The sequence below is a fragment of the Pan troglodytes genome, chromosome 23, assembly GCF_028858775.2.
Source record: "Pan troglodytes isolate AG18354 chromosome 23, NHGRI_mPanTro3-v2.0_pri, whole genome shotgun sequence".
NCBI classification, from domain to species: Eukaryota; Metazoa; Chordata; class Mammalia; order Primates; family Hominidae; genus Pan; species Pan troglodytes.
In genome coordinates, this window is record NC_086016.1 from 23,292,849 (window position 1) to 23,348,396 (window position 55,548).

Consider the following 55,548-nt stretch of genomic DNA (forward strand, 5'->3'; position numbering starts at 1 on the left):
GTGTCGGGCTTGAGGAAGGTGCCTGAGCCGGGTGAGGAGCCACCGGGTCGTTTTCCGGCTCGGGGGCCAGGGGGGTGGTTGCTGGGGATGGCGTCAGCAGGGCACGGGGAGGCTGGTTCCAATCCCCCTCCCTCTGCCGCCCGGGGCTTTCAGTGAATCTGATTCCACCTTCCTTCTGGCGTCCATGCAGCCGGACACCTCGAGCTACTGTCGCTTTGCTGGGTCGCTGACCCTGCCTGACTGTGAGCCCACGGTGCTCTGGACCGTCTTCGAGGACCCCATACCCATCCGGTGGGTGCAGGTGGAGCCACCGTCCCCCCTCGCCCCCCACACCCCTCCCCGGGCCTTGCCTGGCTCCTCCCGCAGGCGCTGCCCCTCTCCCACCCCGTTTTGATCTCTTTGCCCTGCACCCTCAGATGACCCTGTTCCACACCGTGCCCCAGGCTGGACCCTCCCACTTTCACCCCATACCGCTCACGGATAACTTCCGCCCACAGCAGCCTCTTTTTCTTTTGAGACGGGGACTTGCTGTGTCGCCCAGGCTGGAGTGCAGTGGTGGAATCTCAGCTCACTGCAAGCTCCGCCTCCCGGGTTCACGCCATTCTCCTGCCTCAGCCTCCTGAGTAGCTGGGACTACAGGTGCCCGCCATCACGCCCGGCTAATTTTTTGTATTTTTAGTAGAAACGGGGTTTCACCGTGTTAGCCAGGATGGTCTCGATCTCCTGACCTCGTGATCCGCCCGCCTCGGCCTCCCAAAGTGCTGGGATTACAGGCGTGAGCCACCACGCCTGGCCCACAGCAGCCTCTTAAGGGGCACACAGTCTTGGCCTCCCCCAGAGCCTCGGTCCCCGCAGCAGCCCCCTGCTCTTCCCCCACCCTAGCAGGTGTGCACTGCGCTCTGATGGGCCTGGGGCTCAGCTTGTGGTTCTGTCAACCGTGGGCGACCCTCCATGTGAAATAATGAAATAATGCACAGAGTGACCTTAGCCTAATGTGGCCTGGGGGGGGGGGTGGGTGCGTGACCCGGCGCGGTCCCCCACTGCAAGAGGGGCATTTCCTGCCCTAATCCCACTGAGGCCTCAGTGTGCCTGTCTGTTCCGTGGGAGCCCTCTGAGTGACCCTCTCCTACCTCAGCAGAACCCGGGCCTCTCCAGGTTCCTCTCAGAGGGAGAAGGGCCCCCACCCTCATCCTATACATTGTGTCTGAATCCCCTGGTCAGATGAAAGGAGAACATCTAGCAGTCAGAAATTCCACCATTAGGCCAAGATTACATTATTTTATTTTAAAACTAAGCTGGGTGGCCAACCCAGGGACACCGTGCTCTGCTAAATGATGACTCCAGCTACATTTCCCGAGGCCAAGAGATGAGAAGCTGCTGGCTCCAGGCTCCGCTGCAGGCTGCCCTGGCTGAGCGGGTGCTGGGCACCGCGGAGGGCTGCCTGGTGCTCTGAAGCCATGCCCCAGTGCCTCCCTGGGAGTTCTGCTGTGGAGTCTGTGTGGAGGGTGACTCTGGAGAGATGTTTGTGTCCCAGTGGCTGCCTGTGGTCTGGCTAAGTAAAGGGGTGAGTATTCTTGGTGTCACTGTCCAAAGCAAAGTTGTGTCCACGGGACACAGACTAGGTGAGGCTCTGTGTCCAGGTGATGCTGTCCAGTGAGAGGGGGTTGCAGTCAGAGTGAGGCTGACCGGAGGCCGCTGTCCAGTTGGTGCCGTGTGGAATGTGATTACATACTGGTTGACACCGTCCTGAGGGCCATCACCAGCTGCGTGTCTCAGCCGCCCTGTGTCCCTGGGTTCTGTGCCCTTGTGTGTGGTTTGACACTATTCCAGTGCGTGGAGACCCTGCCTCGTCACTGAGACCTTGAAAGAAAAAGAACGTGCAGTCACCCCAAGGAAGAGGAGTCTCGGCTGTTCCCCTGGAGGCTGACCCAGCCCTGGCCCAAAGGCTGACCCAGACCCAAGGCCCAAAGGCCCAGCTCTAAGGTCCAAAGGGGCTCCACCCTGTTCTCTAGCCGGACTCACTCTCTGGCAAGGACCCCGGCTGCCATCCGCACTCCCCAGACGCACGTGGCCCACCCTCCGCCCGTCCCGCGCCCACCCCCTCCCTCCAGTACCGGAGCCCTAACTGGCGGCACCCGGGCACCCTTCTGACTCAGAGCCACGCTCCACGAGGGGGACCGATCTGCTCACTTGCCCCGTCCTGGGGGTACCAGAGTAGCCAGCGCGACGCCTTCCTCACCTCGCCTAGGCTGCCCTTGTGCGGCCGCCCTCAGTCCCCGCCACCTTGCGGGGCCCCAGGCGGCACTGGCATCTTCTTGTGGTTCTTCCTGGCCGGGGCTCGGTGCCCTCCGCATTCTGCTGGGCCGTCCGGGGCGTCGTCTGCGGGCCTGGAGGCGGCGACCAGGGCGCTCACGGTGCCGAGCGTCCGCAGCAGGGTCGGGCCGCGGGGCGCGGCGCGCGGCGCGGGGGACGGCGCGGGGCTCGCGGCGGGCAGGCGGGGACGGCGGCGGCGGCGGCAGCAGCGCGCGCAGAGCGTCCAGCTCCGCTCGAAGCTCCGCGCGCAGCGCCTCAATCTCCGCGCCCAGCTCCTCGCGCACTGCCGCGAGGCCCTCCTGCAGCCGCCACTCGCTCACCTCCAGGACCCCCGCCGGGTAGGTGGCCCTGCCGCGGGGCTCCCCGCATACTGAGCACACGGAGCCGCGGCTGTGCGCGCCGGTCCTCTCGCCCGCGCCCGCCGCCCCGGCCCCCGCACGCTCCACCAGCTTCAGCAGCCGCGGCACCTCGGACCGCGAAGCCGCTTCGGCCCGGAGCTGGCCGAGCAGGCGAGCCAGCCGGCCCGGGGCTCGGGAGTCTTCCTGGCCCGGCCCGGCCCATTGGATTGCGGCCCCGGGTCCCGCCGGCGGCCCGTGACGTGCCGCAGCACCTCGCTGGCTCTGTACGCACTACGCGCCTGGGCCCACGGGCGGCCGGGCTTCGCCATCCGCCCTGCTGCCTCCACCGCCGCCAGCGCCCGGGATGGCCGGGAGCCCCAGGCTGCAGCCTAGCCATCGCTGGGGCCCAGGCGACGCACCGTGGAGGGGGCCCGCGGGACGGCTGTGGGAACGACCAAAGCCCTGGGGGTTCCGGCCTGGGGCTCAGGGAACCCTGGCAGGGCCGGGTCCCGGGCAGCCCGGTTCCCCGGGGACCCTGCGGGAACAACGACGTTGTGGGCAGGTCCTCACAAAGGGCATGGCCCAGTTTCTGGGCATAGGTGACATGGAGCATAGCCAGCCAAAGACCAGGCACCACCCGCTAGACACGAGTCAGGAACTGAGCTCACATTTTACACTAGAAGCTACTGTCTCCATCATAGTCAAGGGAAGGCCAGGAGTGGTCATGGACCCCACAGCCCTTTTCAATGGCTAAGGGCGACGTCCTTCCATGTAGTCCAGGCCATTATCTCCTCACCCTGTCCCCTAGTCCACACAGCTGGAGGAATCCATCCAGGTGGCATCTCCAGCCCCAAGCTGCTGGTCCTTCCATGCGAGCTCTTCAGGGTCTCCCTTACTCTCCAAGGTGGCCCGCCTAGGGCCTCTGGAAATCCCTGGCCATCTCAAGCTGGGTTTTTTGTTTTGTTTTGTTTTTATAAACAGGATCTTGCTGTGTTGCCCAGGCTGGAGTGCAGTGGTGCAATCATAGCTCACTGCAGCCTCCATCTCCTGGGCTCAAGCGATCCTCCCACCTCAGTCTGCTGAGTAGATGGGACTGCAAGCGTGCACCACCATGCCCGGCTTTTTTTATTTTTATTTTTATTTATTTTATTTTATTTATTTATTTTTTTTGTAGTGATAGGGTCTCACTGTGTTTCCCAGGTTGGTCTTGAACTCCTGGCCTCAAGTGATCCTCCTGTCTTGGCCTCCCAAAGTGCTGGGATTACAGGCATGAGCCACCATGTCCAAGCCTGTCTGTGTCTTTAACCTCCTCTAATCCAACAGTCTTCTTCATCCTTCTGGGTCTTTGCACAGTTCCTCTCCCCCCAACCCCTGCCATTTTCCTGGTGGCTTTCACTTTTCCCACTTAGATAGGGAAATGTTCCATGACCACCCCATCCCACACTGGGGACCTCGAGCCCCTCCTCCACAGCACCCTTCACAGTTGTATTTAAACGACTCTGTTTTCCATCCACCCACTGTGGGGTCTCTGAGCCCAGGGCTGGGTCATTTCTCCTGGGCCGAGTGTGGCACTAAGCATGCTGAGTGCTAGCCTGCACAGAGGCCAGGCCCGGGTGGGCCCCAGGACACAGCTGTCAGTGGCTGTCTTGCCATGGAGTGAGTGGATGAATCAGCAGGGCTGGGATCCTCTCCCATTTTACAGTAGGAGGCTGGGGAGAGGAGCTGGCCAGCCCGTCCACCTCTGCAGCCTGGCATCTGAGGCCCTCATGGCATCCCTGCTGGTCTGCCTTCCCCTGCAGCCCTTCCACCCTCTGTGGAGCCCTCACTACTGCACCCTACTCCTTCTCACCCCAGTGCCTCTGCATAAGCAGTGCTGCCTGTGGCCACCACAGGGCCCTAGGTATGGGCAGAGTAGTATCCCCCACACAGCATGCTGTTCTCCCTGTACCCCCAGGGGCTAGTTAGCACTCTGGGTGCCCTGGACCCTGGGGCCTCCCTCAGCAAATTGTGGAGAGTGGCCTGGCAAGAATCCAGGCAGGTCTGGGAAGGGACATGGCAAGACAGCCCCTGGAAGCTGTGTCCCCGGGCCCACTGGGGTCTGGCCCCTGCAGATCAGCGCATGTGTGCATGTGTTGGGGGGGAGGATTGAGGGGACCGCTAATACTGTCCTCAAGCAGCTGCTGAGGAGAAGACTGGGTCCCTCTAGTCATGTTCATCCACTCAATCACTCCCTGCAGCTCGTCTCTCTGGAAGGTGCAGGAGGAGGTGAGAATTGGGCACTCTGTCAACCCCTCAGACTCCCCCATTCCTGCTGAGTCGCCCGTCCTCTGGGACCTCCAGCAGCTGGCTCTGCTGATCCCTAGAGCCTCATTAGCCATTCTCTCCCTCCCCCCAGTCATTAAAACACTGCCAACAAGAGCGCCCTGGGTTCTTTTCCCCAGCCCTACTGGAGACGGGCTGTGTGACCCAGGGGCTGTGCCCTCTCTGAGCCAAGTCTTCACCTGTGAAATGAAGAGATCTCTGAGGTCCCCAGGAGGAGTGACAGGGAGGCCTGGATGGTGGAGAAGGTGCAGGAGAGAGTCCAGATTTGCAGAAAGAGCTGTTAGTTTTGTGATCTCTGCCTGGAGGTTTATGGACAGGCTGGAAGAGAACCTGAGCCATTGCAATGAGTCCAGATTAGGGCTTGTTCCTGCAGAGGCTACAGATGTGGGGGCTGGTACTTATGGCAGAGGGTCCCAAAGTCATGGGCATAGAGAAGACAGGTTGGCAGGAGCAAGGGCAGAATGGGAGCGGGGTCCTGGGGACCCTGTTGGGCCCTGAGGAGGACTGCAGAGGTGTTGGTGAGGGGTGGACAGGCAGGCGTGTCAGCACAACCCTGAGCCCCTGAGCTCAAGTGCAGGGATGGCTGTGAAGCAGGTGATGGGGACCCTGACTTGAGCTTCATCGGTAGCGGGGCTGGGGTGGACACCGGGGACTGGCGGAGAGGAGATGGGGTGGGGGCCGGCCAAAGCAGTGTGTCCCTCAGGGAGCGTGGCCGAGCGGGGCGCGCACACAGGTCTGCTCTCCAGTTCCTCCGGGAAGTTCCTCAAATTCAGCCAGCCCCAGCTGCCCCTCGCACAGAGGAGCTGACTGAGGCTCCAGTGCAGGGCCTGCTCCTTCCCCTCCTGTTCCCCTCAGTGTGCCCTGGGCCGGGGGCCAGGCATGGTGGGGGTGGGGAGGCTGGCTGTGCCTGTGGGAAGCCACCGGCTCCCGGGGCTGTCCCTGGGCCCAGGCTGTAGCTCTGTGCATGCAGACGTGCAGGCTGGGTGGGCAACTGGCCACCTTGCCCGTCAGTAATGCATTCACAGTGGGGGGTCAGAGAAAACCCCAGGGCTCCTCTGCTTAGCTTGGCCAGGGGTCCCGATGGGGCAGTCTCTCCGTGTGACTTAATTGTCATCCCTTTTGTGCTCTATGGCTATTAAATAAAACTTGGCAGCCACCTTGGCTGGAGGTTTTATGTCCCAGAGCCCAAGGGCGGTTGGGAGCCAGGGGAGCGCTCAGACGGCAGGGCCAGGCGAGCTCTGTGTGTGGGAGGGGGCTATGGGGGCCTCTGAGAGCTGCTGCAGGGACCCGGCAGGGTGGGGGTGGAGGCAGAGAGTGTGACTGTAGCTTCACGGTCATCAGAGTGGACGTAGAGATGCAGGCAGAGTCCTTGAAGCTGGCTCAGGGGTCTGTGTGGGGAGGGGGCACACCCAGCAGGGGCCTGAGGGTAAGCAAGGGAGGCAGCAGGGTCTTGGAGCTGCCTCCCAAAGGTGGTGGGGAGCCCCAGGAAGAGCAAGGAACAGGAGCAGCCGGCAGGTGCGGCTGATCCACCCTGAGGTCCCGGACACACTGGTGGGGACAGGAAGGCTCATCTTGGAGCTGCTCCTGGAGGGGCCATGTGGGTCACGGCCCCTGGCCTTCTGCTCAGACCACAGAGCACAGGACACTTGTCCAGCCTTTGCTGCGACTGTGCTGCTTGCTCTGGGAGCAGCTGCTGCTGGGCCTTTGGAGGAGGAGGAAGGGTGGCCTGGCTGGGACCCAGCCCCTGTGCCCAGCCTCTTAGAAGGGGAGGTGATGGTCCTTTTAGGCCCCAGGAGTGCAGGCTGCATAGTGGGGCCTCTGTACACATAAGCTGGCAGGTCTGGCTTGGGCTTTGCTCAGGACACTGGGTACTGGGTTCTGGGTTCAGAGGCCTCATGAAAACACCTAGCCTCAGTTTCCTCATCTGTCAGGACCAGCGGCTGGCTGGGAGGGTGTGTGTTACCATGGCAGCGGCCAGCTTAGTCTACTCTAGGAGACCTTGCCTCCCAGACCCCTGAGCTGACCTCTTCTTTGAGAGCTTAGAGAGGAGAATGACTTGTTCCAGGTCTTACTGCAGGGTCTGGGGCTTCCTGTGGGGACTCAGGTACACCTTGTCCTTGAATACCCCTGCCTTGCCCACTAGGCCCTGGAACTGTGCCCCGGCCTCCTGTGGCACTGGCTAGCCAGATCTCTGGGAACCGTCCCAGGGCAGGTGGCTCTGCAGGAGGCCAAATGATTACCCAGCAATGGCCTTGCCTGATGTGGGTAATGAGCTCATTACCTGGTGATGACCCTGTTTGTCTGTTCCTGGCATCAACAGCCTCAGCTCTCCCTGCGAGGAATGTCTAGCCTGGGGTGGGTCTGACCAGTCTGTGCCACGTGCACCAGCATCCCAGTCTGCACTGCATGGGGTGTTGAGCCTGCCAGCATCTACCTATATGTGCCCTGAGGGCCCAGACTCAGCCCCCAGTGGGAAGACTCCAGGCTCCTGACAGACCCCTCCCAGTTGCACAACCTGAGCAGGTAAGCCCTGACCCACTCTGGGCCTTACTCTCACCAAGCTGGTGACAAAGATTCTCTGCTTGGTCAAGCTTTATTTAGGCTCCTGAGCCTTCTCCTAGGCACATCTGAGCACTTCCTTATAAACTCTAGTTTTAGCAAGAATTCTGCAAAGTCAGTTTAGCAAGAAGCCCCCCGTCCTTGACATCTGATCGGGTTCCCCCTCTGTCCCCCAGGTGCGGTCTGGCCATCCTGGCCGGCCTTCAGCAAGAATTCTGTTAGGGGAGTTACGCCAGAATCCCTGGCTGCTGATGCTTCCTCTTAGTCACTTTCCATGCACTGCCCCCCACCCTGCTCCTTGACTGTCCGATCCCACTTGCCCATGCTGTCTTCGAGGCTGAGCCCAGTCTCTTACCCACTGCAGAATCTCATCGCCATGGTCCCTTATACCTAGTGACACGGTCCTGGATAGTCTTCCCTACAGAGCTTTAGCAAGTGTCATTTTTCTTTCTTTTCTTTTCTTTTTTTTTTTTTTTTTTGAGACGGAGTCTCACTCTGTCACCCAGGCTGGAGTGCAGTGGCGCCATCTCGACTCACTGCAACCTCCGACTCCCTGGTTCAAGCGATTCTCCCGTCTCAGCCTCCCGAGTAGCTGAGATTATAGGCACCTACCACCATGCCCAGCTAGTGTCACTTTTCACTGAGTTATTTTTTTAACAGTGGGGACTAAAGAGGGTCCGCAAGCAGGGCTGCTGCTGGGCACCATGGAGGGCCGCCTGGCGGGACACGCCCCAACATACAGGGGTCCTTGGGGGCTCCCCTTCCCCTGCCAGCTGGGCTGGGGTCTCTGTGTCAGGAGTGTCCTCACCACCACCTGGGGATGGACCTCCACTGTCATCCTAGGGAAGGGGCCAGGAAGGGGAGTCTACATGCTGAGCGGGCCTGCCCGAGGCCTCTGCTATCCCAATGCAGCCCCCAGTATTTAGACCCGCCCCCAGTGACCTGCTCACTCTTGCCCATCATTCCAGGAACTTCCTGCTCCACGCCTGCGCACATCCTGTCCCGAGGCCAGCTCCCCCTGCTCAGCCTCAGGACACAGCCACCCACCCTCCCAGGAGCGCCTTCCCTGCCCCTGTGACTTCCTGCTGGCACTCTCTGCACTGGGTTCTTCCTCCTGGTGTGTGGGGCCCTGGTCTCTGTCTCCTGTCGGGTTTGACTTCTACCAGAGCAGGGACCTCCCTGAGTCCTCATGGCCCAGAAAAGTGCCCAGCATGCAGTAGGCGCATCATAAATACCTGTCTACTATCATGTGGTGAACTGAGTGAAGACATCTCATTAAAGATGACATTAAAGAATAGGGCATAGGGCTTGGCATTCAGTAGGCACACAGTACATGATGGCTTTGTTATTTCCAGTCTGGGGTTGTGTTCATGCCTCAGTTTCCCACCTGGCCTGATAGGAGGGGCTCAGCTGCTGGGCTGGCTGTGTCTCTGTGCCCCTTGCCTGGAAATGCCTGACGAGGGGCAGGTTCCTCATCCCAGCCACATCCCAGGGGTTCCCAGCCCTCTGACCTTGAGGAGCTGTGGGAGGCGAAGGCTGCAGCCACCCTGTAGCACTGCAAACACAGGCTGGGGCGGGAAGGGGGGTACAGAGGGTGTGCACAAGGGGCAGGGGGCAGGGAGAGGGTGTGCACAAGGGGCAGGGGGCAGGGAGAGGGTGTGCACAAGGGGCAGGGGGAGGGAGAGGGTGTGCACATGGGACCGGGGGAGGGAGAGGGTGTGCACATGGGACCGGGGGGAGGGAGAGGGTGTGCACAAGGGGCAGGGGGCAGGGAGAGGGTGTGCACAAGGGGCAGGGGGCAGGGGGCAGGTAGAGGGTGTGCACAAGGGGCAGGGGGCAGGGAGAGGGTGTGCACAAGGGGCAGGAGGAGGGAGAGGGTGTGCACATGGGACCGGGGGAGGGAGAGGGTGTGCACAAGGGGCAGGGGGCAGGGAGAGGGTGTGCACAAGGGGCAGGGGGCAGGGAGAGGGTGTGCACAAGGGGCAGGGGGAGGGAGAGGGTGTGCACAAGGGGCAGGGGGCAGGGAGACGGTGTGGACGAGGGACCAGAGGAGGGAGAGGGTGTGCACAAGGGGCGGGGGGGCAGGGAGAGGGTGTGCACATGGGACCAGGGGAGGGAAAGGGTGTGCACATGGGACCGGGGGAGGGAGAGGGTGTGCACAAGGGGCAGGGGCAGGGAGAGGGTGTGCACAAGGGGCAGGGGGCAGGGACATGTCCCCACGCCCAGCTAATGTTTGTATTTTTAGTAGAGACGGAGTTTCACCATGTTAGCCAGGCTGGTCTCGAACTCCTGACCTCAAGTGATCCGCCCACCTAGGCCTCCCGAAGTGCTGGGATTACAGGCCTGAGCCACCGTGCCTGACCAAAAATGATTAAGTATTTTAAGGCAGCCACCACAGAGCATTAAACAAGCCCCTAGAGCTGGCCCCGCCCCCGAAGGCTCCAGGCCCATCTGTCTTGGGGATGCACAGGTTCCAGGGACCCAAACCCACCCTTCACAACTTTCTTCCCCTCCCAGCACCACAGGGGCCCTCCTGGCCCCTGGGACCTCCCATGGAGCAGGCTCTCTGTCCAGGATGGAGATGGGGACCCTCCTCACTGCCCTGTGCCCCTCATGGGCTGGACACACCCACCACCCAAGAAGAAAGGCCTAAAGGGCTGGGCACTGCCCTTTTGGAACCAGAGGCTTGGCGGCCCCATATGGGTCTGGCTGAACCCACCTTCGGGGGGCTGAGATGAACCAGCCGCAGTTACTCAGCTGACGGCAGGGCCTGTGGTATGGAGCTTCCCAGACTGCACACCTAGCCCCTACAGGACTTCCATCGTCTCTAGACACGCGCAGCAAGAGTGCCTAGGCCAGAAACAGGAAGCAGCAGCTCTCCCTCCTCCAGTTCCTGGGAACTGTCTCAGCCGAACCCCCAGCACCCTTCCCCGGAGCCTCACCTACAGGAGGATGGACACCTGCACCCAGTGCTGTAGGGAGCAACCTCAGCCCTGTGCCTGGGATGAATGCCCTCGCCAGCCTGGGGCCAGGAGACAGGCTCTCCCTGGCTCAGCGCCTGAGCATCCACTTACAGGACACTCAGCTGCAGAGGTGCCCTGAGCGCCGTTGTGGGTTAAGGGACTTTCTCCCCTCTGGAAACAGTCCTGAGAAGGTGAAGGTCTTGGGGGTCTCTCATCAAATGTCTTTGGGAGGTGGGAAGACATCAAATGCGGGTGTGGCTTCCCTGGAACAGCTCTGTGTGGGGACTCAGGAGCCAAGTCCCCCAGCACACGCCTCTAACACTTTCAGTAGGGGCCACCTCTCTGGAGCCACAGGTGACTGCCAACACCCTGTGGTTCCCAGCAGGCACCACCCAGGCAAGAGAGAGAACAGGCCGGGGAACAATGGGCTGGCCTGGCCGCAAGCGCTGGGGCAGATCACAGACCAGATGGCCTAAGCTCATGCCCTGGGGCCAGCTCTGACTCCCCGCAAGTGTGGCAAGGGTCCCTTTTGGACACCTTGAGAAGCTGCAGCTGGGAGAGGACCACCCGCCTGTCTGGATGTCCAGCCCAGGTGGCAGGGCCCAAATGACCAGTCCCAGGCCGCAGCCCTTACCATCCGCCCTGGCTGCAGTAGCTCCCAGAAGCCACCAAGGGCCTGGCTTGGCCTTGCCTGTCTGCATCTGAGCTTCAGTTTCCTCATCTGCTCAAGAAGGGAGGTGAACGCTGATTAAATTATGCAGACTCTGAGCGGCAGGATTAGGTGTGGCTGGGACAGCCAAGGCTTCCCTGGGTGGTGGCATCTCTGGAGCCCGGGGATGGGACCTGTCTCCCTTCCGGGCCCCCAGCTGGGCACGCACCTGCCCCAGTCCCTCCCTGCAACTCTTCCTCCATGCCAGTCCCTGGAAATGTGGCCCTGCCGTGAGTCTCATGGCCCATAGGAGATGCTTTGGGCCCAGCACCCACAGCCCCTCGCAGTGTGCACCTCCACTTCCCTTTCCCCACTGCTGGGACACCTGCTTGAAATGTCCCTCCTCCCCCCAGAAAGGAGGGGAGCAGCCCTGGCCTTCTGCCCTGAGGGCGGAGCTCTCTTTGGGGTCTCAATTGCAGCCCCTGGGAGAGTGAGAAGGGTCAAGTTCAGCCCCTGCACCATTCCCTACCAGGCCTCGAATGGGACTCTTGGCAGCTGTATCCCCCACCCCAGTCCAGGCAAGCAAGAGGGGTTCTTCTGCAGTCTTCAGGGCCCCCAGAAGGCGCACTGTTCACAGACACCCTGGGGAGCCAAGAGAGGTCGAGGGCTCCAGCTACCGTGGCCCTCTGAGGACCCCCGCCTGTGGGATAGAGGACTTGGTGGCTGAAGGGCAGTCATGCCCAGGGGGCTTCTCCTGACCCTGCAGGACTGAGCAGATGCAGCCTTTTGCCTCTTCTCGCTGCATTCTAGCCCGTCAGTCAGGGCAACAGACAGATTGTCTGTGCTAAGATTCATCCCATCCCCACGGGCCCTGTGACTTTCTACCATGTCAACGTGGTGGCCTGTGCAGTTCCCGGCCAGCATTTTCCTGGGGATGCTGCTGTCTAATGGGCTGCGGGAGAAACAGAGACAGGCCCTGCACATGGGGCAGCCAGTCCAGCACCCGCCGGGCCAGGCCCTCAGCATCCTCTCCTCCAGATGCCCAAGAGAGCTGCTCCATGCACTGTGGCGCCCTGGACGGGCCATGTTCGTGCCACCCGACGTGCTCCGGCCTTGGCACCTGCTGCTTGGATTTCCAGGACTTCTGCCTGGAGATATTGCCCTATTCAGGCTCCACGATGGGCGGCAAGGACTTTGTGGTGCGGCACTTCAAGATGTCCAGCCCCACAGACGCCAGTGTGATCTGCAGGTTGGGAGGCCCAGGAGGCCGGGCACTGGGGCCCCACGCCCCCATCCCTGTGCATGCTGAGGGCTCAGACCCACTGGTGGGCTGAGTGGAGCCCCTTGAACCCAGGACAGGCAGGAGGGCACAGGGACAGCTGGCTGGATGGGTTCCCCAGGGAGGTTGGGGACCCAGACTGTCGAGAGGCTCAGCCTGCAGTGGCCCAGCCCCTCCTACCACCACCACGCCCACAGGTTTGCATGCCACAGGAGAGCATCCAGACCCTCAGCCATGTGGACTCCTCCGGGCAAGAGCACTTCGTGTCGCCCCTGCTCTATGAGAGCGGCCACGTCCCCTTCACCATCTCACTGGACGATGGCCACTCCTTCCCTTGTGCGGGCACTTGGCTGGCTGGTGAGCCCTCCTCCCTGCCCACAGCCTGCCCCCACGGGGACTTTCCCCAGCGCTAATCTATGCACACCGAGACTTGGCCCGTCCGTGCCCTGCCTCTCTGGCTGAACCAATCCCTTGGGAGACCTGCCCGCCTGCGAGAGTTCCTTCAGCTCCTTTCCACTCCCTGGCATCCAGACCGCAGTCCCAGCCCAGAGTGAGTGGGAGCTGCAGGAGTCCCTAGAGAGGTGGGCCAGTGCCTATCCACTGAGCTCCGCCATGCCAGGGCAGGGGAGAAGCCGGGTGGAGGGTAGAGGCGTGGGCAGTGGAGGGAGGGCAGGCCCCTGCCTCTCCGGCCTCAGCGTCCTTTTCTGCCGTGAGGGCTGGAGAGACCATCACCCAGCTGCTGCCATGCAATGGCCCTGGAGGCTCCCACAGCCCTTGAAGCCTCAGGGCCTCCTCCCTGCTTCCCTGGGCCCAGGCCCTCACTCACCCCTCACCTCCCCTGCCCAGTGCACCCCAACAAAGTGTTGATGAAGGAGAAGAGCAAGTTGATGAACGAGATGCATTGGCAATACTACGGCACCGCCAACACCTCAGGCAACCTCAGCCTGACCTGGCACGTCGAGGCGCTGCCCACACAGACACCATCAAGCTGTGGGGCTATGAGGAGACAGGTGAGGCCAGCTGAGGGCTGGGGTGGCATCCAGAGCTTTGGGCCCCCAGAGGTGGGAGAAAGGGAGTCCCAGCTGTGTGGGAGGAGGAGGGGAGTTTCCAGGTGGGGTTGAGGAGGGAAGGGAATTCCAGGCGGAGATTGAGGATTCAGATGGAGGGAAGTGCAGGCCAGGGGGGTCAGGCAGGTGGGAGGGGGCAGCTGCATGGGGCCTGGGTCCCGGGGAGGAGGCTCATGAGGAACCCCTCACAGCTGGCATGGCCCTGGGCCCGGCTTCCAGCAGGGACAGGGATCCTGGAGTGTGGCAGGAGGTGGTGATCACCCAAGCCAGGGTCCCTGCTAGAACAGCCCCTCCTAAGGGGACTGCCTGGCAGTCCATCCACACATGTGTCAGGCTGCTCTAGGTGTCAAGGCCTGGGGCCAGTCATCAAAGGAGCCCCAGGGCTAACCAGGCCTTCTCTCCCTCAGGAATGCCCTACTCACAGGAGTGGACTGCAAAGTGGTCGCACCTGTACCCCCCGGCCACACACATCCCCAACTCCGGCTCTTTCACCTTCACCCCAAAACCTGCTCCTCCCAGCTACCAGAGATGGCGAGTGGGTGCACTTTGGATCATCGACAGCAAAAATTACGCGGGGCAGGCTGGTTACGGTGGCTCACGCCTGTAATCCCAGCACTTTGGGAGGCCAAGGCAGGCGGATCACGATGTCAGGAGATCAAGACCATCCTGGCCAATGTGGTGAAACCCCGTCTCTACTAAAAATACAAAAAATTAGCCGGGCGTGGTGGTGGGCGCCTGTAGTCTCAGCTGCTCAGGAGGCTGAGGCAGGAGAATGGCGTGAACCCAGGAGGCAGAGGTTGCAGTGAGCCAAGATCGTGCCACCGCACTCCAGCCTGGGCGACAGAGCGAGATTCAATCTCAAAAAAAAGATAAAGAGAAAAAGAAAGGGCATATCCACTCTATGGAGTTCTCCCTCAAATCCTGTAACCCTAGTCTTATCATGGGCAAGCATCAGACAAACCTAAATTAGGGGACATTCAACAAAATAACTGTTCTTCAAAAGCGTCAAAGTCACAAAAGACATTGACAGACTGAGGAGTCACCACATATTGGAGGGGAGTAGGAGACACGGAGATTAAATGCCACCTGGTGTCCTGGATTGGATGCTAGAACAGAAGCGGGGCATGTGTGGGAGACCTGGGAAATCCAGACGAAGTCTGAAGTTTAGGTAATAGGATTATATCAATATCTGACTCAGTTTTGACACATCAGCCTGGTTACTGCAGATGTTAAAATCCAGGGAAGCTAGGTGAAGGGTATATGGGAGCTCTGTGCTGTCTTTGCCACTCTCTGTAAGTCTAAAACCATTTCAAAAGAAAATGATTGAAAGTTGCTAGGATTCTCTCTCTGTTGCTGCACCTTATCCGTGGAAACCTTCTCGTTTCAGGGATGATGCAGTGTGTGATTGCAGTCACGGACAAAGTATTCGATGCCTTCCTGAACATGATGGCGGATAAAGTAAGCCTCTCCAGCATGAATGCGTGTCTGTCTGCTGGAGGCATCTGGGGCACTGTGGTACCTGTTTCTTTTGCATCTCTAGGCCAAGACCAAGGAGAATGAGGAGGAGCTGGAGCAGCACGCTCAGTTCCTGTTGGTGAACTTCAGCCACATCCACAAGAGGATAAGGAGGGTGGCAGACGAGTATCTATCTGGTCTGGTGGATAAGTAAGCTCATTTTCCTGCTAATGTTTTGTGTGTATGTGTATAAACTTCTGTGATTTCAAATGCTGGGAAAAATCATCCTTATATTATTAGTCTAGGAAAAAGTGGAGTCAGAATGAAAACTCCTAAGGGTGATGCAGCCTCCCTCCAATGTCCGTGAGTTTCCTGCAGAGTCTGAATTTTGGTGCAGAAACTTCTGTTCATTCTGAGCTATCGATGTTACTTACAGCACGTTTGCTGGGTGCCACATCCCTGTGTCTCTCAATCCCACCCACTCTGGCATGACCTGGTGCACCATCTTCTAGCCCAGGGCCCAGCCAGAGGTCCCCTGGTAGAATCAGTATCTTTGAGCTTCTCAGGAACAAAAGCCCACACAGACCCTTCTGTGCTGTACACTCTTCGTTCTGGGAGCCAAAGCAGACCCTGTTGGGACATGTCCTTACACTGATGAGAACTCTCACAGGTGGGCTGGACCAGCTTCTCCAAGGTGAGAAGGCCAGAGGCAGCAAAACACCCACATGGAGGCTGCCTGCAGCTCCCCAGAGGTATCCAGTGGTTCTGGAGTCTGTTGCAGATACTGTGTGCCTGGTCCAGGCAGCAGCGCCACCAAAGGTGGTCAGGAGCCAGCCAGGGGTCACGAGAACGAGTCCAGCACACACGTGGCGTGTGTCTGAGCTGGGCTTCCTGAGCAGTGGGCCACTGGTGGGTCACAGCTGTGCAGAGACACCTCTCCTTCAGCCCTGGGGCCATCGGAGCCCATGGCCTGTCTTACCCCAGGGTGTCAGGTAGATACTGTTGTTTTCTCCATTATGTGAGAAATAATGGAGAACTCTGGTCAGAAACCAAGAGGATTGCTTTGGGAAGTGAGGGGTGTCCTGGCCAGTGCATAACCAAGGCAGTTGGTGTCAGGTTTATAGCAGGTCACTTGGGACGTGTCTGGCCCTAAGAAGTGGGGCTGGCAGGGGCCTGGGGAGCCTTTCTGACCAGGCGTTGCTCACCTTACTGCAGTGAGCCTGAGGAGGCCAGGCATCCTGCTGCAAAGGCCTCCCGACCTCCTCCTTCAGCTGGCCTGAAGCAGATATGAGCTCGGGCTGGCAGCTGAGGGGGCTCCTAGAAGCAGACCTTCCTTGGAGGTTTGGCTCTTGGTCCTGAGAGCCGGCTCTTGGTGCAGGTTTCCCCACTTGCTCTGGAGCGGGACTGTGCTAAAGACCATGCTGGACATCCTGCAGACCCTGTCTCTGTCACTGAGCGCTGTGAGTATCCCCAGGAGACCTAGGGCCCAAACACCACTTGCTCTACCACCACCCCGCTGGCCCTGTCCGCCCTGTGTTGTGGCATGCTTCTCTGACAATAAGCCTGAACATAATTAATGCTACAGGTGTCGAGTTGGGGGTGAGGGGGCCCAAATCCACCTGGTGTTTTGCAGTAAGTTGCATCAAGTATGGAGGCCTGTCACAGACAGACAGGTGGTGGGTAGGGGTGGCCCATGTGGTTGCTAGTGGCAACTTGGGGAAGGCAGTTTGGAAGAGGGAGTCTTGCTGTGCTTGCAGGATATTCACAAGGATCAGCCTTACTATGACATCCCCGACGCCCCCTACCGGATCACGGTTCCTGACACGTACGAAGCCCGTGAGGTAGGCCCGACAAGATCCCCTGCACTAAGGGCCATCTTTACCACAGTTCCCTGAGTATGTCCACGAGATGGTCAACCTGCATGAGCTCACCCAGTCCCCAGCAATTCGAGGTGTGGGTGGTGCTGGCCCCATCCCCCACTGAGGAGACCAAGCCATTGCCAGGCCCCACCGTGTGCAAGGGGAGCCGGCTGCCCCCAGGTCGCTGTGTCTTCCAAGCCCAGCTCTCCCACCTCAGCCATGTTGACTCAGCTGTGTTCTCGGTTTAGCTGCCAAAGAGGTCTTCAGCTACCAGCCAGTTTATAGCCTCTCAAGTCTGCGTCGCACAAGCATGATTTTCAGGTGGACTTCACTTCTCTGAGGTGCACTGACATTTTGTTACTGTGGTAATAGGGGATCATGCCTTTGACTTGTGCTATCCAATGGAGAAACTGGCAGAATAAATCACTCCAAAAGAGGAGGATGTACTGGGTCTCTCCTCTCCCCAACTCGGTCTCAGAGCCCTCACTGTGGCAAGACTGCAACTCAGCTCACAGCTCCTTCAGCCTGGGCTGAGTCATGTCCTACCTCTGGACCTCCCTGCCAGACCAGCTGTCAATGGGGAGTTTCCCACAGAGTGGTGTGGCACCGAAGAGGATTTTGCCACACAGACCCTGCCCTCCCATCCAGTCCCAGACCCAGGACACAAGTTGCACAGTGTCCCTGTGACATATTATTCATGTAGATTCTGCCACAAACCTTGTCCAGGAATTACAGATCATAGTGTGTGTGGGCTTCCTGGCCCCAGGGGCCTTGAGGTTCAAACTTAGTGGCTGTGCTAGTCTCTTGGGCTTCTGTAGCAAAAGACAACAGACTGGGCAGCTTGAAATGTCTTGACAGACATTGATTGTCTTACAGTTCTGAGGGCCGAAGTGTAAAATCAAAGTGTTGGCAGAGCTGGTTTTTGTGGAGACCTCTCTCCTTGGCTTGTGAATGGCAGCCTTCTCCCTGTGTCTTTATGTGTTCTTCCCTCTGTGCACACCCTCCTCCCTGCCCCAGTATTTCTGTGTGTCCAGATTTCCTCTCCACACACGTAAGGAAGGATACTGGCCAGATTGGATCAGGACCTACCCTATCAGCCTTTTAATTGAATCACCTCTTTAAAGCCCTGTCTCCAAATGAGTTCCACTCTGAGGTACTGGTACCAGTTAAGGCGCAGATAGGGATTTGGGGAGACACAGTTCAGCCCATGACAGTCACTACGGCAGCTCAGATGAACCGACCTCGGGTTGTTGAGAAGCAGCTTCACCCTCTTCCAGAGCATTGTGAAGGACTTCGCTGCACGCTGTGCGATGATCCTGCAGGAGGCCATGAAGTGGGCGCCTACCGTCACCAAGTCCCACCTGCAGGTACTTGAAACCATCAAAAGGCGATCGCCATAAGCTCCTTCAATCTCCCCAAAAAGCTTTACAGAGACATGAAGAACTCAAAATCCAAATAGCACTAGTGTGAATGGAGACTGGAAGCATCAGTCTAGGGCCTGAGAATAATAGATGCCTCAGAGGCTGCTCTGTGTGTTAGGAGCGCCTGTGGGGCCAGTGCTGGCCAGGGCACAAGGAGGGCATCTGACGGCTCACACCAGGTGAGGTGCCAGGTCTGTGGCAAGACTTGGGGCCTGCTCACGAGAGCAAGGGCTTGTGTGGTGGATGTGGGAGGCTGCCAGATGGCAGCATCTCTAAGGGCCAAGTGCATTGTTGGCACCTATGCCCAAAGGCGGGGGCCTGACCAAGGCTGGTGGAGCAGAGGCAGAGTTGGGGACTTGTGTCCCATTAAAGCTCCACATAAGCTGCACATGTAGGTGCATGGGAGTCTTTCAGACAAAAACACTGGTTTGGAAACTCAGATGGCCACGAAGTAAACCATGTAATGCCACAGGGTGTGAGAGGAAAGAATCGCCTTAAAAGGAATCAAAGATGAGAAAAATACCTCTGGAAGGAATCTGTGTTAGCAGAGAGTGGGTGTGCTGAGAGGAACTCTTGTGAGGTTTACCTTGGCAGCAGTTTAAAGATGAAACAGGTTCAAAAGTGTTTCTGGTTGTGGAGTCCAGGAAGGATAGAGCAGCCAGCTCCAAGAGCCCTGAGAGCTGTGTGGAAACGCAGTGGCAAGAAACTATTTCCCTTTGTTCATTTACAGCAAAAGGGCCTCAGGTCCCAAGGCTGTCTGTCGTCTGAAGAGGGGAGGCCCCCTCTAATGCCTAGAAAGTTTAAGTGGACAAAAAAAGCAGCTGATAGAGCTTTTTACTTTCTCACGCAGGTCTGGCCTAAGAAGGAAATGGAAAATGAAAAGGCTTGAAGCGGTCTTGATTTTTCCACCAGGTGTCCCCTTGGCGTGCCCCAGGCCTGCCCTTTCACTTCCCCTGCAGTGCGCTTATTCCCCACCCTCCGTGCCCAGCCTCAGCCTTCCCCGAATCTGCCCTCTCCTCCACCCACCAGAGTAGTCTGGTTTTAATAGGATATCTGGTCAATGTACTTCCCTTTTAAACTTGATCATTAGTCACTCTTCATCACCGTGGTGTCCAAGGATGGGTTTCTGGAGCCCCAGGAGTCCCTCAAAACCATTGAGACAATTCTGCATGTACATACTCCTGTACATTTCTTCTTAAGGGAATTAGTTGGTTCACGCCTGTAAACACCTTTGCATGACCCTGGAGGCCATTCTCGCCTGGCCTGCATCTGGCCCAGGCTCACCCCCACCCTCAAGACCCTTGTCCTTGGTACTCCTGCAGGCTGAGCCCCCTGTGGTCCCCAAAAGAGGAGGCCTCCCTCACACCTCTGGGCTCTGCCAGGTATCCCATTGCCCAGCACCCTTCTCCCACTGGGTGGCCAGGTGGACACAGGTGTTGTTCTTCGTTCCTGCTGTCCAGTTCACCCACACCAGGCTGCTGGTATGCTGCAGTAAAGAACTGAGGCTCCACGCCACACAGCCTGCCTGTTGACCGCAAGGCCAAGGCTTTGTAGCTTATTTGCCTGGTGGCTACCACAGCAGATGCTCAGCAAGGATGTGCTGAAAGAATAAATGGCCCTCCCCCGTTGACGGTGCAACACCGCAGTGACTGCATGACAGCCGCTCGGGGAATTGGCCTCGTCCTCAGTCAGATGAGCAGTAGCTGGTCATAGAGGGGCTTTGACTTACTGACAGTCCCACAGCTAGTTAGGGAGGGGCAGACCCAGGACAGAAACCCAGTGTTTGGTCCATTTGCCCACACCTTAATTTATAAAGTTTTATTTTCCCCTTTAAATGAAATAACAAGGCCAGGCACAGTGGCTCATGCCTGTAATCCTGACATTTTGGGATGCTGAGGCGGGAGGATCACTTGAGCCCAGGAATTCAAGCCAACCTGAGCAATATAGTGAGACACCATCTCTACAAAAAAAATTACAAAATTAGCCAGGCATAGTGGCGTGCCCCTATAGTCCCAGCTACTTGGGAAGCTGAGGCGGGAGGATGGCTTGAGTCTAAGAGGTCGAGGCTGCAATGAGCCATGATCGTGCCACCACACTTCAGCCTGGGTGACAGAGCGAGACCCTGCCTCTAAAAAAATCAGATAAATAACTGAAACCCCATGTGTTTTTCCTATTTCAGGAATATCTGAACAAACATCAGAACTGGGTATCGGGACTGTCCCAGCAAACGGGGCTGGCCATGGCCACTGAGAGCATCCTTCACTTTGCTGGCTACAACAAGCAGAACACAACTCTCGGGGTATGTGCGAGCCTTCTGAAGAGCAGTGACCCCTTAGACCATAGGAGCCACAGTGCAGGGGAAGGCTTAGAGCTCGGCTGTCGCTTTTCATGACGCACATGAGTACATGCAGGGTGCTGTGGATGTCTGTTGACAATGGTAGTGGTGCAAGCCGCACCTTGGCCCAAAGAAGAGGTAGCCATTGAAATGAGTGTTTCCTTATTGTGCTTTTTTTTTTTAATTTATGGATTTATGGGGATCAGTGCTTGATATGTCAGTGATCAGATTTTGATTTGAATGTCCCCATCTGAGAGGATGGAAACAGAGCTCTGCCTGACACGGGCAGCGCGATGCCACAGTTGCACTTACCTGGAGCGTATACTGGACTCCTGAACAGTTCTGTTTTCTGCAGGTGCTGAACTGCACATGAATGCCTTCAGCTTCTTGTTCTGCTAGAGATTAATCTAGAGGACAGAGGGTTCACACAGCAATACTTTCTGAGTTAAATTAGAGCTAAGAGTTAAATAGGATTAAAGCAGGCAGTTCCACCTGGCCATGTGACTGGGGCTGGTCACAGAGATTTTGTTGGTTAATGTGAATCTAGAGCCTGGCCATGTGTGCTTCCCAACTCTTTCCAAATGGAGCATGGGATGGGATATGTGGAGGTGCAGAGGCTGAGCACCCAGGAGGAAGGGTGACAGGCCTCCCTTGGGATACTGGCGGGAGAGAGGGGCCTGAGTGCCCTCTGGCTTTTGTGGGGCCTGAGGCTGTGCCAGAGAAGGCTGGTGTCTTCTCGCCTCATTTTGCTATCAGGGCACTTCCCTCAAGGTCACTGCACTATCTCTAAAGACACCAGTCTAGCAGACATGGTTGAGCTGGGTCCAGCCTGCACCTGCAGGGCCACCCGCCCCGGGCCTCCTACTCTGACGGGGCACCAGGTATCAGTGCCCTGACCTGGATGTCTCTGCCACTGGGTGGCCACAGAGGCCAGAGGCGGAACTCATAGACTGTAAGAGTTTATGACAGTCATAAGCCTTTTCCTTTTTGGGGGTGGTAGGAGCAAAGCTTTATTACATAAAATAGAATATGTGTTCCCATTTGTAAGCCTTTTCTAGACTCTAGCCAGCTGACTTGTGAAAGATCTGTTTTGCCTAAAATATTTTGTTCTTTTTCCCCAGAAAATTCGATGTAAGTTAGGTTTTCTCTAACTTATTTTTTTTTTAATTTTTAAAGATTAATTCTGGGGCCGGGCACGGTGGCTCATGCCTGTAATCCCAGCACTTTGGGAGGCCAAGGCGGGCGGATCACAAGGTCAGGAGATCGAGACCATCCTGGCCAACATGGTGAAACCCCGTCTCTACTAAAACTACAAAAAATTAGCCGGGCATGGTGGCAGGCGCCTGTAGTCCCAGCTACTCGGGAGGCTGAGGCAGGAGAATGGTGTGAACCCGGGAGGCGGAGCTTGCAGTGAGCCGAGATCCCGCCACTGCACTCCAGCCTGGGCAACAGAGTGAGACTCCATCTCAAAAAAAAAAAATTAATTATTATTATTATATTTTTTTATGAAACCCCATCTCTAGTAAAAATACAAAAATTAGCCAGGCGTGGTGACACGCACCTGTAATCCCAGCTACTCGGGAGGCTGAGGCAGGAGAATCACTTGAACCAGGGAGGCGGAGGCTGCAGTGAGCTGAGATCGCACTGGGCAGTGAGGAGTGATGGTGGAAGGGAGGGAGCTGGCCTGCACTGCCCATCAGGTGCTGTTTGCCATGCCAGGACATTGTGTGTGTCATTACATTGAACGTGTAACAACATTGTGAGAGGGTTATGCCCACTTTACAGATGAGCACATTGAGGCTCAGAGACATTGACTTCCCAAGGTCTCACAGCTGATTAGTATCAGAGCCAAGCTCTAACTCAGTCCTGCTTGGTGCCAAAGACCGCATTGTTTCCAGAAAATGTAAAGCAGTTTTACATGATCTATTTTTTTAAATAAACCAGTTTAATAATTTCATGAGAAAAATCATGTATTTTTGTTCTTGTTTATATTTTGATGTTCCCCAACATCTGTATTTTCTTCTCCTGGTCCTCTTTCTCCACACCATGTCCCCTCAAAAAAAATCCCTCTAAACTCAAAACAGTTGAGAAGCTCCCTTTCCCCATTAGTACTGATGCTAAAGGGAAATGCGAAAGGAGGTCCTTTTCAATGCATGCTGTACTCTGCAGTGACCGTGGATGAACAGGAACTGAAAGGTGTGGCACAGCAGCCAGCCTGGGTTAGGAAGCCAGGTCACTGGGGCCCTGGGGCTGGGAGGCTGAGGCTGAAGCAGAGAGAGTGGCTGGAGGGGTGGAGTGGGTGGGCGGTAGTTTTCAAATATTTTTCTCCCATTCTGTGGGTTGCCTTTGTATTCAAGGTGTACCCTTTTCTGTCTCTTCCCATTAGACTGAAGAGCAGCCAGCAGATGTTTAAGAGCCTGCTGGCCTTGGCTCTCCCCTTCAGCCCCTTTACGGTCTGTAAGTGACATTTATAAGCTGCACACGCAACTCTCAAGGAGACGGCTGTGAATGCTTTCATGGCGTTTCCATCACAGGTGACAATTGCTCTCACAATCTAGTGATTCTTTTTCTTGCAAAGGCCTATTTACCAGTAGCAGAAACTGCCTTCCAGAGACTTTTTTTTTTTAATTTCTTATGGAACATATCAAACTGCTGGGTATTCTAAAATATTTTGCTTTATTAACTTGCCAGCAGTGAAGATTTTTATTAATAGTAACCCCCAGATCCGAGTGTGACTTCTTAATTGGGTTTAGGCTTAGCCATGGTAAACACGAGAAAAGGATAGTGCTGCCATAGTCTAAAATAATGGTTATCTGTCTGTAGGCAACTCAGCTGACCGAGCGCCCGGCCTGTGTGAAGAAGGACTACTCCAACTTCATGGCATCCCTGAATTTGCGCAACCGCTACGCAGGCGAGGTACTTCTCTTGTCCTTGCACCCTAGGTCCTTTAAAGTGTCCTCTTGTTTTGAGGCCTGTTGGCTGCTTCCTAGTGGAAAATGAACAAAGCGTCCGGGTGATGTGGAATTAACATATTTTAGGAGGATTTAAAGAGCACATTTTAGGAGGATTCTTGGCACATTCCAGAGTGTTTATGACAGTTACTTGTTTTTTCCACAAGAGGGTAACTCTGTGTACACTTTGGCTACACTGAATGAAGGTTTTTAATTTTTTTGGCTTTTTTTTAAAGCAGTAAGAAACATTTACATGCCATAGGCTCTTGGGCACTCGGTAAGATGTATGTATTATTATTCCAGTTTTATAGATAAACGGAGGTTCCCAAGATTAAGTAACTTGCCAAAGTCGCACAAGTGGAGTGGGGTCTGGAACCACATCTTCCAACTCCACATCATGGGCTTTCACCCACCACACCACAGTTTATTCCAGCCTGACCAGTGCCATCACATCTGTGGGCCTCCATTTCCTGCTCCATAAACTCAGAAGCTAATCTATACCATTTCTTTTTGTTTGTTTGTTTTTGTTTTTGAGACAGAGTCTCGTTCTGTTGCCCAGGCTGGAGTGCAGTGGCACAATCTTGGCTCACTGCAAGCTCTGCCTCCTGGGTTCACGCCATTCTCCTGCCTCAGCCTCCCGAGTAGCTGGGACTACAGGCACCCACCACCACGCCCGGCTAATTTTTTGTATTTTTAGTGGAGACGGGGTTTCACTGTGTTAGCCAGGATGGTCTTGATCTCCTGACCTCATGATCTGCCCGCCTCGGCCTCCCAAACTGCTGGGATTACAGGCGTGAGCCACCGCGCCCGGCCTAGTCTATGCCATTTCTAAGCTCCCTGGTGACTCCGAAAGTCTATCAGTGGCCTGGTCTGAGTGGGAGTTCACTCCTTCTTAGCACTCTGTCACTTGTATGTTCTCTCTGGAAAAAAAAGTTATATTTGTCTTTAAAAATAGATAGGTTGGCCAAGCACAGTGACTCACGCCGGTAATCCCAGCACTTTGGGAGGCCAAGACAGGAGGATCACCTGAGCCCAGGAGTTCGAGGATGCAGTGAACTATGATGGCACCACTGCACTCCAGCCTGGGCAACAGAGCAAGACTCTGTCTCGAAGAAAAAATTATTAATAATAGTAAGGAGGGCTGGGTGTGGCCGCTCACACCTGTAAGCCCAGCACTTAGGGAGGCCAATGCGGGCAGATTATTTGAGGTCAGGAGTTCAAGACCAGCCTGGCCAACATGGTGAAACCCTGTCTCTACTAAAATACAAAAATTAGCCGGGCGTGGTGGCGCATGCCTGTAATCCAGCTACTTGGGAGGCTGAGGTGGGAGGATCACTTGAACCCAGGAGGCGGAGGTTGCACTGAGTCGAGATCACGCCACTGCACTCCAACCTGAGCATCAGAGCGAGACTCCCTCTCTCAGAAAATAATAATGAGGCTGATATTGTTGTTTGAGTCATTAATTGAGTTTGAGGAAATGTATTTATCCAGCTCACATTCATGCAGTCCCACCATGGGTCAGACCCCGGGCTCACTGCTAGGTACAATGATGAGGGACAAGGTTCCCACCCTTGGGGAACATCTGCAGTGGTGGCACTGCCAACATGCATTTCTAGAGGAGCTGTTCTTTAAAAAAAAAAAAAAAAAAGCTGTGATCAGTAGTAGCATCATTGAAATGAGCCTGTCTCTCTGCATGCATGAGTTCCACTTTGGGGCAGCGAGGCACCCACCAGTGCCACCACAAGTGTGGTCTGGTGGCTTCCAGAACCTCACCCACATTGCCTGGATTATATGCTTAGTTGCTGATGAGAATGTTTTTGCAGGTGTATGGAATGATTCGGTTCTCAGGCACCACAGGCCAGATGTCTGACCTGAACAAAATGATGGTCCAGGATCTACATTCAGCTTTAGACCGCAGTCATCCTCAGCACTACACGCAGGCCATGTTCAAGCTGACCACAATGCTCATTAGCAGTAAAGGTAACTCACTGAAGCACTGTGGAATTCTGGGCTCATTTCTAAATGAATGCTGGCCTTGATGACCCATAGCCAGGTGGAGTACTGGCCGGAGAAAGAGCAGGAGCTCCCCCAGTAGAGGAGTATCTCTCATGAGTGGAAAGTCAATAAAAGGCCATCACTGGCCCCAGCTGGTCAACTCTTGTTGGCCCAGATTACAGGCACCTGCCACCATGCCCAGCTAATTTTTGTATTTTTAGTAGAGACAGGGTTTTAGCATTTTTGGCCAGGATGGTCTTGAACTCCTGACCTCAAGTGATCCACCCACCTTGGCCTCCCAAAGTGCTGGGATTATAGGTGTGAGTCACTGGGCCTGGACATTTTTCTCCATTTCTAAGAACAGTGGGTTTCTCCTGAAAGGAGAGAAGGAAAGGGAACTGGAAATAATATATCCTGGGGCCGGGTGCGGTGGCTCACACCTGTAATCCCAGCACTTTGGGAGGCCGAGGTGGGCAGATCACGAGGTCAGAAGATCGAGACCATCCTGGCTAACACGGTGAAACCCCATCTCTACTAAAAATACAAAAAATTAGCCGGGCGTGGTGGCGGAAGCCTGTAGTCCCACCTACTCGGGAGGCTGAGGCAGGAGAATGGCGTGAACCCGGGAGGCGGAGCTTGCAGTGAGCGGAGATCACGCCACAGCACTCCAGCCTGGGTAACACAGCAAGACTCCGTCTCAAAAATATATATATATATAGATATATATATCCTGGAATAAGGCTGGCCTCACACTCATCTTGGGAGCCCAGGCTTGACACAGTAAAGGAGGGAGAAACTAGATGACAAGCCTCATGTGATCAGCGATTCTGCCTGGCTTTTACCTCCCCCAAGGCCAGTACACTGGGTGTTAAATACACATTCAGCGTATGTATGAGGGACCCCATCAGATCTCTAGGGTCATGGTGGGACTTAGAAGCCTGGGACTGACTCTGGGGTCTACTGTGAGCACAGAACCTGCCCTTACTGGGCCCAGGACAAAGAAAAAACATAGCTGTATTGGGAACTGCTTTCCTCTGTGGAGAATTACGGAGGAAAGGGACCCTTACGCTGAGAAATTCCAAGCCAGTTGAGGAAGCATAATTCATACCTTTGACCCGGATGTGCTAAGCTGAGAATACAGAGTGGGATCATCAGAGGCTCAATGTCAAGGACTAGCTAGCCTTTGCCATGGCATCTTCTTACATCCTCACCGCTGCCTGCAAGATGACTCCCTTGCACTTTGCAGGTGGGGAGTCAAGCCGCTGAGCTACAAAGTGCTTTTACTAAACAAGCACTCAGGAAACGTACCCAGTCCCAGTGGAAGGGCTGCCTGGCCTTTGGGGCCCCCCTCCTGCTCTAAAACCTTCATTGCTCCCTCTAGCAGGCCTGGCTTCTAGTCATACCCGATCCCCTCCACTCAGCCAAACCTTGTTCATACAGACCTATCCTTTCTGTGCCATCTCCCCAAGCCTCCCATCAGAAGTAACCTTGTGGTGACTCATGCCTGTAATCCTAGCACTTGGGGAGGCCAAGGCAGGAGGATTGCTTGAGCCCAAGAGTTTGAGACCATCCTGGGCAACATAGGGAGACCCCGTCTCAACAAAAAATAAAAAAAGAATTAGCCAGGTGTGATGGCCAAGTAATTCTAGCTACTTGGGAGGCTGAAGTGAGAGGATCACTTGGGCCCGGGAGATTGACACTACAGTGAGCCGTGATCGTGCCGCTGCACTCAAGCCTGTGTGAAAGAGTGAGACCATGTCTCAAAAAAAAAAAAAAAAAAAGAAAGAAAGAAAAGAAAAGAAAAAAAGAAGTAGACTTTTTTGGCTGGGCACAGTCTCACACCTATAATCCCAGCACTTTAGGAGGCTGAGGCGGGAGAATTACTTGAGGCCCGGAGTTCAAGACCGGCCTGGGCAACATAGAAAGACCACCATATCTACAAAAATAAATAGGCCAGGTGCAGTGGTTCACACCTGTAATCCCAGCACTTTGGGAAGCTGAGGCAGGCGGATCACAAGGTCAGGAGTTCGAGGCCAGCCTGGCCAACATAGTGAAACACCGTCTCTACTAAAAATACAAAAATTAGCTGGGTGTGGTGGAGGGCGCCTATAGTCCCAGCTACTTGGGAGGCTGAGGCGGGAGAATCGCTCGAACCCGGGAGGTGGAGGTTGCAGTGAGCCGAGATCACGCCATTGCACTCCAACCTGTGTGACAGAGTGAGAGTCCCTCTCAAAATAAAATAAATAATTAATAATTTTTTTTTTTGAGACGGAGTCTCGCTCTTCACCCAGGCTGGAGTGCTGTGGCGCGATCTCCGCTCACTGCAACCTCCGCCTCCCGGGTTCACAGCATTCTCCTGCCTCAGCCTCCTGAGTGGCTGGGACTACAGGAGCCCGCCACCACGCCCGGCTAATTTTTTTTTTTTTTTTTTTTTTTTGGTATTTTTAGTAGAGATGGGGTTTCACTGTGTTAGGCTGGATGGTCTCGATCTCCTGACCTTGTGATCCGCCCGCCTTGGCCTCCCAAAGTGCTGGGATTATAGGCGTGAGCAACCACGCCCGGCCAGTAATAAATTTTTTTTTTTTTTGAGACGGAGTCTTGCCCTGTCGCCCAGGCTGGAGTGCAGTGGTGCAATCTCGGCTCACTGCAACCTCCGCCTCCTGGGTTCGAGCGATTTTCCTGCCCCAGCCTCCCGAGTAGCTGGGATTACACGTGCGCGCCTCTATGCCCGGCTAATTTTTGCATTTTTAGTAGAGACGGGGTTTCACCATGTTGGTCAGGCTGATCTCGAACTTCTGACCTCCTGATCCGCCCGCTTCGGCCTCCCAAAGTGCTGGGATTACAGGCGTGAGCCGCCATGCCTGGCAATAAATTTTTTTGAAGAGAAGTGGCTTCTTCCTTCTCCTGGACTACCAGGCCCTTCTGCTCACATTGACCACATGCTGTTCCTTCCTCCAGTCAGCATGGAGTCCTGGGCACTCACCTATTAGGCCTTGGGCCCAGGTCCAGAAAAAGAGATACACAGGGCCAGGCGCGGTGGCTCACGCCTGTAATCCCAGCACCTTGGGAGGCCGAGGCAGGTGGATCAAGAGGTCAGGAGATCAAGACCACAGGGAAAGCCCATCTCTACTAAAAATACAAAAAAAAAAAAAAAAAAGGCCAGGCGCGGTGGCTCACACCTGTAATCCTAGCACTTTGGGAGGCCGAGGCAGGCAGATCATGAGGTCAGGAGATCGAGACCATCCTGGCTAACACGGTGAAACCTCGTCTCTACTAAAAACACAAAAAATTAGCTGGGCGTGGTGGCGGGTGCTTGTGGTCCCAGCTACTCGGGAGGCTGAGGCAGGAGAATGGCGTGAACCCGGGAGGCAGAGTTTGCAGTGAGTGGAGATTGTGCCACTGCACTCCAGCCTGGGAGACAGAGTGAGACTCCGTCTGAAAAAAAAAAAAAAGAAAAAATTAGCTGGGCGCAGTGTTGGGCCCCGGTAGTACTAGCTACTCAGGAGACTGAGGCAGGAGAATGGCGTGAACCCGGGAGGTGGAGCTTGCAGTGAGCCGAGATCGTGCCACTGCATTCCAACCTGGGCGACAGAGCGAGACTCCGTCTCAAAGAAAAAAAAAAAAAAAAAAAAAGAGGTACACAGGCACCACCTGCCCCCAAGGAGCTCACAGCATCTTGAAGAGGCACCAAGGAAAACACCAGAGGGTGCTGAGGGTTTGATGAGGTGTGGGGGCTCAGAGGAGGGGCCTCGCAGAAGCTGGGGGAGGAACCAGGGATGGAAGGAGTTCCCCAGTAGGCAAGAGGACAAGGAAAAGAAAGTGCCTCTGCTGGGGCAGGAAATGGGCACTGGACACTTATACCCTTCATTGGCACCATAGAGCAGTGCTAACATGTTCTATTTGATAGGAGAGAAAACTGTGGCCCTGGGAGAAGTGGCCCATCACTGGGCTAGGAAGCTGGGTACCAGGAATTGGACCTCATCTAGAGCATGCAGGTGAGGCTTTGCCTCAACCTCCCTCTGACTACCTGAAGCCTCATCTCCCACATCCCTCACTTCCCACAATCAGTGCTGTGCCACATCACACCCCCCACTGTGCCCAGGCTGTTCCCTCTGCCTGTGGTGCCTTTGCCATTCCCTCCCACTACACTCCCCATGTCCATTGTGGCAGGGACTCAATTTATCATGCTCCCTTAGGTAAGCTGACGGTAAGATGCATGCTGGACCCCTTTGATTTTTTTTTTTTTTTTTTTGAGATAGGGTCTGGCTCTGTCACGCAGGCTGGAGTATAGTGGTGTGATCATGGCTCAGTGCAGCCTCAACCTCCTGTACTCAAGTTATCCTCCCACTTCAGACTCTCAAGCAGCTAGAACTACAGGTGCACACCTCCATGCCTGGCTAATTTTTGGAAAAAAAAATTTATAGAGACAGTTTGTCTCTATATTACCCAGGCTGGTCTGTAACTCATGGACTCAAGAGATTCTCCCACCTCAGCCTCCCAAAGTACTGGGATTACAGGTGTTAGCCACCACACCTAGCCTGGACCCTTTTGAGTGCAAAGGCAGCACCCAGCATCTCTGTGACTCCCCCAACAGCCCGCTGGGTCAGAACTGCTATCAACCCCATTTACAGAGGAAAAAACTGAGGCTCAAGCTGTTCCTCAGCTTCTCAGTCATCTGGCTGGTCAGAGGCTCAAGCCCAAGTCTGTTCTTGGACTGTGAGGGCCAGACCAAGTCCTGAGGGGGCTTAGATAACCTAAAGGACTCCCTCTTTCTTTCCTTTCTCCCTCCCACCTTCCTTCCTTTGTATCCTCCGTCTTCTCTCTTTTCCTTCCTTCTCCTTTCCACCTTCCTTCTACTCCATTCTCTGTGCTTAGTGAATGAAGAAATTAACACATCACTTGGCCCTTGTCATCCCCTGGCTAGATTGGATGCTTAACAAACATTTGATGAAGGACTGTCCTCTGACCTAGAGCTATGGCCAAATGACAGAACAAATGGTCATTGCTACTCGTGCCTTTGGGAAGTGGGCAAAGCCTCAAGTTTCAGGCTGCAGAGGAAGGAGGGTGATTGAAATAGATCCAGCCTGGGAGCGGTGGCTCATGCCTGTAATCTCAGCACTTTGGGAGGCTGAGGTGGGCAGATCACCTGAGGTCAGGAGTTTGAGACCAGCCTGGCCAACGTGGTGAAACCTCGTCTCTGCTAAAAATACAAAAATTAGCCAGGCGTGGTGGCATGCGCCTGTAATCCCAGCTACTTGGGAGGCTGAGGCAGAAGAATCGCTTGAATCCAGGAGACAGAAGTTACAGTGAGCCAAGATTGCGCCACTGCACTCCAGCCTGGATGATAGAACGAGACTCCATCTCAAAAAAAAAAAAAAGATCTAAAGGGAAGAGAAATGGAGATGCTACAAGACAGAAGATAAGTCTGTCCTGGCAGCAGTGTGGAGCTGGGAAACAGAGACGCTGACAGCAGCAATGGGGATCTCAGGAAGCAGTGCCTGCTTGTTCAAAGGCTCAGGGATTACAGTAACACTCAGGCTGCCAGAGCCAGAGGGCAAGACCCTGCAAGCACCAGTTCAGAGCCCAGACTCAGGTCACACAGACCTGCACATAAGTCCCTGTGTGACCCTGGACAGTTTCCTTCTCTGGAGAGGAGAGTGCCAGGCTCCCTGGCTATGGGGAGGATTCAGGGATGAAGCTTGTAAAGTGCAGATGGGAAGGGGCTGAACCACTCGCTGCAGAGGCACATGAGCTGGGGAGCTGGGCCAGGGCCACCAGGGCAGGAAGCCAGCCCAGTAGGCCAGGGGGCCCCAGCCAGAGAGCTAGAAGCTCGCACAATACTGCCCTCCTGGCCCAGGAAGATGTGGACCAGCCAGGCAGGCTGCAGGGCCCAGGAAGAGCAGCACGGTCCCTCTCCAGGTATCCAGCCCCATCCAGTGCTGGGGGATGGAAGGAACTCCACTGGAACTCAGCTGGTTAGGGTCTGGCCAGGTGACCCTCCCTCTCTGAGCTCCAGTCCTCCCTGCACCCTCAAACGAGGGTCATGATAGGACGGGAAAATATCAGTGCAAGAAGGGATGTGCGTGCCCTGAGGGTGGTGGGCATGGGTGAGGGCTGGTACAGATAGCCAGAGTGCAGGAGGCTGGGGGTTTGCAGCTCCAGTTCCCACTGCCTGAAATCGCCTCCCAGCTCCTCTGGCAGCCCTCACTCCCTCTCCTTCAGCTCTCAGCTCTTGTGTTTCCTCCTTGCCTCATCCAGGAAGCCTGCTCTGATGTGGCTCTTCTCCCCATGAGCACCACATTCCTCACACAGAGCACTCGCCCAACCGCCAATGTTACTACATTCCATTGTTATTTGTATTTGACCTTTGCATTCTCCCCCAAACTGAGCCCTGAGGAACCCAGTTTGAAAACCATTCATGTAATCCATCACTTTCATTTATTGTTTGTTTGTTTGTTTATTTATTTATTTTGCGACAGAGTCTTGCTCTGTCACCCAGGCTGGAGTGCAGTGGCACAACCTCAGCTCACTGTAACCTCCACTTCCTAGGTTAAAGCAATTCTCCTGCCTCAGCCTCCCAAGTAGCTGGGATTACAGGCACCTGCCACCACGCCCGGCTAATTTTTGTGTTTTTTAGTAGAGATGGGGTTTCACCATGTTAGCCAGGCTGGTCTCAATCTCCTGATCTCAGGTGATCCACCCACCTTGGCCTCCCAAACTGCTGAGATTAGAGGCGTGGGCCACCATGTCCAGCTTCACTTTTATTTCATAGGTGAGAAAGCTGGACCGGGAGAGGGTAGGAGCTTGGTGAGCCCGTGTTGGGACACCTGCCTCCCAGTCTGCAGCTCATTCTCATAGATCATGGACTGTCAATTCCCTAAGGACAGCAGCCACATCTGGCCTGTCTGCCTCTGTCTTCTTCAGTCCTGTATTTACTGAGCACCTATCATGTGGCAGGCACTGTTCTAGACATGGAGGAGACAGCAAAGAACAGACAGAAAACACATAGAAACAAAAATAAAAAATATGCGGCTGGGTGTGGTGGCTCATGCCTGTAATCCCAGCCCTCTGGGAGGCTGAGGTGGGAGGATCACTCGAGATTAAGAGTTTGAGACCAGCCCAGGCAACATAGGGAGACCCTGTCTCTACAAAAAAAAAAAATTAAGTGTTTTTTTTGTGTTTTTTTTTTTTGAGACAGAGTCTCACTTTGTCGCCAGGTTGGAGTGCGGTGGTGCTATCTCGGCTCACTGCAAGCTCTGCCTCCCGGGTTCACACCATTCTCCTCCCTCAGCCTCCCAAGTAGGTGGGACTACAGGCGCCCGCCACCACGCCCAGCTAATTTTTTTGTATTTTTAGTAGAGATGGGGTTTCACCATGTTAGCCAGGATGGTCTCGATCTCCTGACCTCGTGATCCTCCTGCCTCGGCCTCCCAAAGTGCTGGGATTACAGGCGTAAGCCACCGCACCCGGCCAAAAATTAAGTTTTTAATAAATAAAAATAAAGGATATGGAATGAAAAGCTGGGGGAGCTACTGTAGCAATGGGGGATGGGAAGCTTAAACCCTCCTGCAGGCTCTCAGGATGGAGCCCATTCCCCTCCTCAAGGCCAGGCAGGCTCTACAAAGCTTAGGGCTTTGGTAGCCGAACAGAAATGGAGCCAGGCCATGCCAGCAGGAGAAGGATGTGAACCAGGTTGCCCAGGAACCCAGACTCCATGGCCCAAAAGTCATAGACTGGGGTTGTAGAGAGAGGGAAAGTGGAATACAGAACTGGCGATGTGGAGCCAACTGAGATGTAAGGGGGACATATCGCCTTCTCTCTGGGTCAGGGAAGTCATTACGTACTGGAATGGGGTATGTGTGTGTTGTGTGTGTGTGAGCACACAATGGGCAAGAGGTCCTCTAACCCAGGGGTTCTCAAACTTGTTTCAAGGAGCATAACGCTTTATTAAACCAAAACACTTCTTCGAATCTGATAAATGACACTTAAGAGTAGATCTGCCGACCGGGTGCTGTGGCTCACACCTGTAATCCCAGCACTTTGGAAGGCCGAAGAGGGTGGATCACGAGGTCAGGAGATCGAGACCATCTTGGCTGGCACGGTGAAACCCCATCTCTACTAAAAATACAAAAATTAGCCGGGCTCGGTGGCGGGCGCCTGTAGTCCCAGCTACTCGGGAGGCTGAGGCAGGAGAATGGCATAAACCTGTGAGGCGGAGGTTGCAGTGAGCCGAGATTGCACCACTGCACTCCAGCCTGGGTGACAGAGCGAGACTCCGTCTCAAAAAACAAAGAGTAGATCTGCCCATTGAAGCAAGTAGGGGCAGTGTCTCTCCCCATCCGCTTCCTGCATACCTCCTCCCAACAGGCCTATGGTATTTCTGTTTTATTTATTTTTATTTATTATTATTGTTTTTATTTTGGGGGGTTGGGTTTTTTGTTTTTTTTTGGTTGTTTGAAACAGGGTCTGGCTCTTTCGTCCAGGTGGAAGTGGAGTGGCACAATCTCAGTCCACTGTAACCTCTGCCTCCCAGGCTCAAGGTATCCTTCCATCTCAGCCTCCCAAATAGCTGGGACTACAGGCGTGCACCACCATGCCAGGCTAAATTTTGTAATTTTTTTATAGAGATGCAGCCTTGCCATGTTGTCTAGGCTGGTCTTGAACTCCTGAGCTCAAGTGATCTGCCCGTCTCAGCCTCCCATAGTGGTGGGATTACAGGCATGAGCCGTCACATCTAGCCTGTTGTTAATTTTTTTTTCTTTTTTTTTTTGACTCAGACTCTCGCTCTGTTGCCCAGGCTGGAGTGCAATGGCGTGATCTCAGCTCACTGCAACCTCCACCTCCTGGGTTCAAGCAATTCTCCTGCCTCAGCCTCCCGAGTAGCTGGGATTACAGGCACCTGCCACCATGCCCAGCTAATTTTTGTATTTTTAGTAGAGACAGGGTTTCACCATATTGGCCAGGCTGGTCTCGAAATCCTGACCTCGTGATCCGCCCACCTCAGCCTCCTTACTGGGATTACAGGCATAAGCCACTGCGCCCAGCCTATTAATTTTTTTATTGGCCAGGTGTGGTGGCTCATGCCTATAATCTCAGTACTTTGGGAGGCCGAGGCAGGTGGATTGCTCGAGGTCAGGAGTTTAAGACCAGCCTGGGCAACATGGTAAGACCCTATCTCTACAAAAAAAAAAAAAAATACAAAAAAAGAAAAAAGAAAAGAAAAATTAGCCGGGCATGGTGGTGCTAGCCTGTAGTCACAGCTACTCGGGAGGCTGAAGTGAGAGGATTGCTTAAGTCCAGGAGGCGAACATTGCAGTATGCCGAGATCACGCCACTGCACTCCAGCCTGGATGACAGAGCAAGACCCTGTCTCCAAAAAATAAATAATAAAACAATTTTAAAATTTATTTTATTTTACTTTTTTTTAGAGGTGGAGTCTCTCTTTGTAGCCCAGGCTGGAGTGCAGTGGCATGATCATTGCTCACTGCAGCTTTAAATTCTTGGGCTCAAACTATTCTCCCACTTCAGCCTCCCAAGTAGCTGGGGCTACAGGCACACGCCACTATGCCTGGCCTTTTTTTGTTTGTTTTAGAAACCGGGTGTCACTATGTCTCCCAGGCAGGAGTGCAGTGACTCACTCATGGCTCACTTCAGTCTTGACGTCCCAGGCTCAAGCAATCTTCCCACCTCAGCCTCCCAAGTCTCTAGGAGTACAGGCATGCACCACCATGCCCAGTTAATTTTTGTGTTTTTTGTAGAGGTGGGTGTCATGTTGCCCAGGCTGGTCTCAAACTTCAGAGCTCAAGTAATCCACCCATCCCCGCCTCCCAAAGGGCTGGGAATACAGGCTTAAGACACCATTCTGGGCCACAATTTTTTTATTTCTCTTTGAGATGGAGTCTCTCTCTGTTGCCCAGGCTGGAGTGCAATGGCACGATCTCAGCCTACTGTAACCTCCACCTCCTGGGTTCAAGCGATTCTCCTGCCTCAGCCTCCCGAGTAGCTGAGATTACAGGCGCGTGCCACCATGCCTGGCTAATTTTTGTATTTTTAATAGAGACAGGGTTTCACCATGTTGGCCAGGCTGGTCTTGAACTCCTGATCTCAAGTGATCCACCCACCTTGGCCTCCTAAAGTGCTGGGATTACAGGCATGAGTCACGGCGCCCAGCCTACAAAAAAAAAAAATTTTTTTTTTTTTGAGGTGGAGTCTTGCACTGTCACCCAGGCTAGAGTGCAATGGCATGATCTCGGCTCACTGCAACCTCTGCCTCGCGGGTTCAAGCGATTCTCCTGCCTCAGCCTCCCGAGAAGCTGAGACTACAGGCGCCCGCCACCACACCCAGCTAATTTTTTGTATTTTTAGTAGAGATGGGGTTTCACTATATTGGTCAGGCTGGTCTTGAACTGCCCAAAGTGCTGGGATTACAGGCGTGAACCACTGCGCCCAGCCAGCACAGGAGTTTTGACCTGCTCCTTTTCGTTTTCCTTTTTCTTTCTTTCTTTTGGTTTTTTTTTTTTTTTTTTTTTTTTTTTTGAGATGGAATCTCACTCTATCGCCCAGGCTGGAGTGCAGTGGTGCAATCTCAGTTTGCTGCAACCTCCGCCTCCCAGATTCAAGCAATTCTCCTGCCTCAGCCTGCCGAGTAACTGGGATTAGGCGTGCGTGCGCCACAATGCCTAGCTAATTTTTGCATTTTTAGTAGAGACGGGTTTTCACCATGTTAGCCAGGTGGGTCCCGAACTCCTGACCTCAGGTGACCTGCCTGCCTTGGCCTCCCAAAGTGCTGGGATTACAGGCATGAGCCACCGAGCCTGGCCAACCTGCTCCTTTTCTAACCTGGGCCAGTTCACCTCTCCTTAGACAAGCTGGTGATTTCCTGCTCCCAGGAAGTCACCAATTTATGCCAAATTTAGTGCAGACACCCCATCAGTATAGTACATTACAATCCAGAAGTCCTGGATCCAAGCAAGCCTCCTGCCTCAGCCTCCCAAGTAGCTGGGAGTATAGGTGTGTGCCCAGCAGTTCTATATTTCCAAGGAACCCTGGAGCCCTAAAGAACCCAGTTTGAAACCACCACTTTCAGGCTGGGCATGGTGGCTCATGCCTGTAATCCCAGCACTTTGGGAGGCTGAGGCCTGTGGATCACTTGAGGTCAGGAGTTCAAGACCAGCCTGGCCAACATGGTGAAACCTTGTCTCTACTAAAACTATGAAAATCAGCTAGGCATGGTGGCAGGTGTTTGTAATCCCAGCTATTTGAGAGGCTGAGGCAGGAGAATCACGTGAACCCAGGAGGTGAAGATTGCAGTGAGCTGAGATCATGCCACTGCACTCCAGCCTGGGTGACAGAGTGAGACTCCATCTCAAAGGAAAAAAAAAGAAACCATCTCTTTCATTTAATAGGTGAGAAAGTTGAACCTGGAGAAGGCAGCAGCATGGTGAGCTCATGCAGGGACTCCTGCCTCCCTGCAACTCATTCTCATATGTCTTGGGCACCAGTGATGTGCTAAGTCACATGCAGGGATGCAATAGGGACAAGGGAAAACATGGCTTCTGCTCTCCCCAAGATCAGAGTTGATGGGGGTGACAGGCAGGTCACTGGACAATCACTGCACAACATGATGAGAACAAGGATGGCAGAAACCCAGCCCTGGGGAAGCCTGGCTTTGCTCATCCACTCAACCAACATTCCCGAATGCTTTTGACATACTTTGGGGCAGCTGCTGGATGGTAACTGTGGGGTTCCCAGAGACCCATCCACCCCAGTGTCCTTTTTCTTGGTGACAGCCTACTCTCTTTTTTTTATTTTTATTTTTATTTTTATTTTTGAGATGGAGTCTCACTCTGTCACCCAGGCTGGAGTGCAGTGGCGGGATCTCGGCCCACTGCAAGCTCCATCTCCTGAGTTCATGTCATTCTCCTGCCTCGGCCTCCCAAATAAGTGAGACTACAGGTGCCCGCCACCACGCCTGGCTAATGGCTAATTTTTTGTATTTTTAGTAGAGACGGGGTTTCACCATGTTAGCCAGGATGGACTCTATCTCCTGACCTTGTGATCCGCCTGCCTTGGCCTCCCAAAGTGCTGGGATTACAGGAGTGAGCCACCGCACCCGGCTTTTTTTTTTTTTTTTTTTGAGACAGTCTTGCTCCGTTGCCCAGGCTGGAGTGCAGTGGTGCCATCACAGCTCATTGCGACTTTGACCTCACCTTGCAGGCTCAAGCAATCATTTCATCTCAGCTGGAAATGCAGACTGGGTCTCGCTCACTCTGTTGCCCAGGCTAGTCTCAAACTCCCGGGCTTAAGTGACCCTCCCATCTCAGCCTCCTGGGTAGCTGGCACTACAGGCATGCACCAGCACGCCCAGCTAAAATTTTTTTTGTAGAGACAGGGTCTCTCTGTGATGCTCAGGCAGGTCTTGAGTTCCTGGGCTCAAGTGATCCTCCCACCCTGGTCACCCAAAGGGCTGGGATTACAGGTCTGTGCCACCATGCCCGGCCCAGCCTGCCCTCCTGACCTGACAGTTGAGGCCCTACTGGAGACTGCAGCAGGGCATCCAGGCTGTGAAACCCCACCCACCAGCTCTGCCTCAGTTGCCCATGTGCCCTGGCAAGCCAGTGGCTCTCACTGAGCCTCAGGTTCTCTTCCATAAAACAGGGCTGTGATGAAGATTCTCTCAAGATAGTCCTCCCTGTGGCTACCATGTCCAGGAGCCCAGCACCAGTTCAAGGCTAAGGCCATCCTTGCATCTCACCTCCCCTTCCTCTCACATACACACTACATCTGCCTCACATCTCATAAAGAACATCTGGGCTGGGCACGGTGGCTCACGCCTGTAATCCCACCATTTTGGGAGGCCAAAGTGGGAGGATCACAAGGTCAGGAGATCGAAATCATCCTGGCCAACATGATGAAACCCCGTCTCTATTAAAAATACAAAAATTAGCTGGGCGTGGTGGTGCATGCCTGTAATCCCAGCTACTCAGGAGGCTGAGGCAGGAGAATCACTTGAACGAGGGAGTCGGAGGTTGCAGTGAGCCGAAATCGTGCCACTGCATGCCAGCCTGGTGACAGAGCAAAACTCTGTCTCAAAAATAAAATAAAATAAAATAAAATAAAATAAAATAAAGGGCCATGCGCGGTGGCTCACGCCTGTAATCCCAGCACTTTGTGAGGCCGAGGCGGGCAGATCACAAGGTCAGGAGATCGAGACCATCCTGGTTAACATGGTGAAACCCCATCTCTACTGAAAATACAAAAAAAATTAGCCAGGCGTGGTGGCGGGCACCTGTAGTCCCAGCTACTTGAGAGGCTGAGGCAGGAGAATGGCGTGAACTCAGGAGGCGGAGCTTGCAGTGAGCAGAGATCGCGCCACTGCACTCCAGCCTGGGCAACAGAGCGAGACTCCATCTCAAAAAAAAAAAAAAAAAAAAAAAAAAAAGAACATCTGCAGCCATAATTCCCGATGTTCTTGTTACTTGACACTGCCTAAAGGCATGTTCTGTGGGTTCTGGGGAAACTGATTTGAAAAACTTGAGTGTTGTAAAGGAGGGCCATAAGCTGAGTGAACACAGCAGTTGTGAGAGGTCCCAGGTGCTTCCTGGGGACAGGGAGACACGACAGACCAAGAAGCAAAGGGGCCTCTGATGTGACTTCAATATCAAGGTCTTGTCGGGCACAGTGGCTCATGCCTGTAATCGCAGCACTTTAAGAGGCCGAGGCGAGTGGATCACTTGAGGTCAGAAGTTCAAGACCATCCTGGCCAACATACTGAAACCCTGTCTCTACTAAAAAGTACAAAAAATTAGCTGGGCATGGTGGCTCAAGCCTGTAATCCCAGCTACTTGGGAGGCTGAGGCAGGAGAATCTCTTGAACGTGGAAGGTAGAGGTTGCAATGAGCCAAGATTGCGCCACTGCACTCCAGCCTGGCGACAGAGTGAGGCCCCATCTCAAAAAAAAAAAAAAAAAAATCAACGTCTCGATGCAGACTGCCAGGTATCAGGTGTCCATCCATGTCTCCCAAAAGCCACTTGGCACCAGGAGCAGACAGGAAGGGCAAAGACGAGCCAGACTGAAGCAGGGCTTCTTAGCTCCCAAGCCACACAGGTGGCCACCAGTCAGAGAGGCTGTGTGTGTGTGTGTGTGTGTGTGTGTGTGTGTGTGTGTGTATTTCTTTAGTTCAGTGTGTGTATGTATGTTTCTTCTGCAGCTCAGTGTATGTGTGTATTCCTTCAGCTCAGTGTGTGTGTGTGTATGTTTCTTCTGCAGCTCTGTGTGTGTGTGTGTGTGTGTGTGTGTGTGTGTGTGTGTGTGTGTGTGTGTGTGTGTTTCTTCTGCAGCTCAGGATGCCTCCAACATTTCTGCTGAAGCCTCACCCTCACCCTCACTCCTGGCCCATCCTGAGGCCTCTACCTAAGATGCCAATGAGTAGCCCAGACACTGGGGCTCCAGCGTTTGTCACCAGGTGGTACCTGGATGTGGGAGGTAGACAGGCCAGATGGCCAGTTTGGGCAGTGCCCCTCATGCCTATCTGGCCCTGGGTCCCTATGCCACCTTGCTGGGGAGGGTCTTTTCGCTTACACCTCCTCTGAGCCGACTCTGCCCAGTAACACAAATGTGTATCAGGCACATCCTTTCCCCAAAAGGTGGATGACCAGCTGGGTGATCAGGGCTGTTAGGGGGATGAAGGGTCCTGGGGAGTCCAGGTCTAGCCAAGTTGAGGCCTATCCTGCTGCATTTTCCAGCCACCTGACCCAAATACACCACCTGAACCCACGACCAAGTATGCCCACACCCCATGGGTGGCCTTAACACACACACCCTGCCCCTTTCTCCAAGTACAGGAGCAGCAGCCCAGACTTCCCTCAGGGCACCGCGGCCTGCTTGGGACTGCACAGTGCCTGGGAGGGTGCCTGGGGAGGGTCACAAGGGACTTGGTGCTAGAAGCAGGAAAAGTGTAGGAACCGGAAAAGCCCCCGTGCATCCTGGAAGGGACATGGGCCAGTTTGAGCAGGGGTGTGGGAGTCCAGCCCTGGCCTTGCCAGGTGGAGAGGCGCCTGGACCAGACATCCGCGGCAGGAGGCGGGGGAACATGCCAAGAGGCGGAAGGGGCACGCGGAGACCCCCAGGGGGCGCCGGAAGGGGCGCGCCGGGCGGTCGGCGGCGGCCGTTGGCGAGCTGAGGCCTGCCAGGCGAAGTCTGGAGACCAGCCAGGCCGCGGCCGCAATGGCCAAGGACTCGCCCAGCCCCTTGGGCGCGTCGCCCAAGAAGCCGGGCTGGTCCAGCCCGGCGGCGGCAGTGCTGGAGAACCAGAGGCGGGAGCTGAAGAAGCTACGGGCGGAGCTGGAGGCGGAGCGGGCAGGCTGGCGGGCGGAACGGCGGCGCTTCGCTGCCCGGGAGCGCCAGCTGCGTGAGGAGGCCGAGCGGGAGCGGCGGCAGCTGGCTGACCATCTGCGCTCCAAGTGGGAGGCACAGCGCAGCCAGGAGTTGCGGCAGCTGCAAGAGGAGATGCAGCGGGAACGCGAGGCCGAGATCCGGCAGCTGCTGCGCTGGAAGGAGGCCGAGCAGCGGCAGCTGCAGCAGCTGCTGCACCAGGAGCGCGATGGCGTGGTGCGCCAAGCCCGGGAGCTGCAGCGTCAGCTGGCCGAGGAGCTGGTGAACCGCGGCCACTGTAGCCGCCCGGGGGCGTCCGAGGTTTCCGCGGCGCAGTGCCGCTGTCGCCTACAGGAAGTGTTGGCGCAGCTTCGCTGGCAGACTGACGGCGAGCAGGCGGCACGCATCCGCTATCTGCAGGCGGCGCTGGAGGTGGAGCGCCAGCTCTTCCTCAAGTACATCCTGGCGCACTTCCGCGGGCACCCGGCTTTGTCGGGATCACCGGACCCCCAAGCTGTGCATTCCTTGGAAGAACCGCTGCCCCAGACCTCCAGGGGCTCTTGCCACGCCCCCAAACCCGCCTGTCAACTCGGATCTCCAGACAGCCTGAGTGCTGAAGTCGGTGTGCGCTCCCGCTCGCTAGACCTGGTGTCCTCTGCGTGCTCCAGCTCCCCAGACGGCCTGCTCTCCACGCACACCAGCTCCCTTGATTGCCTCGCACCTGCGTGTTCCCGCTCGCTTGACAGCACCCGGAGCCTCCCCAAGGCCTCCAAATCCGAGGAGCGGCCCTCCTCACCAGACACCTCCACCCCTGGCTCCCGGAGGCTCTCGCCGCCACCATCGCCACTCCCGCCGCCACCACCACCATCAGCCCACAGGAAACTCAGCAACCCCCAGGGAGGAGAAGGCTCTGAGAGCCAGCCCTGCGAAGTCCTGACTCCCTCACCCCCTGGCCTGGGCCACCAAGAGCTGATAAAGCTGGACTGGCTGCTGGCCAAGGCGTTGTGGGTGCTGGCGCGCCGCTGTTATACCCTGCAAGAGGAGAACAAGCAGCTGCGGCGTGCAGGCTGCCCCTACCAGGCAGACGAGAAGGTGAAGCGGCTCAAGGTAAAGCGCGCGGAGCTGACCGAGCTCGCGCGGCGCCTAGCTGACCGCGCCCGCAAGCTGCAGGAGACCAACCTCCGGGCCGTGAGCGCGCCTATACCCGGCGAGAGTTGCGCCGGCCTGGAGCTATGCCAAGTCTTTGCCCGCCAGCGCGCTCGGGACCTGTCGGAGCAGGCGAGCGCGCCGCTGGCCAAGGACAAGCAGATCGAAGAGCTGCGGCAGGAGTGCCACCTCCTGCAGGCGCGTGTCGCCTCGGGTCCCTGCAGCGACCTGCATACTGGAAGGGGCGGCCCCTGCACCCAGTGGCTCAACGTCAGAGACTTAGACCGCCTGCAGCGCGAGTCCCAGCGGGAAGTGCTGCGCCTGCAGAGGCAGCTGATGCTTCAGCAGGGCAACGGTGGCGCTTGGCCTGAGGCGGGCGGCCAGAGCGCAACCTGCGAGGAGGTGCGACGGCAGATGCTGGCGCTGGAGCGCGAGCTGGACCAGCGGCGGCGCGAGTGCCAGGAGCTGGGCGCGCAGGCGGCCCCGGCGCGGCGACGTGGCCAGGAGGCCGAGACACAGCTGCAGGCGGCGCTGCTCAAAAACGCCTGGCTGGCGGAGGAGAATGGGCGGCTGCAGGCCAAGACCGACTGGGTGCGGAAGGTGGAGGCTGAGAATAGCGAAGTGCGCGGCCACCTGGGCCGCGCGTGTCAAGAGCGCGATGCCTCCGGCTTGATCGCCGAACAGCTGCTGCAGCAGGCGGCGCGCGGGCAGGACAGGCAGCAGCAGCTGCAACGCGACCCGCAGAAGGCCCTGTGTGACCTCCATGCTTCCTGGAAGGAGATACAGGCGCCCCAGTGTCGGCCTGGTCACCCTCCTGAACAGCCCTGGGAGACCAGTCAAATGCTGGAGTCCCAAGTTAAAGGTAGCAGAAGGCCCAAGTTCCACGCACGGCCTGAAGACTACGCAGTGTCACAGCCCAACAGAGACATACAGGAGAAAAGGGAAGCCTCCCTCGAGGAGAGCCCAGTTGCCCTTGGGGAGTCAGCCAGTGTCCCCCAAGTTTCAGAGACAGTCCCTGCCAGCCAACCTCTGTCCGAGAAAACCAGCTCCCAGTCAAACTCCTCCTCTGAGGGGTCGATGTGGGCCACCGTGCCGTCCTCCCCTACTCTGGACAGGGACACAGCCAGTGAGGTGGATGACCTGGAGCCTGACAGCGTGTCCCTGGCCCTGGAAATGGGGGGCTCGGCGGCTCCTGCTGCCCCCAAGCTCAAGATCTTCATGGCTCAGTATAACTACAACCCATTTGAGGGGCCCAATGATCACCCTGAGGGTGAGCTGCCCCTCACAGCTGGGGACTACATATATATCTTCGGGGACATGGATGAGGATGGCTTCTATGAGGGGGAGCTTGAGGATGGCCGGCGGGGGCTGGTGCCCTCCAACTTCGTGCAGCAGATTCCGGACAGCTACATCCCAGGCTGCCTGCCTGCCAAATCCCCTGATCTTGGCCCCAATCAACTCCCAGCGGGGCAGGATGAAGCTCTGGAGGAAGACAGCTTATTATCTGGGAAAGCCCAGGGAGTGGTGGACAGAGGGCTGTGCCAGATGGTCAGGGTGGGCTCCAAGACAGAAGTAGCAACAGAGATCCTGGATACCAAGATGGAAGCCTGCCAGCTGGGCTTGCTGCAGAGCATGGGGAAGCAGGGCCTCTCCAGACCCCTTCTGGGGACCAAAGGGGTGCTCTGTATGGCTCCCATGCAGCTACACCTGCAGAATGTCACAGCCACATCAGCCAACATCACCTGGGTCTACAGCAGCCACCGCCACCCCCATGTGGTATATCTTGATGACCGAGAGCATGCCCTGACCCCAGCGGGCGTGAGCTGCTACACCTTCCAGGGCCTGTGCCCCGGCATGCACTACCGGGCGCGGGTGGAGGTGCGGCTGCCATGGGACTTGCTGCAGGTGTATTGGGGAACTATGTCCTCCACCGTCACCTTCGACACACTCTTGGCAGGACCTCCCCACCCACCGCTGGATGTGCTGGTGGAGCGCCATGCCTCGCCAGGTGTCCTGGTGGTCAGCTGGCTCCCTGTGACCATTGACTCAGCTGGGTCCTCCAATGGAGTCCAGGTCACCGGTTATGCTGTGTATGCAGATGGGCTTAAGGTTTGTGAGGTCGCCGATGCCACTGCTGGGAGCACCCTATTGGAATTCTCCCAGCTACAAGTGCCCCTCACGTGGCAGAAGGTCTCAGTGAGAACCATGTCACTCTGTGGTGAGTCCCTGGATTCAGTGCCGGCTCAGATCCCCGAGGACTTCTTCATGTGTCACCGATGGCCAGAGACTCCACCCTTTAGCTACACTTGTGGCGACCCATCCACCTACAGAGTCACCTTCCCCGTCTGCCCCCAGAAGCTGGCACTGGCTCCTCTGAGTGCCAAGGCCAGCCCCCACAACCCTGGAAGCTGCGGGGAGCCCCAGGCCAAGTTCCTAGAAGCATTCTTTGAAGAACCCCCAAGGAGGCAATCCCCAGTGTCCAACCTGGGCTCAGAAGGAGAATGTCCGAGTTCAGGGGCTGGCAGCCAAGCCCAGGAGCTTGCAGAGGCCTGGGAGGGCTGTAGAAAGGACCTGCTCTTTCAGAAGAGTCCCCAGGACCACAGGCCACCTTCGGTCAGTGAGCAGCCTGGGGAGAAGGAAAATTGCTACCAGCACATGGGCACCAGCAAAAGCCCTGCTCCAGGATTCATCCATCTACGCACCGAGTGTGGGCCCAGGAAAGAACCGTGTCAGGAAAAGGCTGCCCTTGAGAGGGTACTTCAGCAAAAGCAAGATGCCCAAGGGTTCACACCTCCCCAGCTGGGCGCCAGCCAACAGTATGCATCTGACTTCCATAACATTTTGAAGGAGGAGCAGGAGGCACTGTGCTTGGATCTGTGGGGCACAGAGAGGCGAGAGGAGAGGAGGGAGCCTGAGCCCCACAGCAGGCAAGGACAAGCTCTGGGGGTCAAGAGAGGGTGCCAGCTCCATGAGCCCAGCTCGGCACTGTGTCCAGCTCCATCTGCCAAAGTCATCAAGATGCCCAGGGGTGGCCCCCAACAGCTGGGGACGGGGGCCAACACTCCAGCCAGGGTCTTTGTGGCCCTCTCTGATTACAACCCCCTGGTGATGTCTGCCATCCTCAAGGCTGCAGAGGAGGAGCTGGTCTTCCAGAAAAGGCAGTTGCTAAGAGTGTGGGGCTCTCAGGACACCCATGATTTCTACCTCAGCGCGTGCAACAGGCAAGTGGGCAATATCCCTGGGCGCCTAGTGGCTGAGATGGAGGTGGGGACAGAGCAGACTGATAGGAGGTGGCGTTCTCCGGCCCAAGGGCACCTGCCTTCTGTGGCCCACCTCGAGGACTTTCAGGGGCTCACCATCCCCCAGGGTTCCACCCTGGTGCTCCAGGGGAACTCCAAGAGACTCCCACTGTGGACTCCAAAGATCATGATAGCAGCTCTGGACTATGATCCTGGGGATGGGCAAATGGGGGGCCAGGGGAAGGGCAGGCTGGCGCTGAGGGCAGGAGACGTGGTCATGGTTTACGGGCCCATGGATGACCAAGGATTCTATTATGGAGAGTTGGGCGGCCACGGGGGCCTGGTTCCTGCCCACCTGCTGGATCACATGTCCCTCCATGGACACTGAGCAAGCATCCTTGCCCAAGTAGTGGCCTCTGGCTGCTCACACCCTGCCAGAGGAGAAGCAAGCGTTCAGACCCTCACACCAGCACCCCTCCTCACCACCATAAGTAGCATGTGCTCCAAGTGCCACTGTGTTAAACTGATGGTAGTCCTTAAGCGTCCCCTAGGCTCTGAAAGTAGCAGGACTTAAGCCTGAGTTATTTGCAAAAGCAAACACAACAAGCCAACCCCTGAGAGTCTGAGAAGCCATTTCAAAGTTGCTGATAACTATGGCAGGTATACGGAGAAGCGCCTTTTTCTGTGGCCAATGTGTGTTTTCTCTGGGAGGTTAAGGGTATCTGTCCATTGCCTTATACGAAAGTCTCAAGAAACATCTACATCTTAAAAAAAAAAAAAAAAGCAATCTGAATGTTATTTTTGGGATGTGAGGGTGATCTGGCTGCGACATGTGTCACCCCATTGATCATCAGGGTTGATTCGGCTGATCTGGCTGACTAGGCGGGTATCCCCTTCCTCCCTCACCACTCCATGTGCGTCCCTCCAGAAGCTGTGCGCTCAATGGAAGAGGATGACCATCCCCGATAGAGGACGATCGGTCTTCAGTCAAGAGGATAAGAGTAGCTGCGCTCCCCTGCTAGAGCCTCCAAACGAGCTCTCAGAATGTTATTTTTCTGTCTTATGTCCAACCCCTCATTAAAATGTTCATAGAAAAAACATATTTTAGAAGTTGAAGCACAACCAAGGAAACATGAGCCTGGCTTTCCTCCCTCTCGCTTCTGCGCATTGGGTCCGCAAGGGCTACAGAAATGTTTTCCTGGCTGAGGAAGGGAGGGTGCACCCTTCTGCTTTTTGTTTCCTGGCTGCAGTCTATTCCCAGAACACATTCCATCACATGGTTCCCAGAACCCAGATTGTGCGGTGGCCACGTCATCATTGGCTGGGGCTCACAGTCACAGCAGCAGAGGCCTCCCTAAACCTCCCTGTCCTCTAGCCCCACCCGCTGTCCCCTGCTCCTCATGCCCCCATGCTGTGTCCCCTGGCCTCACTTCCGTTGCCATGTTTTCATAATCCTCTCAGGCTCTGGGCAGCAGCGCTGCCCACAGTAGGACCAGATCATATAAGGAAAATACTGCAGGCTCATCTTGGGGCTGCACTGGGGACCTGAGAACACCTTATCCTACTGTACCTGCTGCACCTCATCTGACACCAGCTTCTCTGCTTTGCCCAAGGTCCCTAGGCCCTGAATGCTTACTTTTTAAGGTCAGCCTGGCTCAGGATATGCTAGTTTGGCTGCAGAGGGTCCTACTAAGAGCCAGGACTGAGGAGCAAGGCCCAAAAAACTCCTCTGGGCCACATCTTCCCCGAGGGCATCCTCGCAGGGAGGCCATGTGCTGCTGAGCCCTTTGCTAGGAGTGGGTAGTCAGTGTCTCCCAGATGACGATCTTGCTTCATTCAGATAGCTTTCGTAGCTCACTGCTTTTCTGAGTCACTTCCTGTGAGGGATCACCTCGGGATGGCATTTCTTTTCCTTTTTTTTTTTTTCTTTGGAGACAGAGTCTCGCACTGTCACCCAGGCTGGAGTGCAATGGCACAATCTCGGCTCACCGCAACCTCCGTCTCCTGGGTTCACACAATTATCCTGCCCTAGCCTCCTGAGTAGCTGGGATTACAGGTGCACACCACTACACCTGGCTAATTTTTTGTATTTTTAGTAGAGACAGTGTTTCACTATGTTGGCCAGACTAGTCTCAAACTCCTGACCTCGTGATCCGCCCGCCTCAGCCTCCCAAAGTGCTGGGATTACAGGCGTGAGCCACTGTGTCCGGCCTTCTTTTCTGTTTTTATTTTTTTGTTTTTTTTTTTGAGATGGAGTCTTGCTCTGTTGCCCAGGCTGGAGTGCAGTGGTGCAATCTCAGTTCACTGCAAGCTCTGCCTCCCGGGTTCACGCCATTCTCCTGCCTCAGCCTCCTGAGTAGCTGGGACTACAGGCGCCCGCCACCACGCCTGGCTACTTTTTTGTATTTTTAGTAGAGACAGGGTTTCACTGTGTTAGCTAGGATGGTCTCAATCTCCTGACCTCATGATCCGCCCACCTCAGCCTCCCAAAGTGCTGGGATTACAAGCATGAGCCACCGCGCCCGGCCCTTTCCTTTTTTTGAGACAGAGTCTTGGTCTGTTGCCCAGGCTGGAGGGCAGCGGCACAATCACAGCTCACTGTAGCCTTGAGCTTCAGGGCTCAAATGATTCTCTCACCTCAGCCTCCCAAGTAGCTGGGACTACAGATGTGCACCACCACAACTGGCTAATTTGGTGTGTGTGTAGAAGCAGGGGGTCTCACTGTGTTGCCCAGGCTGGTCTCAAACTCCTGGGCTCAAGCAATCCGCCTGCCTCAACCTCCCAAAGTGCTGGGATTACAGGCCTGAGCCACCACACCTGATGCCTGGCTAATTTTTAAATGTTTTGGTAGAGATGGGGTCCCACTATGTTGCCCAGGCTGGTCTGGAACTCCTGCGCTCAAGTGATTCTCCTGCCTTGGCCTCCCGAAGTGCTGGGATTACAGGCCTGAGCCACTGCACACAGAGGGCATTTCTTTATTTGCCCCATTTTGCAGAAGAGCTTCCTGAGGCTCAGAGAGGCCCCTCATCTAAGGTCACATCATAGACTCCCCAGGCTGCCCCTCTGGGAGGGCGGGAATGAGGGGTGGTCTTTATCCTTCTCTCCTTCTCTTTGATACCCTTTTGTTTCCCCACGTCCAACAACACTGTCAGAGGAAAGACACTTCCAGAATACCCAGGTAAAAAAAAAAAAGAGACAATAAGGGAAGGACACTGCCTTCTCCGGTGTCATCAGAAATGACTGAAAGAGGCCGGGCGCGGTGGCTCACGCCTGTAATCCCAGCACTTTGGGAGGCCAAGGTGGGCAGATCACGAGGTCAGGAGATCGAGACCATCCTGGCTAACATGGTGAAACCCCATCTCTACTAAAAATACAAAAAAATTAGCTGGGCGTGGTGGCGGGCGCCTGTAGTCCCAGCTACTCGGGAGGCTGAGGCAGGAGAATGGCATGAACCCGGGAGGTGGAGCTTGCAGTGAGCCGAGATTGCACCACTGCACTCCAGCCTGGGTGACAGAGCGAGACTCCGTCTCAAAAAAAAATTAAAAAATAAATAAATAAATAGGCCAGGTGCCATGGCTCACACCTGTAATCCCAGCACTTTGGGAGGCCGAGGCAGGTGGATCACAAGGTCAGGAGTTCAAGACCAGCCTGACCAATACAGTGAAACACTGTCTCTACTAAAAATACAAAAAAATTAGCTGGACGTGGTGACATGCAACTGTAGCCCCAGCTACTTGGGAGGCTAAGCAGAAGAATCACTTGAACCCGGGAGGCAGAGGTTGCAGTGAGCCAAGATAGCGCCACTGCACCCCAGCCTGGGCGACAGAGAAAGACTCCATCTAAAAAATAAATAAATAAATAACATTAAAAATAAACTTAATTTTTTTAAAATTTAAGTTTAAAGAAGTAGGCCAGGTGTGGTGGCTCACGCCTGTAATCCCAGAACTTTGGGAGGCCGAGGTTGGTGGATCACGAGGTCAGGAGTTCAAGACCAGCCTGACCAACATGGTGAAACCCCATTCCTACTAAAAATACAAAAATTAGCTGAGTGTGGCGGTGGGTGCCTGTAACCCCAGCTACTCGGTAGGCTGAAACAGAGAATTGCTTGAACCCTGGAGGTGGAGGTTGCAGTGAGCCAAGAATGCGCCACTGCACTCCAGGCTGGTGACAGAGCGAGACTCCATCTCAAAAAAAATAAAAATAAAAAATCACTGGGCATGGTGGCCCGCGCCTATAGTCCCAGCTACTCCGGAGGCTGAGGCAGGAGAAATGCTTGAACCCAGGGGGTGGAGCTTGCGGTGAGCTGAGATTGTGCCACAGCACTCCAGCCTGGGCGACAGAGCGAGACTCCGTCTCAAAAAAAGAAAAGGAAGGAAGGAAGGAAGGAAGGAAGGAAGGAAGGAAGGAAGGAAGGAAGGAAGGAAGGAAGGAAAAAGAAGGAAGGAAGGAAGATTAAATGTCAATGGCTCATACTTGTAATCTCAGCACTTTGGGAGGCGAGGCAAGTGGATCGCTTGAGCACAGGAATTCAAGACCAGCCTGGGCAACATGTTGAAACCCCGTATCTACTAAAAATACAAAAATTGGCCTGGTATGGTGGTTCACACCTATGGTCCCAACTACTCGAGAAGCTGAGGTGGGAGAATCGCTTGAGCCTGGGAAGCAGTGGTTTCAGTGAGCCAAGATTGAGCTACTGCACTCCAGCCTGGGTGACAGAGTGAGACCCTGTCTCAAAAGAAAAATAAAATAAAATAAATGAAAATGTAAAGGCAAATTTTGTCTATAACAACATCATAATAGGACATTGAATTATTACAGTGCAGTTGTTATAATTAAGTTTACAATAGAATATTCATGGCTGAAACCCAGACAAACTAAAATCACCAACTGCTTACAAACCATAAAGATCAGTGCTAGCAGTTGTTAGCTTACTAGTGAAAACCCAAATAGGTAAGGCTTTTTTTAGCAGTGAGTCTCTGCTCAGTGAGGACCTGGGCACCCTCATTTTTTTGAGTCTTGGTATTTCTTTCCGTCTGAAAGGATGGAGCGGATGTGTGGATCCCCAACGTTTTCAATTCTTCCACCTGGTCCTCATTCTGTCATGGCGTGATCATGGCTCACTGCAGCCTCAACCTCCAGGGCTCAAACCATCCTTCCCGCTCAGCCTCCTGAGTATCTGGAGGCATGCGCCACCACACCCAGCTAATTAATGTGTGTGTGTGTGTGTGTGTGTGTGTGTAGAGATGAGGAATTCTCGCTATGTTGCCTAGCTTGGCTCCAACTCCTGGCCTGAAGCCATCCTCCTGCCTCTGCCTCCCATGGAATAGTTGATTTTTTTGTTGTTGTTTTTTTGAGATGGAGTCTCACTCTGTCACTCAGGCTGTGGTGCAGTGGTTCGATCTTGGCTCACTGCAGCCTCCTGGGTTCAAGCGATTCTCCTGCCTCAGCCTCCTGAGTAGCTGGGCCTGCAGGTGCATGCCACCATGCCCAGCTAATTTTTTGTTTGTTTGTTTTTTTGAGACGGAGTCTCACTCTGTCACCCAAGCTGGAGTACAGTAGTGTGATCTCGGCTCATTGCAACCTCCGCCTCCTGGTGCAAGTGATTCTCATGTCTCAGCTTCCCAAGTAGCTGGGATTACAGGCATGCACCACCACACCCAGCTAATTTTTTGTATTTTAGAAGAGATGGTGTTTCACTATGTTGGCCAGACTGGTCTCAAACTCCTGACCTCAGATGATCTACCCGCCTTGCTCCCAAACTGCTGGGATTACAGGTAGGAGCCACTGCACCCGGCCTATGGAATAGTTTTCAATGCCTTGTCTAGCTAGGGATCATTGAACATGTTGTATGCGGGGTAGACTGCAGCTGCAGGATCTGTACCAGGGTGTTGGTGAAGATGCAATGGGGTTGCCCCAGAGTCCTTGAGAAAGACTACCACCTTGTGGCCGGGTGCGGTGGCTCATGCCTGTAATCCCAGCACTTTGGGAGGCTGAGGCAGGTGGATCACGAGGTCAGGAGTTCGAGACCAGCCTGGCCAAGATGGTAAAACCCCGTCTCTTCCAAAAATATTTTAAAACTTATCTGGGCGTGGTGGCTCGCGCCTGTAATCCCAGCTACTCAGGAGGCTGAGGCAGAGAATTGCTTGAACCCGGGAGGCAGAGGTTGCAATGAGTTGAGATCATGCCACTGCACTCCAGCCTGGGAGACAGAGTGAGACTCTGTCTCAGAAAAAAAAAAAGCAAAAACCTACCACCTTGCACTTCGTTCAACAGAGTGTCCAGTTGCTCCGCAGAGCCTGCATTCCACAGGCTGCCGCCACCCGTGCCACACTCACAGCAAAGCAGAGTTCCCACTGCTCAGCCCAGGGACCTGCTCAATCCTGCTCGCTCACTGGAGCCCTTGACGGACTGGGACCTCGGCTGGCAGGTCCTTGGCTTCCTTCCCTTAGCATAATGTCCTTGAGCTTCATTCATGTTGCAGCATGTGTCAGAATTTCCTTCCTTTCATGAATAATTGTTTAAGGCCAGGGTGGTGGTGCAAGCCTGTAGTTCCAGCACTTTGGAAGGCCAAGGTGGATGGATCGCTTGAGCCAAGGAGTTGGAGACCAGCATGGGTAACATGGCGAAACCTCATCTCTATTATTATTTTTTTATTTTTATTTTATTATTATCTTTTGAGATGGAGTTTCGCTCTGTCGCCCAGGCTGGAGTGCAATGGCATGATCTTGGCTCACTGCAAGCTCCGCCTCCCGGGTTCACGCCATTGTCCTGCCTCAGCCTCCCAAGTAGCTGGGACTACAGGTGCCCACCAGCACGCCCGGCTAATTTTTTGTATTTTTAGTAGAGACAGGGTTTCACCATGTTAGCCAGGATGGTCTCGATCTCCTGACCTTGTGATCTGCCCGCCTTGGCCTCCCAAAGTGCTGGGATTACAGGTGTGAGCCACCGTGCCCGGCCTATTATTATTATTTTGAGACAGAGTCTTGCTCTGTCACCCAGGCTGGAGTGTAGTAGTACCATCTTGGCTCACTGCAACCTCCGCCTCCCAGGTTCAAGTGATTCTCCTGCCTCAGCCTCCCAAGTAGCCAGGATTATTGGCCGCACGCCACAATGCCTGGCTAATTTTTTTGTATTTTTAGTACAGACAGGGTTTCACCATGTTGGCCAGGATGCTCTCTAACTCCTGACCTCAGGTGATCTGCCTGCCTTGGACTCCCAAAGTGTTGGGATTACAGGCGTGAGCCACTGCACCTGGCCTTCATCTCTATTATTTTATTTTATTTTTTGAGACAGGGTCTTGCTCTGTCTCCCAGGCTGGAGTGCAGTGGCGCTATCTTGGCTCACTGCAGTCTCCGCCTCCCAGGTTCAAGCGATTCTCTTGCTTCAGCCTCTCGAGTAGCTGGAACTAGAGGCATGCGTCACCATGCCCAGCTCAGGTTTGTATTTTAGGTAGAGGCAGGGTTTCACCATGTTGCCCAGACTGGTCTCGAACTCCTGACCTCAAGTGATCCACCCACCTTGGCCTCCCAAAGTGCTGAGATTACAGGTGTGAGCCACCACACCCGGCCTCATCTCTATTATTTTAAAAAACATATTTTTTGGCCGGGTGCAGCGGCTCACACCTATAGTTCCAGCACTTTGGGAGGCCGAGGTGGGTGGATCACAAGGTCAGGAGTTCGAGACCAGCTTGGCCAATATGGTGAAACCCCGTCTCTACTAAAAATACAAAAATTAGCTGGGCGTGGTGGCACGTGCCTGTAGTCCCAGCTACTTGGGAGGCTGAGGCAGAAGAATCACTTGAACCTGGGAGGCAGACGTTGCAGTGAGCCGAGATCATGCCACTGCACTCCAGCCTGGGTGACAGAGTGAGACTCTGTCTCAGAAAAACCCCATATTTTTTAATTGTTTAAAATTATTATTAATATTTATTTTATTTATTTATTTATTTTTTTGATGGAGTCTTGCACTGTCACCTGGGCTGGAGTGCAATGGCGTAATCTCGGCTCACTGCAACCTCCGCCTCATGGGTTCAAGTGATTCTCCTGCCTCAGCCTCCCAAGTAGCTGGGATTACAGGTGCCCGCCACCACGCCCGGCTAATTTTTTTCTATTTTTAGTAGTGACGAGGTTTCACTATGTTGGCCAGGCTGGTCTTGAACTCCTGACATCATGATCGGCCCACCTCGGCCTCTCAAAGTGCTGGGATTACAGGCATGAGCCACTGTGCCTGGCCTATTATTTTTTTCTTGTTTTTTTATTTCCATATTTTTTCTTCTTCTTCTTACTTTTTAAAAGTTTTATTTATTTATTTATTTATTTTTTGAGACAGTTTCACTCTGTCACCCAGGCTGGAGTACAGTGGGGTGATCTTGGCTCACTGCAACCTCCGCCTCCAGGTTCAAGCCATTCTCCTGCCTCAGCCTCTCGAGTAGCTGGGATTACAGGTGCCCACCACCATGCTCGGCTAATTTTTTGTGTTTTTAGTGGAGATTGGGTTTCACCATGTTGGCCAGGCTGGTCTCGAACTTCTGACCTCAAGTGATCCACCCCACCCCTCCCTTGGCCTCCCAAAGTGCTAGGATTACAGGCGTGAGCCACTGCACCCGACCTATTTCTTTTTTATTTTTATTTTTATTTTTTTGTGATGGAGTTTCACTCTTGTTGCCTGGGCTGGAGTGCAACGGCACAATCTCAGCTTACCGCAACCTCACCTTCCGGGTTCAAGCGATTCTCCTGCCTTAGCCCCCCGAGTAGCTGGGATTACAGGCACACACCACCACGCCCAACTAATTTTGTATTTTTAGTAGAGATGGGGTTTCTCCATGTTGGCCAGACTGGTATCGAACTCCCAACCTCAGGTGATCCGCCCGCCTTGGCCTCCCAAAGTGCTGGGATTATGGGCGTGAGCCATCGCGCCCAGCCAATTATTATTTTTTAAGAGACTGGGGTCTCACTATATTTACCAGGATGGTCTCAAACTCCTGGCCTCAAGAGATCCTTCCGCCTCAGCCTCCCAAAGTGCTGGGATTACAGGCATGAGCCATTACGCCAGGTCTTTATCTAGGTTTTTCTATTGTCTGTATTTCATCATCCAACCATCCCCTACCAGAGTGTGCCTGGCCAATTTTCTTCCCTTCTTCCACCACACGTTTCTTTTTTTTTTTTTTTTTTGAGACAGTGTCTCACTCTGTCACCCGGGCTGGAGTGCAGTGGCATGATCTTGGCTCACTGCAACCTCCACCTCCTAGGTTCAAGCGATTCTCATGCCTTGGCCTCCAGATAGCTGGGATTATAGGCATGTGCCACCACACCTGGCTAACTTTTGTATTTTCAGTAGAGAAGGGGTTTCCCCATGCTGTCTGTGCTGGTTTCCAACTCCTGGCTTCAAGTGATTCGCCTGCCTCAGTCTCCCAAAGTGCTGGGATTATAGGTGTGAGCCACCACACCTGGCCTCCTTCCTTTTTAAGGCTGAATAATAGTCCATTGTGTGTATGTAATGCATTTTGTTTATCCATTCATCTGTCAATGGATACTTTGGTCATTTCTACCTTTTAGCTATTGTGAATAATACTGCTGCTCTCCTTTACACTTTTTCAAAGCACTAGATCCCTGATGAGCCCACGGCCTAGAAATGGAGTCTGAGCACAGTAAGCCACAAGACAGCTGCTTCTGCCGAGAGGACAGCCTGGGACCTTTTGGGTCAGGGGCAAGAGACTTGGAGGTTGGCAGGCTGCTCTCTGACTGAGAAGTGGGGACAAGTATGGTTCCCACACACTAGGGAAGCAATGACAGACTAGCAAGAGAATAAAACTTTAATTCATGCACTCTCAGGCCAGGTATGGTGGTGCAGACCTGTAATCTCAGCACTTTGGAAGGCCAAAGTGAGCCACTGTGCCCTGTTGTGTTTTGATTTTTGAGACAGAATGTGGCTGTCACCCAGGCTGGAATGCAGTAGCACGATCATAGCCTCAACTTCCTGGGCTCAAGTGATCCTCTCACCTCAGCCTCCTGAGTAACTGGGACTACAGGTGCATGTCACCACACCTAGCTAATTTTTCTTTTTTTTGAAACATACTCTTGCTCTGTCAGACAGGCTGGAGTGCAGTAGCACGATCTAGGCTCACTGCAACCTCTGTCTCCCAGGCTCAAGCAATTCTCTTGCTTCAGCCTCCCCAGTACCTGGGATTACAGGCATGCGCCACCATGCCCAGCTAATTTTTGTATTTTTAGTAGAGACGAGGTTTCACCATGTTGGCCAGGGTGGTCTCAAACTCCTGACCTTAGG

The 55,548-nt window shown here is 54.7% G+C and overlaps 3 protein-coding genes and 2 non-coding genes across 6 annotated transcripts; 2 read left to right on the top strand and 3 right to left on the bottom strand.

Annotated features, from left to right (window-relative positions):
* Positions 1-1,264: 1,264 nt before the first annotated feature.
* On the bottom strand, positions 1,265-2,980 carry FAM246A (family with sequence similarity 246 member A). Its single transcript, XM_054676040.1, is given in 4 exon segments — positions 1,265-1,860; positions 2,240-2,461; positions 2,463-2,855; positions 2,858-2,980. Coding segments are annotated over 3 exon segments (708 nt in total). The 3' UTR covers positions 1,265-1,860; positions 2,240-2,269.
* An 11,879-nt stretch (positions 2,981-14,859) lies between these two features.
* On the top strand, positions 14,860-28,496 carry LOC101058650 (phosphatidylinositol 4-kinase alpha-like). The gene is made up of 9 exons (XM_024352914.3): positions 14,860-14,948; positions 15,031-15,155; positions 16,324-16,405; positions 16,703-16,786; positions 18,082-18,171; positions 20,405-20,524; positions 23,384-23,476; positions 25,335-25,491; positions 28,465-28,496. Exons 1-9 carry the CDS (start codon positions 14,880-14,882, stop codon positions 28,494-28,496), a joined length of 852 nt encoding a protein of 283 aa, XP_024208682.1. The 5' UTR covers positions 14,860-14,879.
* A 12,144-nt stretch (positions 28,497-40,640) lies between these two features.
* LOC101059173 (RIMS-binding protein 3A) lies at positions 40,641-46,366 on the top strand. 2 transcript variants are annotated; one of them, XM_063808239.1, is made up of 2 exons: positions 40,641-45,246; positions 46,193-46,366. In XM_063808239.1, exons 1-2 carry the CDS (start codon positions 40,733-40,735, stop codon positions 46,218-46,220), a joined length of 4,542 nt encoding a protein of 1,513 aa, XP_063664309.1. In that variant the 5' UTR covers positions 40,641-40,732; the 3' UTR covers positions 46,221-46,366. The 2 variants fall into 2 exon arrangements, with proteins under 2 accessions (XP_063664309.1, XP_009436152.3); XM_009437877.5 differs by lacking the exon at positions 46,193-46,366 and having other exon boundaries at positions 40,654-45,770.
* A 139-nt stretch (positions 46,367-46,505) lies between these two features.
* LOC112206809 (small Cajal body-specific RNA 18) lies at positions 46,506-46,588 on the bottom strand. Its single transcript, XR_002941279.1, has one exon. It is a non-coding gene; the product is annotated as a small Cajal body-specific RNA 18 (non-coding RNA).
* Positions 46,589-46,673: 85 nt separating this feature from the next.
* Positions 46,674-46,816, bottom strand: LOC112206812 (small Cajal body-specific RNA 17). The gene has a single exon (XR_002941282.1). It is a non-coding gene; the product is annotated as a small Cajal body-specific RNA 17 (non-coding RNA).
* Between the last annotated feature and the right edge of the window lie 8,732 nt (positions 46,817-55,548).

Bases quoted from the DNA above. Each gene is read 5' to 3' on its own strand.
- LOC101059173 (XM_009437877.5), top strand. From the start codon at position 40,733: ATGGCCAAGGACTCGCCCAGCCCCTTGGGCGCGTCGCCCAAGAAGCCG.
- LOC101058650 (XM_024352914.3), top strand. From the start codon at position 14,880: ATGATGCAGTGTGTGATTGCAGTCACGGACAAAGTATTCGATGCCTTC. The intron at 14,949-15,030 runs GTAAGCCTCTCC...TTGCATCTCTAG, and splicing joins TGAACATGATGGCGGATAAA to GCCAAGACCAAGGAGAATGA. The intron at 16,406-16,702 runs GTGAGTATCCCC...CTGTGCTTGCAG, and splicing joins TGTCTCTGTCACTGAGCGCT to GATATTCACAAGGATCAGCC.